Raw genomic sequence first — 72,089 nt, forward strand, 5'->3', positions numbered from 1 at the left:
TGTTTTAGTCAATCCCAATATCGGTTATCAAATATTTGTTATCATATGTTGAGTGTTTCTTTTTCCCCCCAAGAAAAATATACATGTATGTTCCAAACAGATTCTAGTCTTAACTCCTGTTAAACACGTTTGGCATGTCTGACAAACATTCAGCTTGATAGCGCTTGAGCAGGTGAGAACATTTTACTGGTTAAGTCGTACTTGTTCTTTATATTTAGTGTCTAGGAAAACATATGATATAGATTTATAGATTGATATAACTGGACAAACTGAAATACATGGAAAAATAAGACTTCATGGCAGATGAAAACCATTTGGCTCATCGTGTCTGCCCATTTGTTTTTGCTATAAAAACATCAAACTGGGAATTTTTTTTCTCTTTAAATTAATCATATTCCAATTTATTTTAAACCAGCAGAAGAGAACAGCTAGCTACCCCACCAACTCATAGCTACAAAAAGTGCCAAGAGCTACAGCTGGACAGAGTTGTTGAGGAACTAAAGTGGTGATGATGAGGTGGTTTAAAAGTAAAGTATATCTATTATGGTTGTGTGTATGTTAGGAGGAGATGACAGGCTGGGTCAGGGGAGAACTTATATCTTATTGTAATTAGTTTGCATTAGATTACTGTTTGCATTGTAATTAGTTTAATTGTATTTTCTTTTCTTTTCATTTTTTTTAAAATGTATCTACTTCAAGTTTTAAATTGATTCCATTTCCTCCTGGTTTGGTTTAATGTTCCACTTAATTACAACTTCAGTGAACCATCTTCATGAAGTAAAACTTTCTAAGCGTCTGACTAATTTTATATCGTGACCAGTTGTCCTAACACTGCTTCTCATTTGCAATATATTTTCATTTAAACTGTTTATACTTTTTTGTATTTAGACGTTATCTTCTCCCCTTTCATTCGTCTCTCTTCAGGTTATACAGATAGAAATTGTTTAGTCTTTTTGGTAACTTTTTTAATCAACAAGTCATTTACTATTTTATTAGCCCATCTCTTGACCCTATCCAGAATATCTCACTTCTAGAGATTGGGTCCCTTAAACTGTACAGAATACACTAGGGGACATCTGACCAGAGATCTCTGAAGTGGCATAACTATCTACTTCTTCCTGGTACTAATGTACTAATATACAACCCAGCACCCTGCTTACATTTCCCGGCACTTTGTCACAATGCCTACCTTAAGACTTCAGAAATAATAATAATAATAAAAAACACAATGTAAGGATCCTATGGAGTATAAGAAGAAAAGATAATAACGAAGATGATAATTTATATCCTTATATTGCCATATGAAGGTCTAGTTTAGTTTTTAAAACATTTATTACAGAAAGTACCTTCCTAGTTATAATTTAGGTTAAATACATATTTTTATATGATCTTGGGCACATCTTTGCTTACACATAAAAATTAGGATAGAATAGGGATGGTAAAGTAAATGTCATAACTGCATAAATAATCCTACTGCAGTGTTTGAGATTATTTTCAGTCTTTTTTTTTACCAAGATGTATAATTTACTGAATAAATATTTGCATACTCTGAGAATCATTTTATTGTTTAGCTTTGTTTAATTATGATTAGCCTTTGTTTGTTTCAACAGCTGACACTGATAATAAAAATATTGTAAAGCTCACCTTACAGATGTTATTTTGGGAAAACTGCATATTGATGAGTTTGAATTAATTAATGTGATTAATAAGTGAATTCAAATTTCTGTCTATATATGCCGCAAACCTAGTCGTTTGGAGAAGAAGGGCAATATTAAGCATGTTTAATTTAATGTCATACTCCTAAAATATTACATCATATGTAATAGATCACAAGGACAAGATGTTAAGAAGGTCTTAACATTTATTTCTGTTTATTTCCATATATATGGCTACATAATGTTTTTCAATATACTTTTTATGCAATTAGAATATTTATATTTTATCCAAATAAAATGACAACATCCAAACAATAATGTCACCACCTTGCCACACAAACATAAACCCATACATACAGTAGATGTATTTAGTTAACTCCGCCAAAAGAAAACAGAAAGAAAGAAAAGTGATTAGTTAATCCCACAGCTAAAAATGGAGACTAAATTAATTGCCATCTTTATGCAGTAAAAATATGGATTTCACTTGTATCTACTCCTGAGTGCTGTAGTTTCTCTTTTTGCTTTATATTTTATACCCCTTTGGAGCAGTGGTGCTATTTTATTTACCATATGGGATTATATATTTTTTGGAGATTTAAGTACTGTTCATACATACCCTAACTCTATTTGTTTGGACAGTAGATTTATTGCAGGAAAATCTATGCGCAGCATAAGGCTTAGTTATTCATAATATTTTAACATTTAAGTTTGAAAGTTGCTGCCCACCCCATTGGGTACCGTGCAGATCACACATTTAGGAGACACCGCTCAAGTTTCATTCAGGGTCTTTTGAATTGAAGTACACATTTCGACAAAGGGGGTTCCACACAGGGGCTATTATAATTAGAAAGGAACCGATGGAACACCACTTTTAATCTTGAAAAGTTAACAAGATGGAGAAAAAGATTTGCCAGTCTCATAATCTTCCTATCATCTATTCCCAATTGCTATTTTTTTTTTAAATCCATAACCAAAGGAAAAATACACTGTATAGGCTTTTGTCAGTTTTTTTTTTTTTTTGCGGGTAACTGGACATCCTCCATTGAGATATATTAATACAGACATATATACATTTGTATATGTCAATATATGCAAAATATCACATGGCTGGTTTATGAAGAAAAGCAGTATTCCATTAATACCAGGGATACAAAGGTAAGGTTTGTGCTCGACAAATGCCCCATATGCACAAAACAAGTATTTCCACAGTAACTAGTGTTTGTATATAGACAGTAGATTTGTAATAGGTCAATTTGTCTTGATTTATTCTACCATTTAACAGGTGTTCATATTATTGTGGGTAGTAATCAAACTTCCTTTAATTCAATAATGTACTAAACTAACCTATTTATCACATATTTGCTTGTAATTATCAGTTTATATATGAAGAATGGACTGTTTTCAAAAACATAAACTCATTTTCTCATTTTAAATGGTAATAATTTCAGAATTGAATGTTTACATTTGGTAATCAATACTTGATTAATAGTCGTGTGAAACATTAATACAACTTAGTAATAGCATAACCTGATATATTGTAATATGTATCCAAGAAATTATTTAATATTGTATACTTGATGTAAAGCATAGTCGGAGGGCAAAACAAAGTTATACTACTCACATAAAATACAGTACAGTCATACCAAGTATCCTGAATTTTGTATGACTCTATGTAGCTGCCCCATTGCTCATCTTCTGACCTACCCTAATTCACCCTGAGAGTTTTAAAACCAGTGTAGGTTTATGCCAGGTCAAACTGGCTCCCCTTCCCCACCTTTAGCCCCAAATCCCAACATAAGTGTCCTAATTGAGACACCTGAATTGTTGGGGGGATGGTCTTGCTACCATGCATGCCACACACCCTGGGCAGAAAGACAGTATGTTAATTCAGGAGCAAAACATGATCATGGAATATAAAAACCCTATGTACACATACAACTATATTTTGCCCCCAATTTTTTTTAACAATTAGGAGTTCTTGGGAGTTCTGCATCCCTTACATGGCTTATATGGTGTGCTTAAAAAATGGCAAAATATGTGTGCTCCATTGTGTGCATTTTCATTATTGTTTCATATTAAGTAAATGTATTTAGTGTCTATTGCTTCCAGATGCATTGAAATTGAAATTACATTGTGTTCTGTTTAATGTAAATAGTCATTAAGATTAATATATACATGAATCTAGTGCTGATATTGGCATATTTTATATAGTAATATTGGTAGTTTAATGATATTATTATATAACATATAATTATCATTCAAATTAGTAAAATATTAAAAAAAAACAACATGGAATATGCCCACAGCTTTCATTTACTAGAGTTAAATAAATGATAAATCGCTTATTTTCTTGAAGCTCAATAAATGTGTATCCTATTTGATGTCATCCATGCTTACAAATAGACTTTGGCTTTACAAAATGAACTGGGTTCTCCAGAGGGAGTAAATTAATATAGTGTGGATTTTGCTAATTGACTTCCTGAATGGATATGTCCCTAAGGTTACTAAATTAAGTATGTATGTATAATAATAATACATGTATGCATGTATAAGATGTATTTCCCCATGTATAAGACGCATTAGAAAAATGTGGGGTCTAAAAATTGGGTGCGCCTTATACAGTGGTGGTAGATACATATTTTTTTTAACTAAAAAGGGGACCTGCTGCTTACCTGTTTTGCTCAGCAGCGTCTCTTGATCCGCTGCGGCTGCACAGGAACCCAGTGGAGTCACCTGAATGCACATCGCATCACATGACTCCGCTCAGTTCCTGTTCCTGCTCGAGCAAGGCAGAGGGGAAACAGCGGCCCCCACGGAAGTCTGCTGAAATCTGCAGTTCAGGTAAGGTGGGGGAGTAAATGTATGTATGTATATGTGTGTGTGTGTTAGCATGGATCCGTGTGTAAGGGGCACAGGGAGGCTGAAAGTGATGTGCATGTACTGGCTGCCTGAGCATGATAGGGGTGTGATTGCTAACAATTCCTAGCAGCTAACATAAATCACACTCCTATCATGCCCAGGCAGCCAGTACAATAACTTTGTAATATTATTTTTTTTAAATTTCGGTCCCCAAAAATAGGGGTGTGTCTTATACAAGGGAGCATCTTATACTTGGGGAAATGCCGTAATAATAGAAATTGCCTGTGTAGATGTAGCTTTTCAATAACGTTCAATGTAGCCAATCACATGCATATATGTATCTACAGACATGCATACACATGTATGTGATCAATCTATGTAACGCAAGTTAGAGGACCGTTAGCATACTTTATAGATTTGTCTTTATTTATTTGTGTAAGTACCACTCCAGACAGTAGATGGAGATGTTAAAGCAAGTTGCTCTGTATAAAGAAGGGTATATTGTATATTGTACAATATATTGTATATATTGTATATATATTATCTGTATGTTACTGTATTATTATTATTATTAATGATCTAATTCTGTTTGTCTGTTTAAAGACCTATTTCAATTTCCGTGCGGTCAGTTTTTAAACTAACCAGGGCAAATCGTTTGAATTAGTATTTTACCAAAAATCCTCAGCACAGAGAAAATTTTACATATGTGTTGGGTGCTATCAATTGTGAATTAAAAAGACAGAAAAACAGAACAGTTTAAACTTTACAGATATTCCTAAAACAAATTTATGAGAGTTGCAAATATTTGTAAAACAAATTAAAATGGTTTGCAAATAACCCAGTTGTGACCTGTGCGACCATGATTGTGACGACCCTGGGCATAATGTAATCTGCACGGCTGTTTGAAGGGTTGGTACACAGTAACACAGCCATGATCCGGTGCATGAGGGCATTGTTACTGAGAGACTTAAGGTCAGATTTATTTTTCATTTACCTTTTTTTAGTTTTGAATTTGGCCACCATACTAAAGGAATATTTTTGGAAATATAATTTCAAATAAATACAAAAGTTAGTTATTTGTTTTGTTATCTGCTGTATTCAGAGGAGATAACTATTAATATTATCTCGCTAAAATATGCCACCAATTATAGTCTCACTTCAAGAGATTGCTTTGTCAAGTCAATAAGTAAATTTGTAAAAGATGTGAAAGAATCAAATGCATAGCTATTTGTAATCTTTTTAGCACACATTTATCTATACAGTTTGTGTTTAAAATTAGCAGTCTTGTCCAGGGAGTGACAAACTTTTTTGGTTTGTGCTCCAGACCCTCTTGAGAACTCTTGCTCCCTTTGCAGGTTGAATGCAGTAATTGAACAGGTACTGCCTTCAACCATGCAAGTCAATGGAGCCCAGCTTTCTAATCACAATCTGATTAGTAAAATATTTAAAAAATAATAAATACGGAAAAAATAATAACAGCTTAAAAAAAATGGGGGTAACATTTAAAAATAATTATGCAGTGATGCCACCAAAATTAATAAAATAAATGAATACATTCCCACGCATTTTACCTCCTAAACAACCAAACATGCATGTTATTTGATGTATACCAGGAGCTGTAAATTCACACCTGAAGTGCAATTTTTGTGATAAAAAAAAACACAAAATAAATTACTACCACAAAGTTGACAAAGGCTGGTAGTAGAATTAGTGCATGGAAAGGGTTAAAATACCAGCATTTGAAATACCTTGGGGTGTTTAGTTTAAAAAATACCGTATTGGCTCGATTATAGGCCGCACCCGATTATAGGCCGCACCCTAAAAGTTAGGTGCTTTTTTAAAGAAAATTTAGATTTTTTTGAAAAAATACACATTAGTGGAATAGTAAAACAGTATTCTAACTAACATACTGTATTTAAACATTTTTGGTATCTATTACTTAAAGATATGCCCATCTGTCCCCAGATATGCCACTCTGCTCCAGCAGGTATATCACTCTGCCCCCCCAGATATGCTGCCACTCTGCTCCCCGAGATATGCTGCCACTCTGCCCCCTCCCCAAGATATGCTGCCACTCTGCCCCCTCCCCGAGATATGCTGCCCTCTGCCCCCCGAGATATGCTGCCACTCTGCACCCTAGATATGCCCCCCCTTCCTAGATTTAACAATGCAGGGCAAATACGGTATATGGTTTCATGGGGTAAATTGCATTGGCTGGCTTTAAAGATTCCCGAAATAGCACATGGAGCAGAATTACCAGATTTGGAAAAAATTGGTTTTGAAATAACAAAATCCTATTTGTGCTAATTGCTCAATAACTTGCAGAATTAAGCAAAAAACATTAAAACATTGGGTATTTCTAAACTCAGTACAAACAGTAGAATCTATTTAGCAGATTTTTTCATGAGACTTTTGGATGAGTAAAAGACTTTTCAAGAGAGAAAAGGTGTTTTTTTTATTTTAGATGGAATTAAAAAAGATGGTACCCTGAAACAAACAATATATTACTTGTGTGGGTACTCTAAATGGGTGAGGAGAAAATTACAGCTAAACATGAGCACTGCAAAAATAAAAAAACAGCCTGGTCCTTAAGGGGTTAAGCAATATGGAAAACTGTCTGATGTGCCTGCCCTCCCTCTAACAAACAGAATAACCTCCAATTTGTCGTTCTTTCGATGTCCCAGGATCTGCTCAACTTCTTGGATAAGGTAACAAAACTCTAACACACAGGGTATGATGAAATGAATTTGTAATAGTCCTAGTCTTCAGTTTTAAGATTTTCTTCATGCATCCATAAAATGTACCTTACGCCAGCCCTTTAAATGTCTCTCTCTGGTATGGACACACAAGAATTAAATGCCAAAAAATAATAACAAAAGGAGGAAATAGCTGAAAAGTAATTATTCAAACTTAACATTTAACTATATTCATTAAAATAGGAAATCAGTCAAAAGTTTAATGTCTTATTAAAAGATGGCCTCCAAAATCTGAATATTAATTTAGGAAAAAAAAGAAAAAGCCTGATTATAAGACGACTGTCACACCAACTTGTGTAGTGCATACATGGACTTGCTACCTAGTAGAGATGGTATGGCCAATTTCAGTATTGGAGGGGTTAATTTGATTGTACAGGCCAAAAGGCCAAATGTGGTGCCAAAAGGTCTTGTGAGATAAATTTGTCCTTTTGAAGCTCGGACTCCAACCGGGGCCTTCTACGGGGTGTTAGGTCCTGCAGTGGAGCTGCCGTTTTGTCTAGGTTCAAATGTAGACGACCATATGCCTGTATCCCCTCATATATAATGGATTCTTTGATATGCTAAGTGACCACTAGCAGTCAGGAAAACCATTTCATATCCAGGTCATATCAAACACATATCAATAATAACTTATATATTCATTATCATACCTCCTTGTGTGCATACCTAGAACGGGGAAAGCACACCCTACAAAAAGAGTACAAACATGGCAGCGCCACTTAACCAGTTTGGAAGGAATTGTGAAGTCTATGATGTTTAGTCATAAGTAGCTAGTGTGACATATCTATGGACTTCACAATTTACAGGAAATTCATAAATGTATGAATTATGGCTGTGGCGAGCACAGGAGGGACGATAAAATGAATATAAATTATTTGGACTGATATGTTTCCACCACACAAGGGGGAGGTCACCTATGGTACACCTTCCCTCCGCTTATACCACCTCTGGGCCGGCTTGGAAACTCGAGATGAACTGGGAAAGTGTATAAAATTAACGAGAGAAGATGGGTCAGTGTGCTTACTGGGGGCCAAGATCTAATTTTGAGTAAGTCGCCATCTTTCCTTGCCGGAGCCCTACGGACAGAAAAACTGTTACTTGACCATTCAGTGAGTAGTTAGGTTTTCTGTAATTTTCTCCTTTTTATTTTATCTGTTTGGTGTAAATCTGTTTATCATCTTTTTGTGTATGCACTGTGATTTTTTTTATTCATAATAAATATTCCTTTATTAAGTTCTGCCTTTGTCTGGTAAAGACTCACGTTACCTGAAGAGACCGTTTTATTGGTAATTTTAAATCACATAATTATTGTGTTAAAATATACTGTGTGGGTTTTTATAGTCTGATTCATTTGGGGTACCAAGACACCCCATTTCTAAATTGTCTTGGTGGTGGCAGCGTTATTTTGATATTTGCTATATCATTATAGTTAATCGCGGGTGGTATTAAGGGTGGATATTGGTATTTTTATCACTATTTCCGGTCTAGTGCAGACAGATAGTGAATTTTAGCCCTTTTACCACCAGAACCAAGTCACGCGCACGCTTGGAGTAGAGTGCGTTTGTGACAACGACCCTCTAGGAAAAAAGTTTTACTAGTAAATATTAATTAATGTAAACTATTTTTTTTGTTTTTATTTCCTTTTACTTACCAATCTGCCCCCAGGTTTGCCACTCTGCCCCCAGAAATGCCTTATACCCCTTATATGCCACTCTGCCTCCCTGATATGCCTTTTACCCTCCTATATGCCACTCTGCCCCATGTTATGCCTTTTAACCCCCTATATGCCACTCTGCCTCCAGAAATGCCTTATACCCCTATATGCCACTCTGGCACCCAGAGACTAATATACCCACTTACATACCCAGACACTTACATACCTAGACACTAATATACCCAGTGAGACACCTACCCAGTGAGACACTTACCTACCTCCAGAAAATTGAAGAAGCGAGTCTACCGGATCCGCTTTGGGACGGCACAGTGCCGCCAGGGTCCCGGTCTTGCTGCTGGAGCAATCTCCCCAACCGGCTCGGCTTCCCTGCAGTGGGCGAGCTATCCCGGCAGTAGGAAGGTATGTGCCTATGCAACCTCAGCTGCTGCCGGTACTTTCGCCGGCGCTCGGTGATAGACGCCCGGTGTAAGTGCCGGCAGCAGCTGAGGTTACCAGACAGAAGGATCCGGGTCCCCTGCAGTACTGCGGGGGATCTGGATCTTAGTCTAATAGTCAGACCTCATTTGAGGTCTGATTAGAAGACGACCTTGATATTTGCTCTGAAAAAAACCTTGTCTTATAATCGAGCAAATACGGTAGATAAATTAAAACTTCAGCAGATTACATGTAATATACTTGCATTTCATTCCTCACATGTATCTCGCTCTATATCAATCTGTCAGCCTAAAGGCTGTATAGTGTTTGATAAATAGTATCATCTATTATATGTGGGGGAAAGTCACCAGCTTTTTGAATATCAGCCCCTACCGCAAAAATAGCGTTAGCCTAATATAGCCAACAAGCTGTATAGAAATTAATTAAACTTTAAGAAATATTTTCTTCACCCATCACAAACTCAGAAGCCCAATGTGAGCTTCACTAAGTAAACCTTGTCAGGGGGAACCAACCTTTAAAGAGTGCCGACTTTAAATATCCACTTCATATGATTGTTGGGCACAAAATCAAACATTCAGCACCATACTGCCAAATTATCAGTCAACAACAAGGTATCATCAGCAGACCCTAGCTAGTGTGTACTAACCCAAGAACTTTAATTTGGGGCAAATTCCAGATATTTTCCTAGCAATTTTGGGGTTATGGAAATTCTAAATGCACCGATCAGCCATAACATTATGACCACTGACAGGGCTCATTGATAGACGTGGGAATGGGCGAAGGCTGGCCCGTGTGGTCAAATCTGGGAGAACACAGAGCACCAGGATCCACTATGGGAAGAAGGCAAGGGGGCGGAGGCAGTGTGATGCTTTGGGCAATGTTCTGCTGGAAAAACTTGGGTCCTTCCATTTATGTGGATATTACTTTGACATGTACCACCTACATAAACATTGTTGCAGACCATGAACACCCTTTCATGGGCAAGGTATTCCCTGATGGCATTGGCCTCTTACAGCAAGATAATGTGCCCTGTCACAAAGAAAAAATGGTACAGGAATGGTTTGAGGAACACAACAAAGCGCTCAAGGTGTTCACTAGCTTGGCCTCCAAATTCTCCAGATCTCAATCTACTCGAGCATCTGTGGGATGTACTGGAAAAACAAATCTAATACATGGAGGCTCCACCTCACAACTTACAGGACTTAAAGGATCTGCTGCTAATGTATTGGTGCCAGATACCACAGCACACCTTCAGAGGTCTAGTGGAGTCCATGCCTCGGCTGGTCAAGGCTGTTTCGGCCGCAAAAGGGGGACCTACACAATATTAAGCAATTGGTCATAATGTTATGGCTGTTCCGTGTATATCCACCAGAATCTCTACATTTAGCCTGCATTTACATACTGGCTGAGAAATATCTGTGCTCCTGTGCATCTGTTGTAAGGCATTTTAAACAAACTTGCTATGTTTTGCTAAATGTTTATTTTCATGTAATTTGTTACAGGCATCTCTTCTTAAAAGCGAATTAGTATTTAATGCAGGGTTACATTGTATGCCCTACTTTATGATCTAGGCCTTGTTTCTCAAACTAGATAATAACTGGATCTAAATGATTGTATATCATCGTATCACCTACATTGGAGTGATTAATTATGCTTTTATGCTTTGTTTATAGCATCGAGTAGGATGGTACTCTGTAACCTAAAGGTACTCAGAAACATACAGCTTGTAATAAATCATTCTGTGTGATATAAAATAATGATTTACTTGCTTTTTGCCACATAGTAGTAGTGTTCCACATGAAAATGTATGAGCTTTCTAGATTTATCTCCACATGGAATAGCTGCCGTTATTATAGGTTCTCTCACTAAACTGCACTGTTCTTTTTGTTTTAGCTAAACAGGTCCAAAACACTTTTTGTCATCCTAGTTGAGTCTTTAGATCTATTGCTACTACTTATAACTGAAAATAATCTATTTACACAAAAGTCTAACACATGATCACAAATCTTGCTACATTAATACAGTAATTAGAAAAGGTTTGGCTGCTGCGGGCTGCCTGCATTTGCAGGTTGTTGCTATCCCTCACCTCTCAGTTCTGAAAACAGATTATACTGCAGGCAGGCTTTAGGGGGTGAAAAGCAAGGCGGGTGTAGGTGGCTTGTATTGAATATGTGCACTATTTGCATTATTTAGGATGTCCTCTGGGATAGGTGTTTTTTTAAAAAATAATACTGACATTTTATAGTGTTAGGGGCTTAGGTAAATTATTGGAATAAGGGTGACATTTTTTTCCCCAATATTGGCTTTTTAATATCATTAGGCATATTGTACCTACTGCATATGTATGTGTATAATGTGCAATATGTAAATTAGTAATAATGGTATGGGAAATTTAGAGCACAAAAATACCATAGATTTATAGAAAAATAATACATTCATAAACCAGAAAATGAAAACAAAAGAATGTTTTTTCAACATTTCTTTGTCTCAATTTAGATTGGGTAAATAATGCATGGAAAAAGCAGCAATAAATGTAGAATTAAAACTCATCTTCTCCAGCCACTCCCAAAAATCTGTCTACCCGATCCGCAATATGTCAAACCGGAGCACCCAGGAGACAGCATTCAGTTCGGCATTCTGGGTCCTATCAACCTTCTTTAGAATTGAATCCCCTACCACCAGCACCTGTCTAGCCTTCCTTGCCTTCTGGCTCCCCACTATGCTGGATAGACTACTCTCAAACTGGCAAACATGTTGAGGTGATCTATCCCTGAACTCCCTAGCTCTCCGGCCCCTGCTGCCCCTTACACAACTAACCCAGCTCTCTGCCCCCCTCTACAATGGCCCTAACCAATGCATGTTCTGTTAGCAGTAAGCCCCTCTCCATGTTGCCTATTTGTATGGGGAGTGCTTGGCAGCTCATTAGAGTGTTGGCAAGTATATAGCTGGGAGCAGCCAAAGAGGCAAATACATATAGGGGATTTTGCAGGGGGTACTATGTAATTTTAACTAGAACTCTCAGTTTATAATAAATGCATTAAAGTGCATGTTTTGGCTAAAGTTTCTCTTTAAGTCACAATGTGTATCTGTTAGTAAATCCTTTAAGGAGGCGCTTATCAGGAAAACATCAAACACATGTTGTTAATAATTAAAAGCTATATTTTCTGGGCAGTAGAATGAAGAATAAAAATAACACATTGTTTTGTTACCATGTAATAGCCCTGTGAAAAAAATTGGAGGTGGGGAGCAGAGTAAATTTAGAAATGAATATTTCTGCTCTAAAATATTAAATTAAATAAATTATTTGGCTTTACCACAACAGGTGTATGCTAAATTGACTAGGCAATATTACACAGATTTCTTTCTGCCCTCTTTGATTAAATAAAATTTGATTTCATTTTTTGTTTTAAAAGAATTCTAAGGGAAGTGAAAAAATGACTATGAAGAATAAAACTATATTAATGTGTATTATTTTAGTGCAATATTAATAATTTACGTGTGACTGAATGAGTGAAATCCATCTGGCAATGTCTGCAACCCATCTGTCTGTTTTATTATTTTGCTTTTTAGTTTTTCTATTCAATTTTTAAACTTCTTGCTAAAAACAGAAATTTACTGTAATGCTTATCCCCAGTATATTCATGTTGCACATAGCAGGACAAATGAATACATTTCCTTAATATATGTGTTTTTGTCATTAGCCATATTGATTATGATGTGTAATAATTAACATTGCTATGTTTAAGACCCCCCTCTTGACACAAGTCACTCCTGCGTAACACACTTTACAGCAGCTGCACCCCCTGCATAACACACTGTGGAGCAGCCGCTCACCCCCTTCCAACACTATATCCAGTACTCACTTTCAAATTACACTATCCAGCAGTCACCCCTACAACACACCATCTAGCACTCACCCCCAAAAACTGACCATCAAGCGGACTGTCATCATCAGTGGTTGGTACACGGGCACCTCTGTCTGCCACAAAACATTCCAATGCTTGCCACTCGTACCACTGGAAAATTGTCACATCCTGTGATGTGGCCTCTTTAAAGGAAGTCTTCTTTCTATACTGCGCACTGGAAAGTGATGTCATTTCAGGTAGGCAGTGAGGGAGATAGTTAACTGCTAGGCTGCAAGAAGGACCATGGAGGCAGTAAATAGCAATGATGACTTTTTCTGTGAAGCGGATTAGTTAAAAAAATTAAGATTAAATAAAACAATGTAGAGAGGGAAAAGTGTTAATTGGCAGGTTAGCAAGGATAAAAGAGGACAGCAACAGAGAAAAAAAATAGAAAAAGAGAAGTGCAACTTGAAAAACACTAATAAAAAGATACAGGTGCAAAAAACACAGCAAAATAATTAGGGATTAATCTAGCCTTGGTGCTGTATTAATCTAAATTTTATGAAAGACAGGAGGCGAGTATTTTGCATTATCCTTCTTTACTGAAACCTCCAGCAGCAAAGGAGTTAACAACATCATAACAACAACCAATCAAAAAGAACAGGATCTTATAACAGTCCAGACGTCCAGCAACTCCTCCTCTTTCTTTGCAGTGGCGCCGAACAGGTATGCTCAACAACACGAACTGAAGAACAGGAACCACCACCTCACAACAGGCAGAAAACCCATAGGCAACCAGGGCATGGGAACCGGAACCAATCACAGAGCAGCAGAGCGACCTGAAAAATAGAGATGACATGACAATACCAGGCGAACAAATAGGGCACACCTGGAAACAATAAGAACAAATTATAGCAAATCGGCATCCACCAGAGCCCCCCAAAACAGGGAGGGACAAGGAAAGGGAGGGAAAATACTCGCCTCCTGTCTTTCATAAAATTTAGATTAATACAGCACCAAGGCTAGATTAATCCCTAATTTTACCACAAGACAGGAGGCTTCATATTTTGCAATTTTAACGCCGCAACAGCGCCCAAGAGGCATGCGGCTGAGGACGAAAATAAAACGTGCGAAACGTAGACTCCCGCGACCAATCTGCCGCAGACAGGACATCCGAGAGAGAACTCCCAAGGGACAAGGCCGCCGAGGCGGCGGCGCCCCGCACCGAGTGAGCCCCAAAAGAAGCGTCAATACCAGCCAGGCCAAGAATCCAGCGAATCCATCTGGCCAATGTAGGAGAGGAAACCGGCCGAAAGGGACGCACGTATGAAATGAAGAGGGGACCCGAGGGGGAAACACGAAACGGACGAGAGGCCGCAAGATAAGCCTGAACGCACCGCGCAACACAGAGCTTGGGTCTATCGGGAAAATACGGGTAAGAAACCGAAACCGAATGAGATTTAGTCCTCCGAGAGACGGAGACCGAAACCCCGACAGGGGAAAAAGAAAAAGAGTCAACATCGAACGCTAAAACGTCGGCCACCCGCCGAAAGGACACCAAACACAATAACAAAGCAGCTTTGGCAGACAGCTGACGAAAGGAAAGATGAATATTATCCGGCCAACCCTCGAGAAAATCCAGGACCCGCGAGACGTCCCAGAAAGACGCGTACCGGGCAGCAGGGGGACGCGCAAGCCGGATCCCGCGGAGGAGACGGCACACCGACGGATCCCTACCAACGCCCAGGCCCGCCACAGGGACATGTGCGGCTGAGATAGCCGACCGGAACAGGTTAATGGTCCGATAGGACTTACCCTGGGCGAAAAGGTGCGCGAAGAAATTCAGCACGGCGACTACAGGGGCCGTAATGGGATCACAACCGTGTTCCACACACCAGCGACACCACACCTTCCAGGCCTGGAGATAGGACTTACGGGTTCCAGGAGCCCAGGAGCCCCAGAGAAGGTCCCTAGCCCCTGACGATAGTCCCGACACATCCCAGGATCCCGGAAACCAGACAGGCCACCAACGATAGGTGATCCTGAAGAACCAGAGGATGGGAGTTCCCCTCCGGGTCTAGAAGCAGATCCGGAGAGGCGGGAAGGAGAAGGGGATCGTCGCAAGACAACTCCAACAGCAGCGGGAACCACGGCTGCGTCCTCCACAAGGGGGTGATCACCAGAACCGTAGCCCCCTGCCTGCTGAGACAATGGAGAGTGCGCAGGATCATAGAGAACGGCGGGAATGCGTAGGCGCCCCGGCGAGGCCAGACCTGTAGAAAGGCATCTGCCGCCAGGGAGAGCGGGTCCGGCAACCAGCTGTAAAAGTCCTCGGTCTGGCGATTTAGCCTGGATGCAAAGAGGTCCAGATGAAAGGGACCCCGGGATCGATCCAGAGCCAGAAACACCTCCCGAAGAAGGCGCCAGTCGCTGGCGTCCCTCCAATGGCGAGAGAACCAGTCCGCCACCAGATTCTCCTTCCCGGGCAGATACTCCGCCCGAATGGACAGGTGATTGTCCAAACAGTACTGGTAGAGGTCCTTGGTGAGCTCCGTAAGGAGCTTCGACCGAGTACCCCCTAGCTTGTTGATATAACGTACTGCGGACACGTTGTCCATGCGCAGGACGAGGGAGCAGTGGGTAACGTGTTTGGTAAAACTGCGGACGGCGAAGGAACCCGCGATTAGTTCCAAACAGTTGATGTGGAGTCCACGCTCCTCGCCGGACCACAGACCCCCCGTCGCCGTCTCCCCGCACGCCGCGCCCCAGCCAAGAAGACTCGCATCCGACTCCAGGACAAGATCCGGAACCGAGCCGAAAATGGCCCGACCGTTCCAGGCGTCCATGTGCGAGAGCCACCAACGAAGCTCCAAACGAGCTTCGTCGGACAAAGGAACGACGAGGTCATAAGAGCCGGACGCGCGAAGATGACGGGTCTTCAAACGCTGGAGAGCCCGATAGTGAAGAGGGCCGGGGAATATGGCCTGAATAGAGGCCAAGAGAAGGCCGATAACGCGGGCGAGGGCCCTGAGGGAAACCATCGGAGACCGAAGCAACCGCCGAATCTCCTTCTTGATGGCCAAGACCTTGTCCCGTGGCAACCGGAGCACGGCCGACACAGAATCCACGGTAAAACCCAGGAACTGAATCGACTGGGTAGGGACTAGGACCGACTTTGCCTCGTTGATGATAAAGCCGAGGTCCTGGAACAAGCGGACTGCTAAGTCCGTGTCCCTGATAAGGGAATCCCTGTCGGAGGCCATGAGAAGAACATCGTCTAGATAAACTATGCACCGCACGCCGCGAGCGCGAAGAGACTCCAATACCGACTTCAGCAGCTTCGTGAAGCACCAGGGCGCGGAGCTGAGGCCAAACGGGAGACACGTGAACTGCCACAGACCCCCTTTCCAACGAAACTGGAGAAACCGCCGGTCCTCCGGACGGACCGGAACCGTCAAATAGGCGTCTTTTAAATACCTTCCATTTTGAAGTGGCGATAAACCACTAGCGAATTCAGGGAGCGGAGATTGATAACCGGGCGGAACTCCCCCGATTTCTTGCGCACGAGAAAGATATTGCTCAGAAAACAGGGAGGGCCGGAGACACGTTCGACGGCGCCCTTCGCGCGCAGAGCGGACAACTCGGAATCGACTAGAGCCCGCGAGCCGTGCGTTAGGTGGGGGGAAAAGGGAGGGGAAACCTGACACGGAGGGGAAACAAACTCTAGACGAAAACCCGACACAGTCTCGAGGACCCAGGGATCGGAGGTGAGGGAAGACCAGGCATGGGAGAAATGAGCCAACCGACCCGCCACAGGGATAAGGGGAAGGAGAGGACAGACTCTTACCCGCGGGCGTCTTCCCTCGGTAGGTGGAGGAGCCTCTGCCTCTAGTGGAGCCACGGCCAAACGGGGCGCGGTCTTGGGCCCGGTAGGTCGTCGAGGCGTGGGGAAAACGGGGTCTGGAGCCGAAGGCGACTCTGCTGGCGGCACGACCCCTCTGCCGGCCAGCCCTGGAGGAAAAACGCTCCCCGGAGCGAAACACGCGCTTCATGGATGTCTGCGCTTTGTTAAGTGAAGTGAAGACGTTCACATGCTGGCTCAAATTCTTCATGAATTTCTCCCCGAAGAGGAGGCCGTTGGCATCCGGGCCCAGCTCCTTCGGGGCTAGATCAGCCAGCTTCGCGTCTAATTTGAAGAGGGCAGCCTTGCGCCGCTCCGCCGAGATGGCGCAGTTGGCGTTGCCCAGGAGACAAAACGCCCTCTGGATCCACTCCCGAACCAGGTGGGCGTCCAAAGGAGAACCTTCAGCCAAGGCCTCGTCGGCCATTTGGAAGACCTGGGCTAGCGGCCCGGTAGCGTCTAGCAGTTTGTCCTGCGCTGACCGTAGGCCAAGTTCAATACCCTTCCTAGGGTCTCTTCCTGTGCCAGAAAGGAAGGTGACAAACGAATGGTTGAACTCTGGCGTATTCGACACTTTGGCAGGCAGGGTGGGTCTGGGACACTCAGACCTCCTTGTCCAGCGGGCGTCTCAGCCAGAACTTTAGAAATTCTGCAATGTGCGCAGACGGAGTCCACTCCGCTGACCGTGGGTGACGGAGAGCCCGAGGGTCGAAGAGTGGGAGGCCGAGGGAGTCCGTGACCTCAAAGGGCTGATCGGGCCCTGAGGATGCCGGTTTGGGGAAGCCATGCGTCGCATCCCGCCCAAAGTCATGGGGCGGAGGAGAGCTTGGAGATCCGGCCCGATATTCATCCAACACCTCGTACTCTTCGCCCAACTCCCCGGACGGAGAAGCGTCAGGATCAGACCCCGCAGGGGGGATGGAGACACAGTGCCTCTTGAGAGGAGCTTTGCCTTTTGCCCGAGGTCGAGGGAACCTCAATCCAGGGGCGCTTGCGAGGGTTGTCCTGGTCACCCAGGGGAGGAGAGCTACCGGCCTCCGAATCCACAGCCCCAGGAGGAGACGACACAGCCGGTGTCGTACGGGCTGGCTGGGCTTCTGCCAAAGCGGTTGGAAGGGCAGCTGCGAGGGCCGAACGAAGCCAGGCCTGTAGGGCCGCAGGTAGAGGTGTCTCACAGTCGTCAGCCATGATAATAGCACTGTGTTTCTGAAAAACACAAACAGAGGGAAATGAGCGGATGCTCGTAGTACAATGAGGGGTTCACCCACAAGCCCAAAGACACACAAAATCCGCAGGGGGTTTCGCCCCCTAGGCCCAAGCAGAGACTAGGTGGGGAGGGAACACCCTCAACAGCCACCAACCATGGGGCCCTAGAAAGGGCACAATCAGGGTAGAGGGGGGTACCCTCAATCTCAAGGAAGAGGGGGGTACCCTCAATAAATGTGCATATATAAGGGGTTCACCCCAGTGTTCAGCAGGGGCACCTAGTGCAACATATAAGCACCTATGCATGTATTATTGATGAATACAGGAGAGGCAGGTGAAAGGCCAAAGAGGAGGGGTTCACCCCCATACAAGGCACTTGATTCTTCTAGTCCTTTCTGATGTTTTTCTTCTTTTTTTTTTTTTTTTTTTTTTAATATAACTCAAATAATATAATATATCAACACAAAATATATAAATAGTTAACTCCCGGCAACAATCCCCCTGAGGATCCGGGGGTTAAACTAAACCGGGAACTAACAGAAACGTGGTGCAGAGGGGAAGAAATCCCCTCGCGCCACCAAGCATAACGGGACACCCGGCCGGTGAATTGCACCACGCCGAGAAGGAGGTCGTACGCGGCCGGTTTGACACGAAAAACCGGTCGCGTAACGCAGGGCAGAGACACGCGGCAAGCCGCGCACTGCCCAACAGCACAAGACGCGAGCAGGAGAAAAAATCCCCGCACCGCAAAGAGAGACGCGCACGTGGTCGGCCTACATAAGCGGGCCGCCGCGTGACGCAGGGGAAAAACGACGAGCCGCGAGGCCCGACGGACCCGCGGCACGCGAGGAAAAACCAACAGAGGAGGGCACAGAGAGGCGGAAAACAGCGCCAGAAAGGACCCGTGTGGAAGGCAGAACAAAAAATCAGGTAAGAAAACAGGCAATAGCAAGTGGACAAGAAGATGGGTTAACTAAAATAAATGCTAAGAAAATGGAAAAAATTTTATACAGGAAAATGTAGACAGAAAGATATATGAGAGGACAAATCCCACTCAGCAAATAAGGTAAAAGTAAAAGAGACCAAACCAATATATATAAATATATGTCAGAAGACAATCACACATAATTGGAAGGTTCTCACCTGGAGGTCAAGCAGCAAAGAAAGAGGAGGAGTTGCTGGACGTCTGGACTGTTATAAGATCCTGTTCTTTTTGATTGGTTGTTGTTATGATGTTGTTAACTCCTTTGCTGCTGGAGGTTTCAGTAAAGAAGGATAATGCAAAATATGAAGCCTCCTGTCTTGTGGTAAAATTCCCTTCCCCATTTCTGAGTTTTTAAAGTTGCTCTGCCCTTTTTCTCACTTTTGTATGCTTCTACGGCTCCTTTTGCTATATCTCTTTTTTGCAACTTTGTTAATGATTTCAGATCAATGCCCCTCCAATATCAGCCTCTGGATTTAAGGTCCAATATTTATTTTCAGTAATTGTCTTTTAGTTTCACAACAGCAAGCTGACAACCCTTAGGCCTATCTACAATTGTGTGGGAGCATGTGCTTGAGCACCTATGAGCATGTATGTTTTACGTTTTCATTTTTGGAGATAGTGACAAAGGTATATCACGTTTTCAATTATTTTTAAATCATGACATCATTATTTACAAAATGCTTAGCTTTATAGTATGTTCATTACTACTTTGGTTTTGTGCACTTTATAAGGAGAATATAGTGATTCTGTTACAAACACGTGGTTAATGAATACATTTTTAACCAAGTAAAACTATTAAGGATTGTTTTAAACAAAAAAAATGATAGTGTCCTCCACTGATCCGGGTTTGCAAATGTCCACTGTGAAACATCTGTGCCTATGGTCATTCAAGTAGCAAGAAGACCAGACACATACATACCATGAACGATCAGTGGCAGTGCAATAATCTTACATTGCCTATATGTCTGACTTGCCTACGTCTTTTCGTTTTCCTCGTCTGTAGCAGTAGCACTGCCCTGCTTCATTGTCAGCATCTTATTGAACATGTGGGCATATGGTTGAGTGAGCAGCCTTCAGTCACACTAAGTACAAGATTAGTCTGCAGGAGGGACTCCCTAAATCCAAGCCAATGCTAACATAACAAGGCTGCAGAGCTGTAAATTAAACTAAGAAGAGTTCCTTTAAGGTGCTTGTGCCATTAATTTCTTCTTCGCATCGTATGTCCAATGGGCCAGCACTTAATTTGTATCGCAGGAAGCTCCCCTGGGATGGTTCTCTGTCGCTCTACAGAATTTCACAGACCCACATTTTTAGATCACACTTGGACACAACTTCTACAAACTCTTCCACCTCAGTTATCCTCTTTGCAGTAACCACTTCCACAGCAATACTGGATGCTGTTCTGTATCCACCCAGTTTTAGACATTTTTTGTCTGGGTACATACCCTTGAATCCTAATTGTTTTTCCAGCAGATCAATGAATGTTTGTGATAATGTGTCTATGGTATGTATAAATTGTATTCAGACGATTAAATAACCTCCTTTAGTCTGAATATATCTATCGTTATATTGTTTCTAAAATGGTCTAAACATCACTGTGAAATGCATCCATTCAAAACATGGCGTTTTCATGATTGCATTATATAGTAACCCACTTGTAATAATCTTCATAAATTATTTGGATATTGAATGCATTTTGGGCTGTTTAATTATATATCTCAGATACAAATCTTAGATACTTTAGCTTCTCACTGTGCATATTAGTAAATAACTAATGTGTCCATGTCTTATTGGCATTAAGTGAAATATGGAGCTTGGAAAAGGCAAAAGCAATTCTATAAAATGGAGTTCTTGCTAAAAGTAATAGATCTTGATGCAAAATAAATACAATTACACGTCCCCAAATAAAGCAAATCAAAACTGCGTTACTAGAAAAACATAGAAACTCACACAACAATGTCCATACTGCTTGACAATAATAAGGACAAAATAGGTTAGTTAATGTTGCAGGGTAAGTTGGTAATTTTTAAAAGGTTGGAATTTTCCACAAATTCACTGAAAATGTTTTTATATAGCTGTGGGACATTGTCCAATCAGAAAAACATAGATTATCCTTGCAGGAATTTTATTAGGAAATTATAATTTAAATGAGAATGTTTAACAATTCTTAATTATCATTACTTCTGCATTCATCCTTGTATCTATCTGTGTGTTCTCCAATAAGCTGAATAGAGCACCAGGCTTATGGTGAAATAGCATATTGCTCTACTTGACTAGTTGTTAGTTTGCATTTTCCCCAAATATAAAAACGCTAAAATTACTTTATGTATAGGGAACATTAACCCCTTCAGTCCCCTATGGACGTACCAGTACGTCCATAAAACTCATCTCAAGAATCCCCTATGGACGTACCGGTACGTCCTGGCTTTCTTGCAGTGGCAGGGACCACATGCTCCGGACCTTGAGGTACCAAAAACCCCTGGGACTAAAGGGGTTAAAATAAAAATTACAAACTGAATATCTTCCCATTATAGCATTATATTTGAGCTCAAGTTTGGTTAAATACAAAAGGTACAATAAAAGCTTAAAGATTTCTGCTAAATTCACAGGATATCCAAAATAAATTAAAAATTAGTTAAAATATATTAATTGGTCTGAAATTTATTATGTTACTACCGACTGTAAGAATAATATCAAGCGAGTCAATAGTTAAAAGCCAGTAATATGTATTAGCCAACAATATTGTTGTAGGTGCAATGAAGGATATAAGCAAGGCCACGTGAGTTCACATTGAACTGTATAGTCTTACTTGCCCTTGTCTGTAACTTGAAATATTGAAAGTCAACTGACTACTCGACTTCTTAGTGAATTGACTTAAATGTCTGATGTAGGTTCCTTCTGAGGATCTTGAGGAATTGAAGTTGATACATTTTATCAGGGCAACATAGAAAAAAAATAGGAGAAATGCATTGTGTCTATAAAACATGTGCATGGTCCATGATTGACTAGGTCCATGCACAACCCTGTGATGTCTGGACATTGCCAGGCTGTAAAAAAACTATGAACGGAAGTGCTTTTGGCTTGCATCATAAAGGTGACAAAAAAAAAAAGTAGTCATGACTCTCCTTTTAATTAACAATCTATATTTACTTCATCCATGTAGTATTTATGTGTTTTAATTAACCTATGTTTAGATAATCATGTTTAGAATATTTATATAGTAAGTAATGTAAACATTAATTAATATAATTACATTTTGGTCGTTACATGTATGTGCGTCATGGATCAATTGCACATGATTCCCCCATCCACTATGTAAACACATTAAATGCTAATGGACATCAAAAGAGTTTTACTTTATTGCAGTATTTATTTTTTAATGATAGAAATCATGTTTTTCTGTTAGCACAACACAAACCTTGGAAGAAAAAATATAAGAAATGGGCGTAATGATACTTTTTTATAGCCTAGTGTAGCACCTAATTAATTTTACATATTATCAGGCTTTAATTAAAAAGGCCAATTATAAAAAAAATTACTATATTGCATATTATATGTAGAATGTATAACAAATACAGTACATATTATGGAAAATATCCAAATTTGCCTTATTATTTTTAAACAATAGCAGATAGTAAGCAATAATAGCCCTTTATCACACAATTAAATTATGTCAGTGGTCTCCAGCTGTATATAAATCTTTGGGAAGACCAAGAGGGTTTACTAGTTATAACAATTATATATTTATTTAGATTTGTGCATCCGGATTGGTATGAAATTTGCCAATTTTGTCCATTCGTACGAAGTGAGGAGGGACCAACAAAATAAATGAAAATTATGCAAATAGCTCAGAATATTCATTTAATTTTTGTTGGTTCTTGCATCTTCTTGTTCGTGTGTGTATTTTTTAATAATGAAGCACTTCACAGTTTGCATAACATTCATGTTTTAGAGTAATCATGCAGTCATTTTGAAAATAGAAAGCAGGTCCATGCCTTGTAGAGCTTACAGTCTAAATAGTATTAGGGAGTGGATAGGAGCACTAAACCGAGGGTTACTGGTGCAGGAATTCTTTGGTGCCCCACAGGTGGGCAAGGATATACGGTAATACTGAACCTGAACTCATAAAGTTACCCCACCCTTGCTTGTTAGTATTGTTATTATTTATTGTTTTATATCGCGCCATCGTATTTTCTAGCCCTGTACAATCGGTAGACAGGACATAACAAGTAGTATATAACATAACAATTTGAGTTACAGAACAACAGGTGGAGGGAAGTAGGGTGTGTTACACAGTAGTTAAAAGTACCACTTGTATTGTATGGTGTATTGTCCAGCCACACTAGTACAAGTATTGCATGAGTAACATCTAGTAAAAAAGGGTGAGATAGGGCTGACTACTTCTGGACCAAGGGGTCAAATGGTCTCCTGCCCCCAACCCTGTAACTAGCACACACACTAACATATTACAAATGCACTCTAACACACACACCATACACTAACACTGTAAGGAGCCATAGAGGACCCTGCAAATGTAAGGTAATGCACCTATTCTTTATGGCACTAGGTGGATTTTGGGCCGTTGGACGCTATACCTCTTCCCCGACATAAGATGCATGCCTGCTTCTGACTCACCTGTTAAGGGGCATAACTAGAAACCACAGGGCCCTGTGCGAAAATTGCCCAGTGGCCCTCAACTTCATCAAGCTACATGTCATATGGTGCTACCTTTGCCCCCAAACCGCTTGTGAGTGTCACCTTTACACCAAACAGCTTATCAGTGCCACCCAACCCTCAACAACCTACCTATGCAATCTTTGCCTCCAGCTTGTCAGTGACCCCAAACAGCTTATCTACAGTGGATATAAGAAGTCTAAACACCCCTGTCAAAATGCCAGGTTCTTGTGATGTTAAAGAATGAGACAAAGATAAATCATGTCAGAACTTTTTCATCCATTAATGTGACCTAAAATGTGAACAATTCCATTGCAAAACAAACTGAAATCTTTGAGGGCGAAAATTGTATTGTTTTTCCTTTTGTAACTTTTTTCCCCAAAACACATTTTATTGTTTTCAAAGGAAAAGAGATACATCAATATTTTACATCAGTACAACAGGGAAGTTATACGGCTGTTTTACAGTAGCTCCGAGTTATAGACATGCAAGAACAGAAAACACCATCAAATACATCGCCCATTTCATTAATTTTAGCAGTATATTCTTGTTGCAACTTAATATCCAATAATCCATACATCTATACATAAAGTTTGCTCATAGCGCTAAAACCCATATATGGTATAGATACTGGCTTTTGCAACAGGGCCTGAGAGACGAGATAGCACCTTAGAAATGTAACTTGAGAACTGTATATAATGCAATGGGTGAAACGTGACTGGGCCAAATTTGTTTAGGAGTTGTGTTAGCGTAATTATTCCTGTTGCCCCAACATTGAGGAATTTACTAGTCCCCTAAAGTATATAGAACCCTGAAGGGACAGTCTGGAACATGGGATGATGGACTAGGGGTAGGAATCGTGAAAGAGCGAGTTGTAGGCCTAACCTTCTCCTAACCTCTTTTCAGGACTTGTATGTTTGGGACAGCAGAGAGTTAAAGGGCAGGTCCACCAACCGTAGGCCTTGGGGATGTGCAGAAGGGAGGCCATGTGCAAATCTGGGGAGAGCTGTTATTCCAATCTCCTCCACATGAACCTAGAGATGTTTTGTATCTAGTCAAAGGCCATTCGATAATTAGCAGCTAGATTATAGTCCTGAAGAACTGGTAAATTAAGGCCTCCAAGAAGGTTAGGCTGCTGCAAATGAACAGATCCATTTGTGAGTTTATGTTTTCAAAATGCACTGAAACATATCCATACACATGTAATTGTGTAGGTATATTTGGTTGTGTAAATGTGGTGAATAGTTTGCAAGGTGAACAAAAGTTTGTTAAAAATAAAAGATACTGGTCTCAATCATAATTGGTTCATTATGTATTATGGCTATTCAGTCTATAGACCTGATTTGATTATTAAGGAAAGCAAAAGAGCAGGAAGATGTAAGGACAGATTGGGAGGGGATACTGAAAGAGAAAGAGGGAGTGCTGATAGTATTTGAACAGGCATTACACACTGCTTGTGTCTGGTACTACTGATACCTAGCACCCTCCATGGGCAACTTACACAGCTTTCTTCTTCATCACTAGAACACTGAAGCCAAGCTTCTGCTTATACTGCCTATCTTTGGATGGAATAGTGTTTATTTACTCTACATCATGCGCCTGGAATGAGCGTATTATGTACCAGCTTGAGAATTAAGGTAAGAGGCTGCATGCTTTGCATTTCTTTTTTGTATGTTCAGTTTAAATAGCCTCGTCTGCTCACCTACAGCGTTTTGTGGTATGCCTTTCACTGCAATCGGATTTATACTGCATGCATTTTAGATTTAATACTGAATGCAATAATTGAGCTATTTGCTGTAAAAAAGAGAGAGGCAGTATAAGCAGCCAAACACTGCATGCATGCTGTCCTGTGTAATATCAACTGATGCAGTCATATCATGTCTGTTATTATCCCTGAGGGTTCTAATAAAGTCACTGTGATCATCCGCTGAAAAAAAAGTGTTATAAATCACAGTGCATCAAAAGTCTAGTTCCTCTGACACCCATTCATTGTGTTTATAATTTGCCGAATGTGAGATACTGTATGTGCTTGAAATATTTCAAATGATGCTGTAATGAAGCTACTGTTTGTAATTTTAAGTGTAAACAACCCGATAAAAAATAATTCAATTGAGCATTAAATAGATGATAATATTTTTAACACTGTTTGTTATAAATTTACCAATCAATTGATCTCCCATCAGATTATAACACCTGTAACATACAATCATAGATTTAACCGTTTTAACTCCTATAGGAGTAGCTCCCATGAGCTACTGTCTTATCATACAGACATTTAGTGTTTGATAGTGACAGTGCCCTCTTTAAAGTGTCTGTTGCTATACAGTATGTAAAATGTTTATTATATGTCAACCATTAGTTGAAAAGAATATGGCTTCATCCCGACTATGGGAGATGATAGATCAAAAAGGCAATAATCTAGCCTTAGGCTAAGTAGCAGTCAGGGGTTGATCGACTTCGCATTTTAGGATGACAGAAGTGATAAGCTCAAAGACAGCATTGTGACCTCAGACAAAAAAAAAACCTCATTTCACATTTGCTCATACTGTGATGATTCGCGATGCATTTCATGTCAGTTTGTTTGCACTTTCAGTTTTTTTTTTTTACCAACAGAAAGGACTTTTTTTATGTCAACCCTTTTGATTTTCGGCGCATGCAGACAATTCATTTAAAAATACAGTATATTATTCAAATTTGCCCAAGGCTACTGTGAATCAGGATATATACCAACATTAGCTTTCACATATAACTTATGGATCCCTAAGTAGTGAAAGACAAATAAAGTATTAATTACTCTGCCAACTTTTTTCCAGCAGACATTATCAAAGACAAGCATGTAAAATTTAAGCATTTAAGCATTTAAAAATTAATATAGTCTAACTAAATAAGCCGGACTTATCAGAATAAGATAGCACCTGTGTGAAATAATATATTAACACGTAACAATAATCATAACAATGACTGAGGGAATGTGGGATAAAATAGTATAAAAGTATATGTGAGTTTCAAATGATGAAATGAAAATGAATAGATTATTAAAAACTGAAATATTTTAACAATATTAGTTTCATATCTGTATTGCTGTTTACGGTAACTGCCTGCATGACTCTGTATTGCTGTTACAATATTGGTCTGTATCTGATAAAGCTTTCACTACAATCCTGTAAACAGAATGTTATAGATCAGGAAAGATAAGGTTAGATACTTAAGGCTAAATTCAATTTCCTGAGATACAATGTATCACTTTTTATCTCAGAATTTCCCCATTGCAATCTATGGGTGTGTTTTATAGGCAATTATCAAAGATCATTTTTTTTCAGAAGGTAATTCGATCCAACCTTGCGGAGAAAATCAACTGCCCGAAAGGTGCCTAATACGAAATAATAGCAGCAATATGAGCTTTAATGCTAAACCTACCACATGTAGATTATACATCAGCATGCTATAGAAAAGGGTTCATACATATTCAGAAATAGATTTTTTTTTTTTTAAAACATGTTTTTACAATTTTTATCATTTGTTTTATTATTTTGAACGTTTTGTGATTTGGGGTTAGATGTTTATATTGTTAGAATTGTACATTTAGATTTGTACAAAATGTAACTTTAACAAAATTCGTACAAATGTCTGAAAACAAGGCAGGGAACACAGGAAAAAAAAACAAATCATAATTTTTGTTTTCATTTTTTTATCCGCACTCACTGTCACGATCTGTAACACTCTCTCTCGCTGTCTCCTTACTTTCTCTAGCGGCTTCTCCCAGTGATTTGCTTAGTTACCCTGTCCTCCTGGAGCACTTCAGCATAAGAGTGGAGCCTCGGCATGCACCACAGAGACAACGTCTCACACGATTGGAGGAACGAGGAGAGTTTGTTTCCATGGCACGAACCAAGGCTCCACTCATATGCGGAAGTACTCCAAAAGGCCAGTATAATGCATACGGATCAATGGAAACATCTTTGGAAACATGTTCTGGGCTAATGAAAGCCATGAGAGCTCTGGTTTATATTTAATGCCTAAATGGAAGTTTCTTAATTTCATCGCTAGCTGTGTGAGGGGAACACTGCGTGCCTTTAACACACTAAACATCGAGATGTCATACGTTATATATCAGTGAGCCTTGTCTTAAAGACGTTTTAATGCACTAGATGTACGCTATGCTGAGCCTGCCCAGCATCCATGGTGTAATTATGTTGGTTGGGGAGATCAATGTAACAGCTCATTGTGGCACAGGTCACCAGGGGGGCTTGATCGCACAAGAGGCACCCCACGGTACTTGCCCAACCTACAAGTACAATAAAATTGTAGTATGTAACAAGTGTTCTGGTCCTTCAAAACCTGTGTATGGGTAGTTTGTGTCATTTTTTAATATCTTAATATCTTTTTAATATCTATGCTAATAAATATTGTGGTTTCAAATAAAGGCAGTACCTCTCTTGTAAAACCTATTTTTGTTTTGGCACACTAAACACAAGAAAATAATCTTTACACCATTATCTTTAAACAAGCCTATACCAAAAATGGCAAAACACATCAAAAAAGGGGTTAAAGGAGGGCAGTTTTTCCAACTGGAGCCACCTTTGTGAATATCATCTTTAATATTCTTTACTTCTTAGTAAACAGTAAAGGAGTGTACGTAAAAAGTTGAAATTAAACATTCTCTTCTCTGACATACTAAAGGAAACATATATACTTACCTGATGTAGAAGCTGTAGTCTTGTGAGATCATACCCCATACAGGGGTCTGAACAGCTATCATAAAATATATTATATTAATATATTATTTTAAATGTTCATGTTACTTAGTTTAGTGTGTGTGTGTGGGGGGGGGGTTAATAATTTACGTCTATACCAAGCTATAGATTCCTCTGATTTATGTTTTAAAAATAATTTTATGCTGTGCTTAGTCAGATTGCAGGACCATTGAATAATGTTTTAATTGCATCAAATGCAGAAACATGGCATAGTATGTAATTGAAGAGCAGTGTTCACTTATAATGGATTTTCAATACATTCTAGGTTATTCAAAGTGAAACTAGCACATCCACGTGCTATTGAGACCTAAGAGGTTTTATGAAACGCATTAGTTCATAGGCTTGCCTATATTTAATAAAGCCAAGACTGGTAACTTTAAACATTACCACTTCAATTTTTTCTAATGGAAACTCTTACATACCGTATTGGCTCGGATATAGGCCGCCCCCGTATATAGGCTGCACCCTAAAAGTTTGGTGCTTTTTTAAAGAAAAAGTTTTTTTCTTTAAAAAAGCACCAAAAAAACATGCAGCCACTCTGTCCCCCCCCCGAGATATGCTGCCACTCTGTCCTCCCCCTCCGAGATATGCTGCCACTCTGTCTTCCCCCCAAGATATGCTGCCACTCTGTCCCCCCCGAGATATGCTGCCACTCTGTCCTCCCCCCCGAGATATGCTGCCACTCTGTCCTCCCCCCCCGAGATATGCTGCCACTCTGTCCCCCCCCGACTTACCAGAGCAGACTCCCGGGTGTCTTGGGGGGCCGGAGGGGGACATCTATGCACATCGTGTATACAACTCCCGGTGCCGGCACTCAGCGGAAGCCCTGCAAGACACCCGGGAGTCTGCTCTGGTAAGTCGGGGGGGGGGGGTGTAAAATGCATCGTGCATCGCACGGGAGGCTTAGACAACCTCCGGTGCCGGCACTCCCCCCGTGGGAAGTGCTGGCAGGGGAGGCTGTCTGAGCGTATCGGGGAGTAGGATGCAGGTCCCCTGCACCGCTGCGGGGGATCTTTATCCTAACCCCGCTGCCTGCCCGGCGCCCGGGACTGCATGTCCCGGGCGTCGGGCACTAGACCCCGAATATAGGCCGCACCCCCACTTTAAAGACTTAAAGTGGGGGGGGAAAGTGCGGCCTATATTCGGGCCAATACGGTATTTAGCGTTCGAGAACTGTCACTAAAGTGATATTTATATTCACAGCAAAAGCATGAATGGATCTATATATGGGAAATGATAATGTTTTCATAATTGCAGTCTATTTGCTGTAAAGCAATATATAAAATAGTGTCATTCTAGACCAATAGGGCATTTATCAAATACCAGGAATTTGAGCCATCCATAGGTTTCGTAAGTTTTTCATTACACCTTCAAAATTGGGATATGAATGGCTGTTTTTTTTTTCCCAAGGCTGGACTCATGTGGACTCATGTCTAATTTCAGCGGTATACATGCCCACTAATTCAAAATATAAACAAAAGGCATAATTTTAGATTTTTTATCTTTACTAGTGCCATTTTATTTTATATGATTCAGTAAAAGTGGAATAAAACAATAAACTAGTCCAACGGTGCGCCAATTTTTATGAGTACTTAGAAAGAGGGCAAATAAATCAAGGTGGCATACCTCTGCGTACGAGTCCCCTAAACGCTTGTCCTGGAGCCAGAGCAGCGAGGTAACAGAAGATCCAAGTTGGTTGGTGCCAGTAGGAGGAAGCTGGAAGAAGTGCCCCATATTGCAACCACACAATAGCCACCACCAGAAGGAATGCTTAGATTCCCCCAGGTTGCTAGTGATGCAAACATTGCTATGACGATGTTGTAGTAACGTACCAGGAAGTTCTTTCCTAGGGCAGAAGTCACTACCCTGCCATGCTATAAACAGCCACTCCTCCTCTCCTCCATTGCTTTGTTACTTAGAAGCTACCAGTTTTTGTTAACAATTATCTACCATAGGGAGGGCTCGCAGAGGAGAGAGGGGGCCCCGAGCAGGTAAGCGAAAACCACTCGGCGCCTCTCTCTCTCCTCTGCTTTAATTTTTTTTTTTTTAAAAAGGCCGATTGGGGTGGCAAAGTGCCGCCTCTTCAAAAGTGCCGCATGGGGTAATTGCCCCACTCTGCTCCATGTATTTTGTATTAAAACTAAACCAAAATAAACCCTTAAGTAATAAGTAACTTGATCATATCCCTCAAAAGAATACACTGTATCAACAAATACCCAAATGTTCTATAAATTAACCCCTTAAGGACAATGGGCGGTCCCATTTTGAGCCCGTACATGTATGGGCTTTGTCATTAAGGGGTTAATACATATAACACTATTATCGCAGAAAAGATATAAAGGACCCCGTGGGGATACAGTGTTTAAGGTATAAATCCAACTGCATTCCCGATGGAGCAAAAGTCCTGACCTGTCACCTCCTTCTGGTAACAACGGAATATGATCAAAATCTATAAAACATTGTTGTGACAATCTATGTCCCATGTGATGAAAACGTTTAGCCGCAGGTTTTTTAGATTTTGAATTGCGGTAAGCTGTCATAATAGACATACACGATATGATCACATAGAATTAGGTAGGTTTTGCCTGCAAATGCAAGTCCACATGACCAAGTGATCATGCAAATTACATAATTAGTGGTGCACGTGACGCAGTTTGAACATCTTAAGCCCCCAATTTTCAGTTGTTCATAATAATGTCATGGATATGCCAGAAGTGGTCTGTCTTTTAAGCTGGCATCCCTTGGTAGCACATTAAAGGTTTAGTTAAGAATTTCTTGCTCCAAATATACTCCATTGACTACAACTCTTCTGTTGTCTGTCACTCAGTCACTGCCCAATCCATTTCTATGTTACCTATAATAATTCAACTTCCTGGACTCCATTTAAACAGCCCTAGTCTGATAGTGACTCCTTTACACATATTCTTATTTTAGAAAACTCCGTTTTTCTAAAATCTAAAACATTTTTGTTTTTGTGTGGTGTGACTTTTTTGTGCGTCAGTGTTTGTATATTAAACCACACGACTGATGATCAAACTTTCACTTACAGTAATATCAATTAACAAATCTCCATTTGTGGACACTAAATCTACTATGGCCTCCTTACCATTTGGCTCTTCAACTACATGTTTTAAAGGCAATCCCAGTAGGGATTTTAGAATAAATGAGCTCTGATCACAACCAGCTACTTTGGTTTTCAGTTCACATCAGGTCACCCATGATTATAACCCCCCCCTTCACTGTGATTTTAGCTATTCCCCCAATAAGTAGATTATCTAACTCTTCAACTTGTCCAGGGGGTCACCCTAATCCTGCCTGGATGTGTAGAAAGGCAAAGGAACTGTTGGGATAAAGTAAAAAAAATGTTCAATAAATATTCTTGCAAATATTAAACCTTTACTCTAGTTACGCCCTTGCAATCAATTTTATCAACTTCTCGCTATATATTTCCATTATAGTGACAGGAGGATGCAATGCATCCTTCAGCCACTTGGTGCCACTGGTGCACAGAAGTGTAATGCGTGCATGTATATTTGTATGTATATACATGACAGTACAGGAGCACACAAATCACTTCTTGGAAACAGGAGATAATTTATTCATACCTCATGGGTATCAAACCATAAACTTTTAATAAATGCCCAGAGAGGGGCTGAAGCATCACGTTTATATTTTGATAACTATGTTGTATGAATAAAATATATATATTTATAGTACACTTGATCCATGCACTACAGATGACAGAGGATACATGCCATGGTGCAATCACAGCAACAAAAAAATATATATAGTTAATAACAATGATTTATTGAAAAAGTCAACGTGTTCAGTCCCTCACAGTGCACCCTTATCAAGTGAGACTGAAACGTTGAGAGAATAAATCTCTGATAATAACTATATTTGTCAAGTCCCTGGATGCTCCTTTCTACGCTTGCTATATGTATATATGTATATCTATCTATCTATCTATCTATCTATCTATCTATCTATCTATCTATCTATCTATCGATAGATATATATATATCTATCTATATATATATATATCTATATATATGCATGTGTGTGCAGATCAGCCATAACATTATGACCGCCTGCCTAATAGTGTGAAGGTCTCCCTTTTTGCCGCCAAAACAGCCCTGACCTGTTGAGGCAAGGACTCCACTAGACCTCTGAACGTATATATTGTGGTATCTGGCACCAAGACGTTGGCAGCAGATCCTTAAAGTCCTGTAAGTTGCGAGGTGAGGCCTACATGGATGCATTCTAGTGCCATGTATTCTCCACGTAAGTGACGCACACGTACCTGGCCATCCACGTGATGAAACAGAAAACATGAGTCATCAGACCAGACCACCTTCTTCCATTGCTCTGTGGTCCAGTTCTTATGCTCACGTGGCCATTGTAGGCAGTGGATAGGGGCCAGTATGGGCACCTTGACTGGACTGCAGCTACGCAGCACCATACGAAACAAACTGCAATGCACTGTGTCTTCTGACACTTTTCTATCACAACCAGCATTAACTTTTTCAGCAATTTGAGTAACAGTAGCTTGTCTGTTGCATTTGAGCACACAGGGCCACCTTTGACCCACCACGTGCAATGAGCCTTGGCTACCCTGTTGCCAAAAATCAGAAAAAATTAAATTAACTAATAAATAAACTAAGTAAGTTTAAATAAGTGTTTAAATAATAATCTCTGCCCCTTTAGCAAGCTGCCTGTGACAAAACAGCCTGTCTGTGCCAACTCTGCTCCAAAACAGCCTGCCTGTGCCAACTCTGCCCTTGAAACAGTACCACCTCAGTGGGACCTTGGTACACTCATCTACTGTCCTGAGAAGTGCTCTCAATAGAAGATGTGTGGCCAAAAAAAGCCATACCTCCGACTTGGAAACAAGGTCAACTCACTCAACTATTAATGAAAAAACACAGGAACTGGGTGCAGCAAAATGTCAGCAGGTGTTCTGGAGTGATGATTCAACATTTGAAATATTGGCTGTAACAGACGTGGTACCAAAATGTTTGTAGGCAACAATGAAGCACGATGGGGGTTCATGGCAATTTTAGGACTGCATTTCTGCAAATGGAGTTTGGTCAGAATTAATGGTCTCAACAATGTTGAGAAGTATAGGCAGATACTTATCCATTATACAATACCATTAGGAGGGAGGCATCTGATTGGCTTCAAATTTATTCTGCAGCATGAGAACAACCCCAAATATATAGCCAATTTCTTTAAGAAGTATCTTCAGCATAAAAAAGAACATGGAGTCCTGGAAGTGATAGTATGGCCCCACAGATCTCAACATTTGAAGAATTAGGGATTTTGTCAGAATTAATGGTCTCCTGAATTCTGAAAAGTACAGATATTTTTGTACTCCAAACATACAGCTAAAGTTATTAAGAATTACAGTATCTTCAGCATAAAGAACAAGAAGACATGGAAGTGATCTTATGGCCTACACGGAGCCCTGATCTCAACATCATTAAGTCTACCCGTAGTAACATGAAAAGAGAGAAGACTGCCTTAATCCAAATTAGAACTGTGGATAGTTCTCCAAGATGTTTGGAACAACATACGTGCCGAGTTCCTTAAACAACTGTATTCAAGTGTACCTGGAAGAAATAATGCTGTTTTAAAGGCAAAGGGTGGTCACACCAAATATTGATTTGACTTGGAGTTTTCATTCATCTTGCAATTTCTAAAATGGTAAAACTATACTGTTTTGAAAGAACTTGGCAGATAGGTTCTTCCAAACATCTTGGAGGTAAGTCCCTTCATAATAGTTCCTTGGCTGACCACTGCTTCTAGGGTCCTTAGCATTGCTTGGTTTTTGTGTTGCTTCAAAAGAGCTTGGATCTGGAAACTCTTGTCTGCCTTGACATTTCTGCCTGGGAGACACCTTGTTGATACAGTAGGACTACCTTGTGCCTTGTTGCTGTGCTCAGTCTTGCCAGGGTGAATGACTTTTAACATTAAACTCTCTACAACAACATTGCATTATTGGTAAGTTTGGTGAGTTTTATTCCTCCTACACAGCTCTCTGTTTGTTAATGAATGTGTTTCAACCTACATATAAAACTGATGATCATTAGCACCTATTTGGTATAATTATTTAATCATACACCTAACTATATGCCTACAAAATCCCTGGCAAGTGTACCTAGAATAATTGATGCTGTTTTGAATGCAAATGATTGTCACACTAAATATTGATTTGATGTTTTCATCTGTTTACTCACTTTGTCTATTTTTTTAATTAAGTTTTATTTAGTGAGTAGACGCTCAAGTGACTAGGAAACAAAATCTTGTGTGAATGTTGAATTCCTAAAAATATTTATCATGCTCTTTGATTAAAAATCCTACTGTGATGTTGATAATATGGTTTAATACTATGATTGCATTCAAATGTGAAAACAACAGCTTGCATTAAAAAAAGTAAAAAAAAAAATATTGTATTTGACACATGGACATGAAATGTTAAAATACACATAGTAATTATTTACAATAAATGGTTTACATGCATGATTCTATTCATTCAAAAACGTCCATTTGAATATGCTAAAAAGGTCTACAACAGAACATCCAATGCATTTTATAAAGAAGTGCAGCTAACCTATTATGAGGTTTACATTTTTGTATGTGTTGCTATTTCTGTTCAATTTTCTCAGTACCAAGAACATAACAATATCACAAGTGTCATACAGTTGCATATTTGATTATTATTGCTTCAGGCATTGTGGATTCAGGTGTGATATTAGTATTTAGCTTTTGGCTAAGATAAATCATGTAAAAAGTGTTTTGTTTTTAATATATTGATGTGTTGAATCCTATTTGTATAATAAAAGGAAGACATTTTAATTTTTATGCTGTTGAAAACTGTTGATATGAGTTGATCAATAATGCATTTTTATTCAGTATAATCTCTATTTAGCATTTCCATGTGTGTTGTATATGTTTGTAATGGGAAGAGTAATCGGCCCCTAGCTTACATTTTCATTGGCCGGTCAAGCTGTAAAGCTATGGTAGAGGTGGTTTACAGTGAACAACGCACAGCTATAGAGGTGCCAAATATGTGCTGTATATACATATTCAATGGTTTCTTTGAAACCCAAGGTCCAGGCCAGTCCGTTATATATACCAAAAAACATAAAGGACACAAACAGATTTACTTTCAGCTTGAATTATTTTTCATGTTGCTTTATTGGTTGTTTTGATGTCATTATGTTTGCTGCATTTATATACTGTGTATATGTATGTATATACTACATGCTGGTTTGGCATATTTTGGAGTCCTGTAAACATGGGTTCTGATTGTAGGGTTTAAGCCCAGGGAAGACAGGCGTTAACAGGTTTGAGGATACAGAGATGACACTTTCACTCAATGGATAAAATCGTGAATATTATTTATTCACCAAATCCAAATACATGTATAATAATCAGCAATAAAATAAGAATGAAACAGATTAAGCTGGCATCCTTCTTGCACTAAGAGGCCCTTAGAACTATACGGTGCTTCACATTTGCTAGACGGGCTAGAGTATCACTTAATTGCTTGAAGGTTCCCACTTTTATATCTTTTAGTAACACATGAAAGTCTTTGTAAATATCTGTCCATGTGAGTATGCTACTGCTGTTTCATGCAATATTCCTTACCCTGATCTCAAGATCCCAACATCCCAGGTTCACAGACATGTTCAACTGTGTTCAGCCCCACTAGAACATTCTGCATGACATCACTTTGATTCAAAGTTCCTGTTATACTTTTATACGGAGAGTACATGAAAAACAGCGTATTAACCCATTCCTAACAATTATCCCTTATAACTAATATGCCTTCATCACACTATTAACCCTTGCTCATCACAATTATCTAATGGGGACTACAAAGCCCATACAAAGCTAATACCCAAGGTATCACAATAAGATGGCGTCAAAGCTGTTACCGACAAGGTGCTCTTCAACATAAGTGCTGTCCAATAACAGAACAATGTAGTTTTGCATTTTGTGTTTACATGCTTCTTAGGTGGCACTGAAACTTATTTTAAAACTTTTTTTTATCTATTTCATTACTGTACTTTATGTTGAGATATAAATTAATTGACAGAAATAAAGTGGTCACACTGATACACTCCGTACTGACAAGAAAAATATATTGAAATGCAATATACTTTTGTATTTTGACATAACATATGTAGGTAGGCATAACATCCCAAAATAACATTTTCCATTTACAAAATGTATGGGGGAAAATCCACAAGGGTTATACATAGTTTATGAAAAACACTTAAAGCTTATTTTAAGTAATCTGTTGTACAGCATTCTCGACAATCTAAATTATGATAATATACGAAAGAAACATAATGTTTGCTTAATGTGTTTCTTAGTGTAATGAATAAATACCATACGGAGCTGGTTGTATAATGGTTAATACAGTCTCTTAAAATCTTTCTCTAAAGAAGACTGCTAATTTTTGTTGCTGAATTATTAATTTAGATTTTAATGGAACCACGGCTCAAGAAGTAACAAAACTTTTGTTGCCTAACTATGAGGTCACTAAGTTGCTGTTGTAAAACAATTTCTTTGGGATACTGTTTGTTTCTTAATATATATATATATATTACACCTTTTAAACAGCATCAATTCTAGGTACACTTGCACAAAGTCAGGGATTTTGTAGGCATATAATTGGGTGCATGGTTATACAATTCAAGTGCAAGTGCAATGTAATATGTCGGCTCAAACTCAATCCTTAACTGAAACAGAAACAGCTGGGTAGAAGAATAAAACTGGGTGTGTAACAGTCAAGCTCACTAACAAGGTGAGGTTGTCAAAGACAGTTTAATGTCCAAAGTCATACATCATGGCAAGACTGAGCACAGCAACAAGCCACAAGGTAGTTATACCGCAAGGTCTCTCCCAGGTAGACATTTAAAGGCAGATAGAGGTTTCCAGATGTTCTATCCAAGCTCTTTTGAAGAAGCACAAAGAAACAAGCAATGCTGAAGACTATAGATGCATAGACTGAGAAAACAGATGAAACACATATGCTTACTTCACAAATGGAAGATGTCCAGAAGTACCATTAGCTCAGCATCGACAAAAAAAACAATGGGACCCTGGTGCACCTATCTACTGTCCAGAGAAGTCTGACCAGAAGAGTTCTCCATGGAAAACTTGCAGCCAAAACGCCATATCTCTGACATAGAAACAATACCAAGTGACTCAACTACTCACAAAAACGCACAATCTGCAAGATGACTTCAATGAAACCTCCTCTCAATAATCATATGTGGCCACCTCAGTTCTTCTTGCATGAAAAGCTCACTGTGGTAGTCAGGAAGTGGTAATGTCCAGCTTACCTGCAAATGGTAATACAATTTTACTGTATAGTAAATAAGTTAAAACACATATTTGCTTTCTAGGGCATCTATCCTCGGTAAGATGAACATATACTACTATACCTGTTTTGATCAGACACATATCTAAATGTAACACTTACTTGTTAGAGTGCTTTGGGTTTTTATATAACACAATGCTCTTTAGCGAGCAAACATAAACAACTGACAGAACATAAAACTGAAAAGTCTTGAAGGTGAAATGAATGTGGAAAGTTCCCCAGAGCATGAGGTATAAATGGTATTTTGTGTGAAACTTAGCTAAAGCTAAGAATGCTTTCCTTCCTTCCATAAATTCTCACTAAAAGCTTCAGTATTTGAAGAAAACTGTGTTTAGCAGCATGCATTTCTCAAATAAATTACCTGGCCCAAATGAATCCACTTCAATGGCACAATATCTTTTATGGACTCTGCACAGCCCTTTTCTTTTATATAAATTGTTAAAAGGAAACAATCTTACACCAGGTCACTTGACAACAATAAAAACTTGTAAGTCAAATAAATCATGGCATGTTTCTTAATCTAAAATAGGATAGATATATAGAGAAAAAATGTAGTTATATCACCCTCCAAATACGTTTTTTTGCCATATAATATCTTGATGCATGTACATTTATATAGAATTTGCACTAGTTCACTTTTTAATTTCACAGCAAAAAATATATTTTTAATGGGGAATTAATTTTGACCACAAAAGAGAAAAATGCTACACAGTTTGATATTCATACAATTCTCTGAGCAGTTACTAGCTTCAAGCGGTGTCAAAGCCATGGGGAAAAAAAGTGTTTCATTACAAATTTATTTCAGATATAGATACTTCCCAACAGTTATAATTTGTTGAGGTTATTTCCAGTCTGGCCACGATAGTCCCAACACTGAGATGCACAGATTTAGCCTTTTATTTTGTTTATTTGCTATGCAATTCATTTGCATGCGAATTTGTTTACTTAAGGGAAAATTTTGTTGCGCCACAAAATTTCCCGGCTACTGTCAATTTTTGACAACATGTAATAGGCCCTGATAGTTTTGTTTCTAAATGCTCATGTGCAAATGGAACAGGATTTTTCAAGTGTATAAAATATCATGGCAGAATAAGGCCATGGTGTGACACAAGTTTTGACACTTGGAAGGTATCCCACCAGAAAACAATGAAATATTGTCAGTTTTGGTTTTAAATTGAAAGGACATGAATGAAAAAGTTGATTTAATATGGCAAATAGAGACTTGAACTTGATTATTATAGACATAAATGCACTTCTAAATGGATTTTAGTAAAGTAGAAATTCCACATGTGCTGTCTTGCCCCAATTGTTACCTCTCACTGGACACTGTGTTGGTTTTTGATTCCGTTCATGGATCCAGTTAGAGATCATATCCTACACTGCTTCATCCCCATTACTGGGTCCAGCAGACATCCCAATATTTTATTCACCACAACCTTTCCAAACCAATTTCATGATATTCTACCTTTGGACAATTGAATAACAATTTTGTCAATATTCTTTCTGCCTGATGTGCTAATATAATCTTCTATCTCCTGCTGGTGCAAGAAGGTGTTGGTCTTACAGTCACTGAAACCCAGACACAGTACTCCTATGGCCGAGTTGTTTCTCCATCACGCTTTGTAAAGACATCTTCTACAACTAGATCACACAAATATCTAGTTCCTCTGTGCCCTGACAAAAGAACCAAGCTCGCCCTTCCCAAAAGCTGCCATATGAAGTAATGTAAAGACATCTTCTACAACTAGATCACACAAGTATCTAGTTCCTCTGTGCCTTGAGAAAAGAACCAAGCTCGCCCTTCCCAAAAGCTGCCATATGAAGTAATGTAAAGACATCTTCTACAACTAGATCACACAAGTATCTAGTTCCTCTGTGCCTTGAGAAAAGAACCAAGCTCGCCCTTCCCAAAAGCTGACATATGAAGCTTTGTAAAGGCATCTTCTACAACTTGATCACACAAATATCTAGTTCCTCTGTGCCCTGACAAAAGAACCAAGCTCGCCCTTCCTGAGGTTCTAAAAGCTACCATATGAAGCTTTGTAAAGACATCTTCTACAACTAGATCACACAAATATCTAGTTCCTCTGTGCCCTGACAAAAGAACCAAGCTCGCCCCCCCCAATGGCTCTGAAAGTATGTGTTTATATACTGTATTTTTATGCTGTTATCCATGTAAGTGCCTTTAGGTTTTGTAATGCAATTACAATGTTGTCATGTTTCTCCCACTGCTTTGTTTTCTAGGAGTATGAACTTTGGAGGATCTTGCAGTAAAAAGGTAAATTATCACAAATGAATTGCAAACAAAAAAACTAGATGAAAATGTAACTCTTTATGTTTGTTTTCTGTGTCAAATCATCTTACCAGACTACCTAAGAATCTATCGATACTGAGTCTGTTTTTATAAACATACTCTCCTTCTAACACTGATTTATGCAGCTTAATGTAGCTTATTCATATCTGTTTGCACATGGTGTCACTATAAAGAAAAAAAGATGTTTACCAGTTCATAAATATTGCGCATATTTCCTGTATAATGATAACTCACAGCAGGATATACTTAATAGTAAGAACGCAGAACATTTACTAAACTGCAAGTCTATTAGCATATTTATCTTACATTAGGTATTATGCTGAAGAATTATTAAAATCCATTTGCTTTCATACTAGTAACTGATATGATGCTGATTACTTTGAGTTTGATGTGTTACGGCAATTGGTTGCGATTTTTTTATAATACAATTTCAACCAATGCTGTAGATAGTTGCATGTAAGAGGTGGTGAAGATATATATATATATATAATATATATATATACTATACATATTATTAAAAAAAAATATACACATACCATGATTCAAAAGTTTTGGGTCACTTAAACTTTATATCCTTTAAAATAACATCAAATGGATCAGAAGTACAGTGTAGATTTTGTTAGTGTTGTAAATGATTAATGTCCTTTATTAACAACCATCACTACTCCTGTGTTCCATTGGCACGTTGTATCAGCTAATCCAGGTTTAAGTTTAAAAGGCTAATTGATCATTAGAAAACCCTTTTGCAATTATGTTAGCACAGCTAGACATTTCCTTGTTTACCATGACAACCGCTAAGGGACCCAAAACATTTTTGAATATGCGCAATAAAAAAAGAAGCGATTCTCAATGGGGTTTATTTCTGCAAACTGTATGTATAGACAGACAAATAGATAAAATGAACAGACTAAATGGGTCAAATGGTTCCTTTCTGACATAAAATTCTATGTTTCTATGTTAGAAGCCCCTGAGTACTGGGTTTATTTTTGTTATCATCCTGTTATATACTGTTGGAACTATTAGTAATATAGTATAGTAGGTTCAAACAAGACTTCAGTCCATCAAGTTCAACCTTTCACACCTTTCCAAAGGAGGGCAGAGAAACCCTACTTGGGGCAATCACCAATTATGCCACAACAGGGAAACAAATTTGATGGTCATGTGTCTTTTGTAGAGACCTCTTGGTGAATAGTTTAGAGAGCTGAGAGAGCTGTCTATACTGACCCTGTATGTATTTGTACAATGTGATCAGATCCCCTCTTAGTGGTCTCTTTTCAAGTGAAAACAAGTTCAATTTTTCTATTCTTTCTTCATAACTAAAATTCTTCATTCCTTTAATTTGTTTGTTCTAATATTTTTGCACTAGGGATTTTCTCTTTTATTTAGATATTCACTATACCTGTAACAGAACGTGATATTTAACATGGTATTTAAAGTAGTGTCCTGTTTTTTTAGTTGAGAAGTTTGAAAGTACTGAGTGGTAACACTATTATTTTGGTTTAAGTGATGAAGCCTTATTTCACTGTAATCTAGTTTTCCTTCAAGGTGGTCATCAGAAACATTGCTTTCCTTAAATAATACATAACTGGTATTTGTATTACTTGTTTAATTATTGGGACTGTAAACCCCAAAAAACTTGACATTTAGACCTGCCAACTTCATGCCTCCAGATGCAGAGAAAATAAAAGTTATGTGAGTATTGTCAAGAGGTAACTTCCTGTTGTGCCCATCATGCTCTGTCCATGTTACGTTGTAATGCTCTGCCCATATTACTATATTACTGTAAGACCATACCTGGGAACTCTCCGGGTCTGACCTGGAGATGTTCGGGTGAAGCACCGGTACTTCGGTTCTCCGGGTCAACACCCGAATCCTCTGGTTCACGTGAGCAGGGTCTTGACATGCCCCACTCCCTGCCCATTTCCCCTTTAAATGGGGATGTTTCCCATGATGATCAGTGGGAACGCCCAACCCGACATCAGCAAGAATGTCCACCAACGTCAGTGAGCAGTCCTTGCCGCGTCCCGGTATCCGGAGCTAAGAAGTTCCCAGGTATCTGTAGGACTCCCTGTGTTTTTAAAGGGACTACTCTCTCTAATAAGACCATTACAACATGGAACTAACTGTACAGCTAAACCTAAATTGTTGCTCCCTCAGCCATTTTTAGCTAAATTATTTCATAGGATAATAATATCTGGAAATTTTCAGCTTCAATCTCCCCTCTCCTGTTGCTAATAGGTGGCAGAAGGGAGCATTATTTGTTGTACTCCTCCTGACTACCAGGTGTTTATTCTCCTCTCTACGTCTAGTTACCTACTCTAAACAGCCCACTGTTTCTCCGTTCCCTGCTACTGTCCAGTGGGCCTCTTTGAATTTCCAGTAGACAAGTGCCATCCTTCCTCCCATGTATACTCATAAATGTACGCTATTGTCGAAGGCTTAGTGCTCATTGGATAGGGTATTACAACTTTAATAGGTGTAATAGGGTATTACAACTTTTTTTTTTTATAACACAGGTTAAATGCAGCCATAAAAGGTGATATGCTCTTAAACTTCATATCCAGGGTGCAATAAAATGCTTAGCAATCACCTGTCCGCATTTCAGGTAAAGCATGTTTCCTTCCCATCAGTACATAGCAAAGCTGTTCTCGTAATTCATATAGCAAATACACTCAGTGGACCAAAAGTTTTTTATATACGGAAATGCAATGAACGTCCAAAATAAGTTAATTATTTGTGATAGAAATGACATCCATTTTCCAATGTATTATTCTTTATGCCGAGGTGCAAGCAATATAACAATACTAATGCATAGTTTGTATGAAGTTTAGTACTTTTCAGTGATATAAAAAATAGGTTATAGTGCTCATATCACTGAAACACTGCCTCTATCAAAGAGGAAGAATAGCCTACAGTAATGGGAAGATTAGGTAATTAAAATGATATGGTTCCGACCAAGCTTTTGTATTAAAAAGGAGGTCCACTTTGGTACATTTTCAGTTACAAATTGTCATATTACTTTGGTAGCGGATCACCTAGAACTCTGGCATAACGAAACAAAAGACTTTTGTGAGATTTTTTGGCTACCAGGCAATCTCTCTTACCACATTATATTATGTACCACCTGTTCACCGTCACCACTTTTAGAATGAATATTGAAAGCATAACAGTGTTTATGATGTATTCAAGCACCATAAACTGGTTATGTCTGATTACCCGTTAATAGGACAAATCTGAAAACAGGTTGGATTTAGGTGTGTTGGACTGAGTTTGACACCCTGCCTTAACTTAATGAAAAAATGCAATATTAAATGTAAGTGTCCAAGTGTCACCTTCTTTGATGTAACCGCCTCTGACATGATTAAATCTTATGGAAAAACTGTGGAGTATTATAGGATTAAGATTAAAAAATCTGATCATCCCAAGAACACAGGTATTTCTTGAGCCGAAAAGAGTAATCAGTGCATTGCATGGGGGCAAATACACAGCTGTCATGCCATGAATAAATAAAAATGAAAAAATAAAATGTAAGTGATGTCTCGCTCCCGTCGAGCTCATATGCTTTCTAGAATTTAAAGAACAATCAATAGTCAGTTTGGCAGAGAGTCAAGTAGATTCAAATATAAGATTTGGGGGTTTATGCAGCAAAACAAGTTTTAATTCTTTTCTGAACTCCTTTTATTGATATTTTGTGCATGTATTTCCTGTTATTTTGGACCTTGGGCAGGACTGGATAATACACATTGAGTATATTGTCCGGAAGATATGTCTTGGGTTACTTTATTACCAGCCCACTTAGCTGCACTTGCCCTCCAGGCTGAATGCTGCCAGTTGTGCCTTGACGCTTAAAAAGTAAATAGATTCTTGAGCAGGCATTTAATACACTTTAATGCCCGGGTTCATTTTAAATCCTCTGAGCTTAATTCTAATAATGCGAACAAATAAAAGCAGTAGGGCTTAAAACATGTTTTATATCACTAAATGTTTACTCGTAACCTAAAAAAAAAAGGAATGAATATTTATTAGCAGAGTCCATGGTAGTAGTATTACTATTATTAATAACAAAAAAGTCCCAGAGTTTTTTTTTTCTTTTTATTTAGTCATTTTTTCACCTAATTAAAGACGGGAATGTATTATTTTTTAATATAAAAAAAATCTGCTTATTTCACACATAAAAAGCTTTTCCACTGCAATTCATCCCTCATCTTCAATGTCCTTTATAAGAATGAAGCTACCTGGAGTAGATTCTGATGATTCATCACCTTTTTGGACTAAGCTCCACATTTTTTCGTGTTATGGCAGCAGCAGGAAACTAAGCCCAGTCGGTAAGCCTGAACATTTAATCTCAAATTACTTTTAATAACTATTTAAAATAGATTTGACCACATGCAGACTTCTACACGCTCCCAATAGTACGTATCTAAAATGATTTACATTTTAATCTATTTTCAACAGGAAATCATTATCTGGTATTGCTTTCCTGTGTCGGATAAAAAGAACATCTGTAACAGGTGCTACGTGCACATTATACAATGTTATTCAATGGTTTACTTTGCTTCTTAATAGAAATAACCTTACTTGCTAGACTACAAAAGCAAACAATAGATGTGTGAGTTTTTTTTAATCATGATAATTTCGTTATTCATGTTTATTGAAATTATTTTGATTTTCACATTTTTAATTAAATATACAGACACACAAATATGTGTTCAACCATTCTGTTCCATTCTTCAATGGCACGTTATTGTGGAACAATAGCTTTTATAATATTCCACAGATACACTCTGTGGATGAGGATTTTCCTTTGTGTGTATTTGTTGCAATTATTTATAGACTTTACAGTCACAAATGTGTGTAAAACAAAATACAATGTAATCTAGAAGAAACAGAATCTATTTTGCTTGCAATCCAAATTTTGGCATGAGACAAGATCATTTCATTTGTGTAACCAAAATGATTTCAAAAATAATAATCCCCGTAAGAGTGTCATGGCTCCAATTATAAATCAGAAGTTACAATATTTAGCGTGTAAGCAATGCAATTAAAACGCCTCAAACTGCACAGAGCTCGGAAAGACAATGCATTATTTACCCAAATTATGAATTTTTATAGCCATTCTTCATGAAGAAAGAAATAATATTCTTTAGTGTGTAATTTGGTGACATGCCTGCATTTTTTCTACTTAACATAGAGTCTGGTCTCTGTTTAGTAGAACTTTGACGTAGAAGTCAGAAGCCTGCTAGGGACTCAAGTGTACAATGCATTTACGTCTTGGGATTTGTTTGAATGAAGCCAAATAATCTATTGTTTATTCAAGATTAGTGAGACGAAAAATGTTGTTTTATATTTGTCTGTGTTTATAACTTATATGTGAAAAAATCCCATATTAATGCAACATGGCTTATATACACATGCTGTTTTTTTTGTTGGTGAGTAAGTGCCTTACTCATAAAAGAAAAAACTTACAGAAAATCAATTCTTAAACTTTTTTTCAGAGAAAATGATTATCCTAAAATACTTTCAATATTAGTGATACCATCAAATTAAGATAAATTATAAAGTATATTAAAATAACATGTGTGCTCATAAAATCAGGTTTGAATAAATAATCCTTTTACATCAATATAATTATAAAGCAACAACAGTAAGTTATTTTTAAATGAAATTAAAAACAACAATATATGTTATCACTGTTAATGAATGAGATTCAAAATATTTCTGAATTTCATTTAATTTTCTCTGTTTTAATTATTTAATGTTAATTTAAAATTGCAATCTATGTGAAGATGGCTATTTAATTACTTATACTAGATTTATATTGGTCATTGAATCTAGCCTAATAGCTGCAAAACAAGATATATGTTGTTTTAATAAATAAGTTACATTGTGCTAGAAGTCCGTCCCAGTTTAATCTGTGGCCTGATGATATATGTGAGTATATGAATTACTATAGCATGGTCAACATCATGTGGTTGTGTTCTTTCATCCATTATGAATGTCTACAACACAAAATATAGTAAAATTAAAATATACCATGTTTATAAGGAAGAGGAACTTATTATTATTATTATGTACATTAAAACTTTAAACCAATTAAATAGCATTTCAAATAAACTTGTGCAAAATCTCACCTATATGAAGGCTACTCACCTGCATAAGGAAATTGGTGTTTTCTTTAAATAAAAATATATTTTGATACTTCCAAGTGTTGGCCTTATGTTACTTTGCAAAAAAAAAAAGATATGGGACAAAGATAAGAGAGTATGTCTTTCTTTACTAATAACTAAACAAAGAATAGATCAGCCGTATAGCACTTAGGCTTTTTCAAGGTACCACGTGCATTCAAGAATGGGCTTCATCCAATTAGTTTGCTCTTAGCAGTGCACCACATTAGTTGTGGTCTTTAATACACTACTGCGCTAGCAGCTCTCCTGCTGCCAAAGATAATATAAAAGATACCAGATAATGGATAAGTGCCAAGGCTGCTCATATTGTACTTTTAGAAGGTGGTTTTGTACATCACCTCATGAAATCCCTAAAGAGTGATATACTTCTAGTAGTGACATCTAAGTCTATCACATATATAAAGGTCAAGTCTTCAAATGAAGATGCATTTAGATGACATTAATGTAATGTGATAATATGATATGATAGACTCATGTAACTTGGATATTTATGACACCACGTATCCCTGTCTAGCTAATGAAGTCATGTAACAACACACCACAACTATATGGATACTCAAATATAATGAAAACATGATGCAGAAGTATTTACCAAATCTTGTTTGATTATTTGAGTCTTTAACAGGGTGTTAAACATGCTTTTAAAGTTGTTGCTGGTAAAGCTCCTAACCGACAATGCTCAGACTCTTTTTTTTGTACCATATAAAACGAATTTGAGATGCTCATAAGGACAGCCACTTCATAGCCTACCTTACGGTACTCCTCAGCTTGGGAGAATCTCAAGTTTTAGCACTCATACCATCACAGAGGAAAAACCTCCATCAACATAAGTGTCTGATTGGAGGATCGGTTGTACGTTTCTCGAAGAAGGTTGGTTTTCCGACAGCTTTTCAAAGTACGAGGGAGAAAGTCTGACGGAACAGGAATTCCATGGAAGGGGTACAACACGGGTGAAACCCTGAATACTGGAGTGAGAAGAGTTAATGACCGTAGGAGAGAGAAACACTTCATGAGAGGAAGACAACAGTTAGCAATGTATTTGGATAGGAGGCTAGAGATGTTGAGTTATTAAGTGCTCTGTAGGTCAGTGTCAGAAGCTTGAATTCTGAAGGGTATGGGGAGCCAGTAGAGTGATTGGCACATTGGAGCAGCAGATGAGGATTGGGAAAAAACTTTGGAAGAAAGTTGGTGTAATTTTAAAATGGATTACAAGCTGTAAGAAGTTGGACTATGAAATGATTTTATATGGTCAAATGGACTGTACCTCAAAAGAGAATATCTTAATTGCATGGAAGGTTATAAACTGTTTTAAAGAAGCACATGATATCACAGAGCATTATCATTTTTAATAAAGAGTTTTTAAGTATGAAGTAACTTGTATATGTATTATTTATTAAAGAGTAAAACTGTATAAAACACATGGGGCATTAAAATGATGAATACAATTTTATGAGCTACTGTTTAAATTAGTTTTATTTTGTACCTATATGACATTTTAACCTTTTTTTGTAAATTGTGTGCATTAATAGATGTGTCCCTGTGAAAACTTTGCGATTACAAAAAAAAAAGAGTTAAACCTGAAACGTACATCTGGTGTTGTTTGTTCCCTTGCGCAGGAGGAACATTTCTGTTCTGGACTGCTCTTGGGGCAAGATCAGACTGATAGGTTGATTTTTTCCCCCTGTATTTAAACAAGAGAGCTAAAACTTGAGATGCTCTCAAGTTGGGACGCACCGTTAAACAGGCTGTCTATTTTTTATGATCATTTCAAATTAGTTTTGTATGGTATCTCTTTATTTGCACTCAAATCTGTTGGTACTTCTGTATACTACGTTCTTTCCATTACCCATCAGTAGATATTTTGTATAATAATAATGGAAGTAATATGAAAATACAGAGGATCCAGGGAAAGTGCCAACTTTCACCATCATGAAGTAATTTGTAATAAACAGATATTTAGATGTTTGGTTTATTTTCAGCTAAGTCCACCATCTTCCATTGGTATTTAAAGGTGCAGATTAGTGTGGATATGTATCATTTTTAAGTTGATTTTTAAATTGTTGTGTTTTTCACTTCATGATGGATTTAACCAAAGATGTTTTTATTATTATTATTACTATTTCTTTGTATCCCATTGGATTTAATGCTTACCTCTTACATCGCCTGGTTGCAATAGCGGCAGCTAGGGTAGGAGTTAAATGAGACAGAAGTCTCATTCTGTAACTTCAATAATCACAATGAGGTTATTAAAAAGTAATTGTTTTTGAATTTACAAAAAAAATGCCATAGGGTATTTTTCATAAGCCATTGCATCCATAAGTTATCCAGGGTCTGCTACAATTTAGGCACTAATGTGACTAAATTGAATCAAATTTAGCCCAACTTTAACATAGAATGATGAGACAACTATGATTGGCTCATTCTGATTTTTTTTTTCTTACCCACCTCTGTCACCACCCTATGCTTCAACTGAGTAAGTAAGATATTTGATATATAATTGGATTGGGTTGCTGCATTAAATGTTCTTATGAGAGTATCGCCTTCTTTTCCCGTTTGGGGTGTTTTAAACATTTTACCTGAATTTCACAGCTCAAGTAAAAAAATAAATTGAACACATTTTCTCAAAACTGCATATTGATTAGTTGACTGGTTCAGATTTTGACAAGCTAATGGTACCCAACACACACACACAAATAGTTGGTATGTATCATTAAGCTGACAATAACAAAAGGATCAGATCTCTATACAGAGCATAAGACAAAGTCGAGAAGACGTTGTGTACTCTCTAGTAGTTAGAAAAATGGCTAGGTGGGCTGAATGGTTCTAATCTGCAAATAAATTCTATATTTAAAAAAAAATATATTTAATATTTTCTCAACATATTTGTAAATTAAATCTAGCTTTGTTACAACCTAATTTCCCTTTACAGAAAAAAAAAAACACGTCTAGATATAAATATCATGAAAAGTCTCTAATGCATAAGGGAATTATCTTAAAATACAGCAACTACTTAACTTGCATTAGTAGAATTCCCACAGTAATATGACAGATTTTATGTTAAAACATCACTTTCCTGTTTCCTAACAAGTTATCATTGCTGAACCTGACTACAAGTGCGCATTTCAAAAACTCCCAGGAGAATGCCTTTGTAAAATATATTTATCCATTTTCTTTTTATAAATACAAATGTTAACACATTAGATTTAATACATTTATTCCATTACACAGTTTATAGCATTAGCAGATAATAATTTTTATAAGATTAAACAAGTATGAATGCTTTCTTTTTGGGTAAAATGCACAAAAAACGATAAAGATGTAATGTGAAATCGTATTCTCACGATTATATTCATTATGCATGAATTCAAAATTCTCTGGCTATTATAAACATTGTATAATAAGATGCTTAATCTACAATTTGTTAAAAATGATAAACATAATCTAAACAACTTCTGATGCTATGATAATATATAATGGTTTCAAAATTTATATTGTCTTGTCCCCATTTACATTAATTTAATAAAACAGACAGGGTTTTTTTTTGCTCTTGTCAAGTACCGATGCCTATACCGAACAAAAGAATAGAAGCATGAGGCATGGTGATTAATGATCTCGATTAACTTCCTGCAGATTGTGGTTTTATGCCCCTCTGGTTTTCCAGTCATTATCCAGTCCAAGAAACAGCATTCCTAGAGTCACATATGCCGCTTTGGAACATGAATCCTTGAGCTTATTATTATTTCATTAAGAGAAGTTGATACCATAAAGTATTGTAATTGCAGGGCATACAATGGTTCAAGTGATTGATTTTTGATTGCAATGCATTATATGAAGTTGTTCCACAGTAGTCCCACATATGTAACAAAAAAGAGTGTTTGAAATTGTAGACATAAACCATTTTAAATGGCTTTCTAATGTTATCAGAAATAATTTGTTAACTGGGCGAGAGTAGATATTTAATTCTGCGATGTTCATCATTATTTCACAAAATTACGATTTGAGGTAGACAAATATGCCAGAGGTTTTTTGTGGAAGTTTATTTCTGAAAATGAATCATTGCTAAAAGCTATTCTATGTGTGATTTGTGCACCTCTTTAAGTATAATGGTCATGATGTGTTAAATTATTCAGGTACATTAAAAAAATAACAAAACAACCAAAATATTTATACTCTAACTTATACTGTTGATATGTTAATATATAGATAGTAGTGCAGTTTTTTCCCTCTCTTTACTGTTTCTTATCTCTCATATTCTCTTTTTGTTCTCTCTGTCTTTCTCCAATGTTGTTCTCTTCCTTTCCTTCACTCTCCTTCATTCCTTTTTCTTCTCTCCATTTCTTATCTCTCTCTCTTCACTCTTTCGTCTTTATGTTATCACCCTTTTCTCTGTTTCTACTTATCCCTTTTCTCATCCTTTCTGATATTTTCCCTTCTATCCTCTCACTCTCTTATATCTTTCTTCTCTCTCTTTTCACGCTTTCTTATCTTCCTCTTTCAACTCCCATCTTTTTATGTATTCGCTCCTTCACACTTCTTTCTGTGCTCCTATTCTTCTTTCTTCCCACTGTCTTCTATTTTTTTTTCTCTATCCTTCTCTTTCTTTTACCTTTATCCTCATCTTTCTTCTCAAACTTGTTTTATTTCCTGCCTCCCTCTCTTGTTTCCCTTTCTTTCTGTTTTTTCAACTCTGTTCTGTCCATCTCTTTCTTCTCTCTTCATCCTGCTTCTTTCACTCTTTCTCTCTCTCTCTTTCAATTATTGCTTAATTTTTTTTCTGTCTCCCTTTCTAGCTCATTTTTCTTCTCTTCTACTATCTCACCTACCCACTGCACAAAGCCCCAACCTGTCCACCCCCCATGCACAGACAGTGTGAATGATCGGCCTCCTCATTCCTAAACCCACCCCTGTCATTCACAGTATGCATAAGCAGGTTAAAGTGTGGGCAGCGTGGTGGAGGAGCCAGTTTAGGGGTTGGAGGCTTCTTCTCTATACTGTATTTGATGGGGTAGGATTGGTGTGTGGGGACTACTCCATATGTGTGCGGAGGGATGCAGGTAAGAATGCGATAGTGCAGTGGCCCAGTGATGTACCAGTATATTTATATATTAGTGTATTTTAACTTCCGGAATGTGATCTAGTAAACATTACTATTACATTTCAAATTTGGAAATGACACAGAATAGCTCCAATGATACAATAACATAAAGTGTGATAAAAAAAAATGTAAAAGTAGGAGAGTTATTTAGGTTTTTAAATAGATGTGGAGCATATGAGGGTATCACTTCTTTAATTTCCGATACCAAGTATCAACCTTGAGGATACTAAGGCATGACTACCCTCAAAGTGATCCCATTCTGCATCTTAAATAAATTTCCAATGGTTGACAGCTTGAACAAGTTTTGTGCTAGCAGGGATGAGAAGCAACTTATTCTTAGCCTTATAACATAGTGGGCATATTCATCGTATATTTGCCCACATACACTACATATCTTTTGTATGTGTAGCCCATTATTTTTATTGTTTTTTTCCCCTTTATAATATGTGAATGCTATTTACAATATTTTGACTTCTGAGGACACTATACTTCACTTTTTGTGGGTGTGGCTCTAGCCTCTGAGAACTATCCAGAAGGAGGGGTGGCAGAACCTGACAGGAAAGAAGAGAGGCCATTTTAGGAGGAGTTAAGGCCTATTCCCCATCCAGCAAGACCAAGTGACTAACTAGCAAGTGCAGGACCAAATCCTGATCTGTTTTGCCAAGAGGTTGCTTGATACAAACCAAAGCTGCAGCTTAAGGTCTTCCAGCAAATTCATCTCTACAGAGAATCTGCTCTCAAGCCTTCCTGCAGTTAGCAAGGACTGTATCCAGGCTCCATCTGAGGACACCAGACCAGGGAAGTAACGTCCTCATTACACAAAGGATATTTCTGTATAACTACCAGGGCCCCAACGTGCACCAACACCATTTACTGGAGCTCCTGGGTGGGCAATTATCCAGCTTTGGGTGGGCTATTGTGTTTCTGTATTTTTACAGTATATATATATATATATATATATATATATATATATATATATATATATATATATATATATATATATATATATATATATAATGTGTATTTCGGCACTGGGTTGAACACACAGTTACTGTGAACTGCCACTCTCAGGACAAATATTTATTTCCTGTCAACACTGTTATTGTATGCATCTGTTCCCCTATATTACCGTAAAATAGGTTTAACCCCTTCGCGACCTTTGCCGGTTCAGGACCGTCATGACAAGAAGGTCACTAAATGACCTTTGACGGTCCTGAACCGTCAAAAAGTTAAATAAGCTTAGAAAGTGATCAATGATCACTTTCTTCGCTTAAACGGCCTTGCTGCAATGCCTCGATGTCGAGGCATTCAGCAAGGCCGAGATCGGCATCGGGGGCCATGTCTGGCCCCTCCCCGGGGCGTCAACAGCCGCCATACATTGTATGGCGGCGGACGCCCGTTTTAAAAGCGTTTAGGAGGCGATCAACGATCGCCTCCTAAACTTAAATGGTGTCGCTGGAATGCCTCGATCAGGAGGCATCCAGCGACACCAAACACTTACCTTTAGGTGGGCTGTGACCGCTCCGGAGAGCGGTCACAGCCGCAGCTGCCGGTGATCTTCGCCATCAAGTAAGATGGCGGCGGCCCGGGAAATAAAACAATAGAGACGAAAAAGTTCGCTAGAGGGTCTCCAGACCCTCTAGAGAACTGGCTCCACTTGCTGGTTGAATACAGGTACTGCATTCAACCATGCAAGTCAATGGAGCCCAGCTTTCTAATCACTATGTGATTAGTAAAATATTCAAAAAAAAAAATAAAAATAAAAAAATGGAAAAAAAATGTGCTAACATTTAAAAATAATTATGCAGTGATGCCACTAGATGAACCATCCAGTACCAGCAAAATGTGTAAAAAAAATATAAAAAAAGTATTAAAAAAATAAAAAAAATAAAAAAATAAAGTTTATTATTTTGAGCAAGTGCTAAAATTTCTCAAAAATCTCAAAGAGTTAAAATAAAAGCACTTCAAATACCCAAGGGGTGTCGAATATATAAAAAAAATGGCTGATGGGGTAAATTGGAGTGGCCTAGCTCACAGATAGGGCATTGGTACAGACTGACCAAAATGGAGAAAAAAAGCGCACTTCCCAAATGTGGCATTTTAAATCTGAAACAACCCGACAAACCCATGCATGTCGGGTATCACTGCACTCAGGAGATGTTCCTGAACACATATTGGGGGGTTGTTTGACAGTGACATATACCAGAACCTGTATATCTATAACTAAAGTACAATTTGTGTGAAAAAAATTACTATTACAAAGTTTGACAGTGTAGTTCTATAATTGGTGCATGGAAAGGGTTAAAATAACAGCATTCGGAATACCCTGGGGTGTCTAGTTTTCCAAAATATATGGTTTGAATGGGTTAAATTGAGTTAACCGGCTTCAAAGATATTCCAAAGAGGAGATGGAGGCAGAATGACCAAATGACCACCTGAATTACGCATGCCCCAAAAGTAGCCTTTTACCAGCCAAACAATCTGACAAACCCATGCATGTGGGGTATCGCTGTACTCAGGAGATGTTCCTGAACACACATTGGGGTGTTGTTTGATAGTGACATATACCAGAACCTGTATATCTATAACTAAAGTACAATTTGTGTGGAAAAAAAAATAAATAAAATTACTATTACAAAGTTTGACAAAGTGTAGTTGTATAATTGGTGCATGGAAAGGGTTAAAATAACAGCATTTGGAATACCCTGGGGTGTCTAGTTTTCAAAAATATATGGTTTGAATGGGTTAAATTGAGTTAACCGGCTTCAAAGATGTTCCAAAGAGGAGATGGAGGCAGAATGACCAGATTTGTTAAAAAAGATTTGGAAATCATAAAACGCTGCTTGTACTTATTGCCCTATAACGTACAAAAAACAGCAAAAAAACATAAAAACATTGGGTATCTCTAAACTCAGGACAAGTAGTAGAATCTATTTAGCTAGTTTTTTTACTTGCTTTTTTAGGAGAGTAAAAGATTTTTCAAATAAAAGTCATAAAATGTCTTTTTTTTCAATTTTTCACCATGTTTTTTTTATTTTTTTTATAGTAAATAAGATGATACGATCAAAATAATGGTATCTGAAGAAAGCCCATCTTGTCCTGAAAAAAACAATATATAACTTATGTGGGTACACTAAATGGGTGAGGAGAAAATTACACCTGAACACAAGCACCACAAAAGTGTCAAAACAGCCTCGGTCCCACAGGGTAGAAAACGAAAAATGAGCCCGGTCCTTAAGGGGTTAATTTGTTTATCAGTTATTGTGTACTTATTAGTACTATTGCAGGGCCACTTCTCAGTGAGTGGATTTCCTGTATCTAAATAAATCACTGAGTGGAGGCACTGAATGCAGAATTCAAATATGTCCCAATCTCCCTCACTCATTGTGGAGGCTTAGGAGCCATATCAGCGCCAAGAAGCAACAGGGATTGTTGCTGATCCTGACCCTATTTTCCAAGGGAAAGGAAAAAGGGTTACATATGAGTAATTTATTCTGCAGAGGTAGTTTTATCAGTGTCTGTACAGACGTTTAAACTGCAACTGGATGGATACCTGGAAAAACATAATATTCGGGGATATAATCTTTAATTATGGGGAAACAGCTTATTGATCCAAGGAGAAATCTGACTGCCATTTTGGGGTCAAGAAGGAATTTTTTTCCCTGGTTAGTGCAAAATTGGAAAGAGCGAAGCCGGGGTTTTTTGCCTTCTTTTGGATCAAACAGCAATAAATTAACAGATATAGGAAAGGCTGAACTTGATGGACGCATGTCTTTTTTCAGCCTATGTAACTATGTAACTATGTAACTATGATGTATGATTGTTTTGCAATTTAATGTAGGTCACACGACCTACATTTTTTTAAGCGTTCCAACTATATGTTCTGGGGAATGAAAAAGCAGATATATCTGGGTATAAACTAATTACAATAAATTAAAATTTAAAGAGTGCCTCAGGCAAAATATTTATTCTTTATCCTCAAATGTGGCTGCTCTGTGCTTCCACCTGACATTATAGTTTGAAGATAATGTTCAAACAGAATGATATTAGGATTTGAAGAATAATGTGAATTATTGGTATTGTTTTAATACGTGAAACAAAACACACCAAGTAAAACACAATGCCAACACATACAGTAAATATAATACACAAATATAAATGTATGATTGCAAAAACAAAATTTTATAAAACATATATTCTAATAACATGTACAAGCAGTCATGAATATTTGCGAGATTATGAATTATTGATGTTTTCTATGTAAGGGTAGAAGTAAAACTAAAAACACGTTGATGCACACACAGAATAGTGTATAATGTAGCATTTTGATCCTCGAAAACATAAAAAGGCCTAAACTTTTGGCATTGCTTTGTTCGGAGGATATTGCTTAGCCCAAAATTGTTTATATTTTCAGCAATGGCATCAATCCCTTGAAAGATTCCCTATCTAAAATTGTAAAAGTGTTTCTCCCATGTTTAATAAATATTGTGTTATAGGTATGAATGGGCGTTCAAATGAAAGCCTTACTTAGCCTGAAAAAAAATCTAAACATTGGCTGGTGTAAAATGAAAATATAAGAGGAATTAGTACTGATTTTTTTAAGGGTCAGATGACAAAACAAATCAGTACCCATCTCCATAATTCTAGGTTTTAGATTCACATATTATTAGAGAACAGAAACCGCGCAACAGCACAGTGTTTTACAGTACTAATAATGTTAATCGTCACTAACACTACACAACAGATTGGACTTTATTTCATTGGAAGTTGCCTTTTTGGTAACATTTTTATGGAGTTGGCTGCTTTATCTAAAAATATTTCACTTTTCCTTATCAGTTGTAACGTTTCACCATGCGCTGGCTGGACTTGTTTACACTTTGCGTTATTCATTTCATGTTTCCAGCCACTAGTGGCCGCCCTTGCCACTCTGACTCATTATCAGGTCCAGCTGCAGTTGATTCCATGATCAAGACAGCCTTCATAAACCTGCCCAGCCCTGCAGTCTGGGCCTTGACATTAACGTTTGAGGACTACCTGTTTGGTTTCTGCCTTGTTCCAGTACCTGCCTTGTTCCAGTACCTGCCGTGTTCCTGAGTTGCGGCCAGTGCCCCACTAAGTGGGCTTCCAGCCGTGTGCCCCGCAAGTGGGCTTCCTGCCGTGTGCCCCGCAAGTGGGCTTCCTGCCGTGTGCCCCGCAAGTGGGCTTCCTGCCGTGTGCCCCGCAAGTGGGCTTCCTGCCGTGTGCCCCGCAAGTGGGCTTCCAGCCGTGTGCCCCGCAAGTAGGCTTCCAGCCGTGTGCCCCGCAAGTGGGCTTCCAGCCGTGTGCCCCGCAAGTGGGCTTCCAGCCGTGTGCCCCCCAAGTGGGCTTCCTGTCGAGTGACTTTCTTTGTAAATATTGTTGTACCACCATATACAATACAACTCTTAATCCTGATCTTCTGTCTGTGGTTTATTCCTGCGCCTGTCTGTAACAACCCCCAGGCCATCATGCATCGTGGGGTACAGACAGAGCCCCTCGTATCCCCTGCACCTGGGCTCCTAATAGACCTGCTCCCCCGGTTCGTGACATCAGTCTAATAGAATATGGATAATAACATTTTATTTCAATGCTAAGGTCTAAAGTTTACCGCAATAAGCCATTTTCCTAATTTTTTCCCTCATATTGTACTTTTTTTCCTTTCCTACTTATTTTTATGTCGATATTATTTCAGCTTATGAAATGTTAAAAATAATTTTAGAATACGAAGCCAAAGTTGTATCTACATAGATTTTGTAAAATCCCCATACATAAAGTTTTGCCTATTGATTTATAAATGTGTAGCTTTTAAAAGTATGTGCCATAATGTATGGTTCTTACAAATCTGTAATACACTCACTGGCCACTTTATTAGGTACACCTTGCTAGTACCGGTTTGGACCCCCTTTTGCCTTCAGAACTGCCTTCATTCTTCATGGCATACTTCCTACAGGGTGCTGGGAACATTTCTCAGAGTCCATATGGATAAGAGATTCACATGATTCCATGATGTGAATCTCTTATTCCACCACATTCAAAGGTGCTCTATTGGATTAAGATCTGGTGGCCGTGGAGGCCATTGGAGTACAAGAAACTCATTGTCACGTTCAAGAAACCAGTTTGAGCTGATGAGAGCTTTGTGACATGGTGTACTATCCTGCTGGAAGTAGCCATCAGGAGATGGGTACACTGTGGTCATAAAGGGATGGACATGATAAGCAACAATACTCAGGTAGGCTGTCGTGTTTAAAAGATGCTCAATTGGTGCTAAGGGGCCCAAAGTGTGCCAAGAAAATGTCCCCTACACCTTTACACCACCTCCAGCCTGAACCGTTGATACAAGGCAGGATGAATCCATGCTTTTATGTTGTTTACACTAAAGTCTGACCCTGCCATCTGAATGTCACGGATGGAATGGAGACTCATCAGACCAGGCAACATTCTTCCGGTCTTTCATTGTCCAGTTTTGGTGAGCCTGTGCGAATTGTAGCCTCAGTTTCCTGTTCTTAGCTGACAGCCGTGGCACCCGGTGTGGTCTTCTGCTGCTAAAGCCCATCTGCTTCTAGGTTCGATGTGTTGTGCGTTCAGAGATGATATTCTGCATACCTTGGTTGTAACGAGTGAACGTTATTTGAATTACTGTTGCCTTTCTGCCATCTCGAACCAGTTTGCCCATTCTGTTCTGACAATTTTTTATTACCAGCTGTTTTGCTAACTTACTGCTAATATCACCATCATTTCATTGTCTGAAATAAAGTTTAGTTTAGACTACATTAATATAATGTTTATAGTTAGGACAAGCATGTTTAAATTCGTTACATCATATGTTTAATGGGCAAAACATTATAGTGACCACTGTGATAAAGGATCTTTTTATTCTAGATGTTTTGGAAAAGTATGGATATTTCTCCAGGTCAAATAGTCACTTTGTGCTTCACATTTTTCAACAGAAGACCTAAAAATGTACAGTTGTAAAACTCTTTGACATGCTTACAAACCCCAATAAGTAGTGTTAAATACCATAGTTTTGGCAAAGGCAAGGGCAGCACACAGATATCTTTGTCTTCCTCCATTTCTTTTAATTATGTCTGCATTTAGTGTTAAAAATTAGTGTACATTTTTCCTGGGGAAAATAAGAAGAAAATTGTTGTGCTTTGTTTTCCTTGTACTCAAACATTAGTCATTGAACTCCTGTTCATAATTTTATTTTTTGGGATAAATATCCCTTGCTCCTAATCAGCCCTATGCCCTGTATATTTTTTTTAGCTGTCAGAGCTACCTCATCTGTCACCAGTGCTCAGGGCACAAGAAAATATTTGAAAATATCTAGAAAATATGGTGCCTACTTGAAGCATTGATGAATGTTTATGTGTGGTCATACATCTTACACCTGTTGAATTCCTTGTCTGAGTGTGCTCAGTCAGGAGGCAGTTATCATGAAGAAATTAAGATGTCCATAATAAATACTAATTTCTGATATAATTGAATAAGTTGGAGTCTGCAACAATATAGAGCTGTGATTATAAATACACAGGAAAATGACTTAAAACAAAAACAAACTATTGAGAAAATGCCTAAATGATATAACAGAACATGTCCTGTATTTTATAGACTAATGTGATTGTTTCTAACTATTGTTGTTACAGCTGAATAACATAGTTATGGGCTTTCAAACTATAAATGCAGTCATTTTATACTTCAGAATCAATACTTAGTACAAGTAACATGAATAGAAAGGCACCATATCAAAAACAGAATGAACAGGAACAGTAAAAATATCAAACTCTGTTTTATATTTGGTAAATTGTTTTTTTTCTTTTACTTTATCTAACTACTTTTTTACGTACACATAACATGTACATAACATTCATATTGAAGATACTACGGTATGATTGGAGGTCTAATTTTTTAACCAATATGCATGGGTTCTTTCAATGTTTTTTGTTTTTTTTAATGTTAATGTTGTTAAGGACGAAAATGGTAAATTTTTATTCAAAGTCAAAATGTACACAAAAAGGATGGATGTTTAATGATTTCCTTCAAAAAGAAGAATTCAAACAGTGTTCATTCAAGAGACCTATTAAAGGAAAGAAATCAAACTAAAGAGTAGGGTAAACAAGTATAATTCATGCCTCAATTAAACTCAAAAAGGAGTTGCAATAATGATCAAGGCCCAGAGGTATGCTATGTAATTGTTTTCTGTAAAATTAACAATCAATTATTTACTCTCCTTAATATATAACTACCCAAGATAACTCCGACTACCTTACTATCTGAGATTCTCAAAAGGGTTAATAAGATCTCTGAAGGTATTGTAATTCTAGTAGGGGAATTCAATTGTATTTCCGACCCAAAGCTGGATAAAAAGCTTTCTAAGATAAAGAGGATAGATCAAACAATTATCAAGCAAGCTAAAGACCTAAACCCTTTGATAAAAAATGTAATCTCTATGATATATGGAGGATTCTCCATCCTGAAAATAAGGATTTAACTTTCTTCTTGAGAGTTAACTCCTCCCACTCCAGAATTGATATGGTCCTAGGGAATCACAGTCTAATAGAGGGGGTTGATAAAATCAATATCAAACCTTTTTATGGTCAGACCATGACTTAATGCTTATGAAAATTAAAAATGTTTTCAAATCTCAGTCTAGCACAACATGGCGTTTAAATTACACTCTGCTGCAGAATATGGAAAACATGGCATCCATATAAATGTATTTTAAAGAAAATATATCTTAGGATATACCGTATTTGCTCGATTATAAGACGCGTTTTTTTTCAGAGCAAATGCTCTGAAAAATACCCCTCGTCTTATAATCGAGGTCGTCTTCTAATCAGGTTGCCAGGCTGCTTTACCGGTGCTTTGGTCGCGAGCAGCAGGAGAACAGGAAGCTAGGAGAGTGTCACATAACTCTGCCTCCCCCCTCCTTCCTCTGGGGGCAGGGCCAGAGAAGTTGCTCGCACAGCCGGGCCCCTACAGAAGTCTTCGAGTGAGAGATCTGCAGTTCAGGTAAGGGGGTGGGGGAGGGTTTTTGTGATTAATGTGTGAAGTATGTGTGATTAATGGAATGAATGAGTATTTAAATGTTTGTGAATGAGTGTGTGATAGCATGGATGTGTAAGGTGGGTGGTGGTGGTAGCATGGCATAGGGAAGCTGTACTCACACTCCTATCATCCCCAGGTTCCAGCATGTACTGGCTGCCTTGGCTTGATAGGAGTGTGATTGCTGTTAGCAGTTATATATATATACCTCCAGAAATGCCTTTTAACCCCCTATATGCCACTCTGCCCCATGATATGCCTTTTAACCCCCTATATGCCACTCTGGCATATAGAGGGTTAAAAGGCACATCATGGGGCAGAGTGGCAAATAGGGGGTATAAGGCATTTCTGGGGGCAGAGTGGCAACCCTGGGGGCAGATGTGCATAACTGGGGAGGCAGGTTGGCAAATAAAAGGAAATAAAAAAAATCTCAATCATAGCTTTTATTAGATATGAAAAAATTGTTTACATGCACATTAATATTTACTAGTAAAACTTTTTTTTTCTATAGGGTAGTCTTCTATTCAGGCTTTTTGTTTTTTTCCTAAATTAATATTTAGATTTTGGGGGGTTGTCTTATAATCAGGGTCGTCTTATAATCAAGCAAATACGGTAGATCTGAAAACAATTTGGTGTACTGTACCTTTAAAGCAGTGATAAGTGGGCATTGTATTAAACTAAGGAAAAACCTCTTATGGATTCATATATTAAATTGTATAACTTACCGTAAGGTAACAAACAAGATTTCTTTTATGAAAAAAAGAAACTTGAAAATAATGGAAAGGATAAATAAAAATATGAAGACCTTAAAAACAAAGTATTATTTTCATAAAAATAGAGCAGATAAAATATTAACAAATACATTGAGAAAAAATGTAGATAATAGAATTGTCAGAATTATTACCGAAGATAAAGTTTATATGTCTCTTAAAGAGATTGGTAGGGCCTTTAATGGCTTCTCTCAGAAACTATACAATCTTTCTCCATTAAATGCTGAGACTGAAATTGAACATTATTTAACAAACACTGAGATCCCCACAATTTCAAATGCACAAGGAGATACTGTGAACTGTCCTATATCAAATGAAGAGGTGACCAAAATGATTGATAAACTAATCAAGAATAAAACGCCAGGTCCAGATGGTTTTAGTAATTTATTTTATAAATTACTGAAAGCAAATATTGTACACATTTAACACAATCATTTTATCATATAGTTTTTAAAAGCAGTTTTCCAAGAAAAAAAAGGGCAAATATCCTTCTGATTCTTCGAGCAGGGAAATTGCTCATCTGAAGTCCTTGATTAATGTTGATAACAAACTCAATGCCTCGGTTTTAGCAGATAAAGACCATTTTGCCCAGTGTTATACATTGTGACCAAATAAGTTTTGTTCCAGGAAGATCTGCCTATAGTAACACAAAGAGACTGATCAATATATTGGATTCTACAAATCTCTCTTAGCCCTATCACTAGACGCGTTATAGGGTTGAGAGACTTTTGTAAAAGGCTTTTGATAGGCTTTATTGGAACTTTATGGGTCTGACTTATTTTGCCCTTGGTTTGAATTGATGGATACATAGATTCTCTCTCTATAGAAGCCCCTAGGCCAGAACAGTATTTTTTATATATGTTCAGACTGGTTCCTTCTTATAATGGAACCAGACAGGGATGTCCCTTATCTCCAATTTTATACATTCTCTCAGTCGAACCAATAAGGCAAGACAAACACATAAAAGGTTTTCCAATAAAGCATGATGAATTAAAAATCTCATTATATTCTTATCACCATCACAGCTTGCGAAATATAGTAATATTTCAAATTACAAACGCAATCTAGAGAAGTTGGAAACATAAATTTAATAGCTCTAAATCAGGCTTTAAGTATTTGGGGATTAATATTATTAAAAATATTGAAAAAATGATGGAAGTAAATTTCTTAACCCTGACTTCAAGATCCACTGGCACACATATTTACAAACACTCTCATATACTCTCATTCTAACATATGTACAGGTGTGTGAAAAAGAAAGTATACCCTCTTTGAATTTTATGGTTTTACGTATCAGGACATAATAACAACAACATAAATCAACTGTTCCTTAACAGGTCTAAACATTAGGTAAATACAACCTCAGATGAACAACACATGGTATATTACACCATATCATGATGTATTCAACAAAAATAAAGCCAAAATGGAGTAGCCATGTATAAAAACTAAGTACACCCTTACTGCTCCCATAGTTATTAAGATGCTAAGCAGCAGATATGTGCTGCTAATCAAGTGCCCTTGATTAATTGGTCATCAGTAAGTGTGACCACCTCTATAAAAGCCAAAGGTTTAGCAGTTTGCTAGTCTGGAGCATTCAGGTGGGGTAACACAATGCCAGGAAAGTCATCGGCATTGATCTTAGATAAGTAATTATTGATGCCCATTAAATCTGGAACGTACAGCATTCTACAGTGAGAAATCTGTTCCTTAGCAGGTCTAAATTTTAGACCTGCTGAGGAACAGATGATTGATTTTATATTCTAATATGTAACACCATAATAAGATTTTTTTACATAACTATACACACTCATGCTAACACATATACTTACACATACTTTTACACTAACACACACCCTCTCACATACATAGTTATGCTAACACATACACACATATTCTTACTCTACAATACATATGTACATACTCGCTTTACCCTCTCTTTCACTCCCTCCCTCCCTTACAGGGCCGGACTGGGACTGAAAAGCAGCCCTGGAAAAATTTGGAGACCAGCCCCATATAGTTTATCTCACGGTGAAGCTCTTATACCCACACCCACCCCTTATACACACCCGAGTCACACTATTCGCCATTCTTTTTATCTCATTATTTGTATTAAAATGCCAGAAAGCAAAAGTGTTAAAAGGCCCTAATAAATGAAATACATTACACATAATGGGATCAAAACATTTACTACTGCAAACATTTTTAGATGAAAGAGTTCCATTTTATTCAGTGGAACAAAACACTGATCACATTATTCTTCACGATATTCTGGTAAGAAACTTTTATTTCTTTATTAATTCATGTAGACATGTAGGGGGTTAAAAGGCATATCATGGGACAGAGTGGCATATAGTGGGTATAAGGCATTCATGGAGGCAGAGTGGCATGAAGGGGGTTAAAAGGCATATCATGGGGCACTCTGCCTCCAGAAAAGCCTTATGCCCCCTATATGCCACTCTGCCTCCCTGATATGCTTTATACCCTCCTATATGCCACTCTGCCCCGTAATATGCCTTTTAATCCCCTATATGCCACTCTGCCTCCAGAAATGCCTTATACCCCCCATATGCCACTCTGCCTCCCTGATATGCCTCAACCCTCCTATATGCCCCTCTGCCCCGTGATATGCCTTTTAACCCCCTTTTTGCCACTCCACCTCCAGATATGCCTTTTGACCCCCTATATGTCACTCTGCATCCAGAAATGCCTTATACCCTATATGCCACTCTGTCCCATGATATGCCTTCTAACCTCCTATATGCCACTCTGCCATATAGGGGGTTAAAAGGCATATCATGGGACAGAGTGGCATATAGGGGGGTATAAGGCATTTCTGGAGGCAGAGTGGCATAAAGGGGGTTAAAAGGCATATCATGGAGAACTCTGCCTACAGAAAAGCCTTATGCCCCCTATATGCCCCTCTGCCTCCCCAATATGCTTTATACCCTCCTATATGCCCCTCTGCCCCATGACATCCCTTTTAACTCCCTTTATGCCACTCTGCCTCCAGATATGCCGTTGACCCCCTATATGTCACTCTGCATCCAGAAATGCCTTATACCCCTATATGCCACTCTGGCATATAGGGGGTTAAAAGGCATATCATGGGACAGAGTGGCATATAGGGGGGTATAAGGCATTTCTGGAGGCAGAGTGGCATAAAGGGGGTGAAAAGGCATATCATGGGGCACTCTGCCTCCAGAAAAGCCTTATACCCCCCCTATATGCCACTCTGCCTCCCTGATATGCCTCAACCCTCCTATATGCCACTCTGTCCCATGATATGCCTTCTAACCCCCTATATGCCACTCTGCCATATAGGAGGTTAAAAGGCATATTAAAAGATCCAGCTTGCCATATTAAATAAAAAATAATATATGCCACTCTGTCCCATGATATGCCTTCTAACCCCCTATATGCCACTCTGCCATATAGGGGGTTAAAAGGCATATCATGGGACAGAGTGGCATATAGGGGGTATAAGGCATTTCTGGAGGCATGAAGTGGCATGAAGGGGGTTAAAAGGCATATCATGGGGCACTCTGCCTCCAAAAAAGCCTTATGCCCCCTATATGCCACTCTGCCTCCCCGATATGCTTTATACCCTCCTATATGCTCCTCTGCCCCATGATATACCTTTTAACCCCCTTTATGCCACTCTGCCTCCAGATATGCCTTTTGACCCCCTATGTCACTCTGCATCCAGAAATGCCTTATACCCCTATATGCAACTCTGGCATATAGGGGGTTAAAAGGCATATCATGGGACAGAGTGGCATATAGGGGGGTATAAGGCATTTCTGAGGCAGAGTGGCATATAGGGGGACACACTTACATACACACACATGCCGATTTTTTTTGTTCTTAACAAATACAAAAAACATACAGTACAAAAAATACATTATTTTACTCACCTTCTACTTCTCTTGACTTCTTGGCAGCTGCACACTGTTCTCTATGCTGACAGGATGCCACTGACCTGACATCCGGTGCTGCAGCAGTCTGAGCGCGAGGGGGCGGAGCTTCCACCTCACGCTGCTCCCATCACTATGCAGCCATCAGGCTGCTGGGAATGTAATCTAAACGGCCGGTGCGTGCTGATGCCGCCGGCCGGAGCTACTTTAACACTTTTTTTTTTTTTATTTATATGGTAAGCTGGATCGGCTTGCCATATAAAGTAAAAAAAAAAAAGTATTAAAGCAGAGGCGGCCGGCGGCATCAGCACGCATCGGCCGTTCAGATTACATTCCCAGCAATCTGATGGCCGCATAGTGAGGGGAGCAGCGTGAGGGGTGAAAGGTCAGTGCAAGGGGGCGGAGCTTTCACCCCTCACACTGCTCCCATCACTAGACGGCCATCGCACACGGCTGCTGGGTGCTGATGCCGGCCGACCGGATCAGCACCCAGCGGCCGCTTTGATTAGATTTCGGGCAGCCTGGGGGCAGCTCAGCGGCTGTCTTCATGGCCGCCCAGCCCCCGGACCTTCCGGCCCACCGGGAAATTTCCCGGTATCCCGGTGGGCCAGTCCGGCCCTGCTCCCTTACCTTACTTGGAGCTTACTTTCAAGCTGCATGAACACTTGCTTTTACTACAGAGGGCTTCCAGAATGCCCTAGCTTCTAAACCTGAGTAAAATAATTGAACTGTCCAGCAAGGAAGGCATTCTCTTGCTCCTCTGCACCCCTATGTGCATTGGAGGAGGAGAATGTTTGAGATTTTGTGTGAGTTTTCTGTTTTCAGCTAGGTCTGGAGAGGAAGCAAGCTAGACCTAGGATGACAGGTCTGGGGCAGTTCAAGTTACCGTATTTGCTCGATTATAAGACGACACTGATTATAAGACGACCCCCCAAAATCAAAATATTAATTTAGGAAAAAAACAAAAAGCCTGAATATAAGACTGCCCTATAGGAAAAAAGTTTTACTAGTAAATATTAATTCATGTAAACTAATTTTCATATTTAATAAAAGCTATGATAGAGAAAAATATATTTTTTATTTCCTTTTATCCCCCCCCCAGTTATGCACATCTGCCCCCAGGCTTGCCACTCTGCCCCCAGAAATGCCTTATACCCCCCTATTTGCCACTCTGCCCCATGATGTGCCTTTTAACCCTCTATATGCCACTCTGCCTCCAGAAATGTCTTATACCCTCCTATATGCCACTGTGCCCCATGATATGCCTTTTAACCCCTTATATGCCTTATACCCCTATATGCCACTCTGGCATATAGGGGGGTTAAAAGGCATATCATGGGGCTGAGTGGCATATAGGGGGTTAAAATGCATTTCTGGAGATATATATACTGCTAACAGCAATCACACTCCTATCAAGCCAAGGCAGCCAGTACATGCTGGAACCTGGGGATGTTAGAAGTGTGATTACAGCCTCTCTATGCCATGCTACCACCCCCATCCCCCTTACACATCCATGCTATCACACACACACACACACCCATTCACAAACATTTAAATACTCATTCATTCCATTAATCACACATACACACACACACGCTCAAACCCCCCACCCCCTTACCTGAACTGCAGATCTCCCACTGGTAGACTTCTGCAGGGGCCCAGCTGTGCGAGCAACTTCTCTGGCCCCGCCTCCAGAGGAAGGAGGGGGGAGGTAGAGTTATGTGAGGACTGTGCTAGCTTCCTGTTTCCTGCTGCTAATAGCAGAGACGCTGCTCGCGATCAAAGCCCGGTAAAGCAGCACGGCCGAAGCAGAATGAGGTCTGATTAGAAGACGACCTCGATTAGAAGACGAGGGGTATTTTTCAGAGCATTTGCTCTGGAAAAAACCTCGTCTTATAATCGAGCAAATACGGTACTTAGTGTCGCTTCTCAGTGGGCTTGTTAAAGATAACAGAGATCTCCCTTATAGCTTGTCAAGTTGCAGTATGTGAGTGTATTGTCTAGTCAGCATAGCTTCATAGGTGTGTCTCTTTCCTGTTGTATTATCCCTGCCTCTGCTCATACCAGGTTCAGGCTCTGTACTTTAAGAAAGAGGATGGTGGGAATGACAATCATGAGTCCTGCATATTTTTAAAGACCTCTTGAATAAACATACACACAGACTTCCAGAGACTACCATGCTGAAGAGAAAATTAGATATCTGAGCTAGCTATATCTAAAGATGCCCCTATTATGCTACCATTGGCATACAGTAAGCAGGTGATTAATTGGGGGGAGAAGCTTACTCATTGTCAATCTTCTCCTTTTCTACTATAGATTAGAATTTGTATGTCTTTTTATTTGAATAAACATTATGTTTTTTTGTATATATTAGGGAGACAGGGATTGTTCTGCGTTGTCTTACTAATAGATAAATATAGTGCCCAATAGGAACATAATATCTATGCTTCTAAAGCATGTTCAGTAAAGCGTCAGAAAAGTATTACATATGTATGTAACATATGTAGTGACAGTGTGAAATGACACATTCCGTGCAATCCTTACGCATAATATGTTATGTCTGAAAACATCATCTTAACTATTAGTTGTCTACATCTCGTAAATACTGTATATACAAAGTCTTTTGCCACCCCCAACAACAACAACATGGTTAAGAAAATCAGGAGCAAAGAGACTCAAAATGCTTTGTTGTGACCTTCTTTTATTCCTTCTGAATGATGAATACTTGCAGCAGATGTAAGGTAAGTGCCTTTCTGTCACATTATATGAAATTTCTGAATGCTAATATTATTTCTGCAGAGCTGTCATTACATTCTTTGTTTTATTTTCTACCCTTCAATGAATAGTATATACAATTTCTCATTTTCCTTATTCATACTTGCTTTTGGTTCACATTTTGTGTTATTGCTTTTCTTTACAAACAAAAACTTAATAAAACAAGTACTAAACAGAAGTTCTTGGCTATGCTAGTACTTTTGGTTCTCATGCAAATAACTATTAGAAAAATGATGGCAAAATACAAGATCTGTATGTTCTTTTCTTAACCCAACCTTCTGAGTTTTTATGGATGGGATCAACAAAAAATATAGTTTATTAAAATAAGTTCATATTTTGCACATGTCTTAAAATAAAACTCTATTAATGAATGTCATTCTATAGTTATTTGCCATTTCTATCTACTTTTTTCTCCCTTCCTTTTCCTGATATCTCAACCCACCTCCATCTCCAGCTTTTAAGTCTACAATATTACTATAGCTTGGCTGTGAAAGGGGCAGCCTTTCTACTAATGGTCACACTCCATATTGGAATTATTGGTAGTAGACGCTCCATCTCTTTAATCACATTTGTTTAAAATTTATTTTTTTATTAAATGTTTATCATAGGAATACACATGCTACATTGCGTTGTATGTACTATGATAATTATAATTTATGATTTTTCACATATTCAGTTTCACAAAAAATGTCAATAAGTGCATACTATGCAGAGTTAATGTGCTCAGAACGTAAAAGTGTACATGCATTTTTTTATAAGGTACCATCAAACAAGTAATATTAAAATGTAACAACACGATATGGATTCATAATACAGTTCACACTGTAATGATGGCTGTAATAGCCTTTAGCTAATCATAGACACCATACACACACACACACACATACACACACACACACATACACACACACACACATACACACACACACACACATATATATATATATATATATATATATATATATATATATATATATATATTATTATTATTATTATTATTATTTTTTAAAGAACTGTGTGCTAGCCAACCCATTATAATATCCAATAGATAGTGTACAGTAATAGCACAATGCAAATTGAATTCTAATTATTGACCAGTAAAGAAACTTAAAGCATGATGTCATAGGAAAAATTATAATATACATAATTTGCATGTATATTGAACAGCTTTCTAACATGTTTTTCAGAGGTAGTAGTATTAATACATTGGGCAAATAGTTATGTTGTCTTTACAGGTATACATTTTTCCTTTGGGTCTATATATTTTTCTTCCTATTCAAATATGATTTTACCATGTATAAGTATTAAATACTGGACTTTAATGTAAAGGACACAGCATGTATTTGTGACACTAAGGCTATATCATTTTAAATAATGTTGTCCACTATAATACATTGCTTCATAAGGAGTTAAACGTTCTACATAGTAACTATTGTAACTTGGTAAATTGGTTATACCCTAACTCAAGATGGGCTTTCTTATTTCCCACTGAGATTATTTCTGCAATGCCTCTACAACCAAGAGGCTAAGAACTTTTAAAAAACAAATAATTTTCTTCTCATTATTTCAGGATGCTTTAACTGCATTTCCCTCCTTATTCTTTCTTTGAAGTTTGAAATAATCTTCTTTTCTGTAGCCTCAGTGTGCTGCCGCTTGCTATAGTTTGACTGATCTGCTCTGATAGAATAATGCAAATGCATTTATTATTACTTACATCTGCTGAGCATGCTTTTCAGAGAAGACATAGAGAGTCAGTGGGGCATCCACTTTGAAAAGGGAAGTGACAATGTTATATTCCATTTTCTCTGCACTCGCTAAACTTTGCCTAATGATCCATCTAAGGTATTGACATCATACTTAATAGAGTGGCAGTGAAATGCCACTATGCCAAATAGGATAAGTCAGACTACAAGGGATTTAAACTCTAGTGCTGTGTATTTAATTTAATTTTTAAAAGTTGAATTGCTCTCTCTAAGGCTTTTTAGTGCTTCTGTGAGCACTCAACAGGATGGCAGAAATTTAGCACAATCTCCTTGTAGAGCAAAAACACGAAAAAAAGAAATGTGCCCAAAGATAAATATCAATGTTTTAATTAATAAATGGAAATATTAATCTCTTAATGAGCTTTAATTACCTTCCATGTTTTTAAGCATACTGTATAGCTACCAAATATATTTAATGCAGTCTGGAACAAAAACAGCTGGAAATAGCCAATCATACAAGAACTAAAGAACTGTAACTGAAGTTGGATAAGTTGTGAGGTAAACAGAGGCGTACCTAGAGTATTTGGCTAAAACAGACTGCCTGTCCCAAAACACTCACTTCATTCATTCATTTACTCTGCCGGATCCCAGTACCTCTCTTGCAGATTTCACTGGTCCGGGGGCCGGCTGATCATCACTGGGGCTGCGCAGACATCTAAACGTGGGCCTGCAGCTCACTGCTGTGGCTTCCGAGCACTGTGTGAGGAAACTCTTTCCCCGCACAGATTCCTGCTCCCAGGGCCGGCCTTTGGGGTGTGCGACCTGTGCGACCGCACAGGGCGCCACACTCCAGGGGGCACCGCCGCGGGGTCCAACGCCACCGTAGCGTACCGCTGCCACCAATAGCGTACCTAGCGGGGGCGGGTGGTGGGGGCGGTCCGCACCGGGTGCCGCTCATCAGGGGGGCACCCGGCACCCCTCCAGAGACGAACAGCAATGTCCGACGCTGGAGGAGCAGGCTCGCAAGGGAGCGGTATCGGAGGTCTTTAACAGACCTCCGGCTCCCTTGAGTGATTTTAAGCCGGTTCAAGGATCTCCCTTGAACCCGGCTTAAAATCACTCAAGGTAGCCGGAGGTCTGTTAAAGACCTCCGATACCGCTCCCTTGTGATCCACGCGGCAACAGCTGCTGTGCGCCGAGGTTTGTTGTCAGATCCCGGAGCACAACACTGTAGCCGCGCCCACCGCTGTCCGTGCCCTCTGACCTGGAAGAAGACAGAAGAACTAAAGAAGAGGAGCGAAGAGAAGAAAAAGGAGCTGTAAGGAGAAAAGAGGAAAGGTAGGAAAGCATTCAGTGAGAGTGGATTGGTGTATGTGTGGATTGGTATGTGTGTGGATTGGTATGTGTGTGGATTGGTATATATGTGTGGATTGGTATATATGTGTGGATTGGTATATATGTGTGGATTAGTGTATATGTGTGGATTGGTATATACGTGTGGATTGGTATACGTGTGGATTGGTATATGTGTGGATTAGTAAGTGTGTGAGAGTGATGGGTGTTATGCTGTACCATTTCCAATGTCTTTTTCATGATCTAATTATGCTCTAAAAGTACATCATAACTCCCATCACTCTGCCACTGTTCCATACAGTGGCAGAGCTGGGAGGCAGAGGCCTTGCACCCCCACCGCAGGACTCCTGAAAGGTAAGAGAACTTCAAAGAGGGAAAGGGTAGATAGTTAGATGGGGGTAGATAGGGAGAAGGGAGTGAGAAGGGGTAGATAGGGCAATCATACTCCTATCATGCCAAGTCTGCGAGTACATCCTGGAATCTGGGTATGCCTGGGCATGATAGGAATGTGATTGCTGTTAATTATATATATATATATATATATATATATATATATAATTATTGTTATTTAATTGTTTTGTCCTATTTTGGTGTTTTACTTACTTTAAATAAAAGTGTTAGATTTTTTATGGTGTGGGGGGGTGTCATATTCGGTTTATGGCCAGGTAAATGCTGCACTTTCGGTTTCAGTCCAGAATTCGTTTCGGTGCATCTCTACTACTAAGCCAGACAATGAAGTGGTACGCCTACACCACATCAATGTTTGGCGTAGTAT

Source organism: Spea bombifrons, chromosome 5 (genome assembly GCF_027358695.1).
Source record: "Spea bombifrons isolate aSpeBom1 chromosome 5, aSpeBom1.2.pri, whole genome shotgun sequence".
In the NCBI taxonomy this organism is placed as follows: Eukaryota; Metazoa; Chordata; class Amphibia; order Anura; family Pelobatidae; genus Spea; species Spea bombifrons.